The sequence below is a fragment of the Lolium perenne genome, chromosome 1 (genome assembly GCF_019359855.2).
Source record: "Lolium perenne isolate Kyuss_39 chromosome 1, Kyuss_2.0, whole genome shotgun sequence".
NCBI lineage: Eukaryota > Viridiplantae > Streptophyta > Magnoliopsida > Poales > Poaceae > Lolium > Lolium perenne.
The window spans coordinates 59279295-59350939 of record NC_067244.2 but is presented as its reverse complement, the minus strand read 5'-3'; the positions used below and the strand labels follow the sequence as shown (position 1 = coordinate 59350939).

At 44.0% G+C, this 71645-nt stretch overlaps 4 protein-coding genes across 13 annotated transcripts; all 4 read right to left on the bottom strand.

The window, feature by feature from the left end:
• Window positions 1-40785: 40785 nt before the first annotated feature.
• On the bottom strand, window positions 40786-41487 carry LOC127341882 (small polypeptide DEVIL 8). Its single transcript, XM_051367849.2, has one exon. It carries the CDS (start codon window positions 41373-41375, stop codon window positions 41115-41117), a length of 261 nt encoding a protein of 86 aa, XP_051223809.1. The 5' UTR covers window positions 41376-41487; the 3' UTR covers window positions 40786-41114.
• Window positions 41488-47656: 6169 nt separating this feature from the next.
• Window positions 47657-51859, bottom strand: LOC127294820 (aldo-keto reductase family 4 member C10). Its single transcript, XM_051324720.2, has 7 exons — window positions 51708-51859; window positions 51017-51067; window positions 50460-50536; window positions 50292-50379; window positions 48328-48600; window positions 47936-48187; window positions 47657-47799 (listed from the first exon to the last, which is right to left on the bottom strand). The coding sequence occupies exons 1-7, from the start codon at window positions 51816-51818 to the stop codon at window positions 47713-47715; spliced, it is 939 nt and encodes a 312-aa protein (XP_051180680.1). The 5' UTR covers window positions 51819-51859; the 3' UTR covers window positions 47657-47712.
• Window positions 51860-52473: 614 nt separating this feature from the next.
• LOC127294811 (E3 ubiquitin-protein ligase At1g63170) lies at window positions 52474-54286 on the bottom strand. Its single transcript, XM_051324712.2, has 4 exons — window positions 53551-54286; window positions 53282-53407; window positions 52921-53197; window positions 52474-52832 (listed from the first exon to the last, which is right to left on the bottom strand). The coding sequence occupies exons 1-4, from the start codon at window positions 54180-54182 to the stop codon at window positions 52605-52607; spliced, it is 1263 nt and encodes a 420-aa protein (XP_051180672.1). The 5' UTR covers window positions 54183-54286; the 3' UTR covers window positions 52474-52604.
• A 4300-nt stretch (window positions 54287-58586) lies between these two features.
• On the bottom strand, window positions 58587-62794 carry LOC127294766 (pre-mRNA splicing factor SR-like 1). 10 transcript variants are annotated; one of them, XM_051324654.2, is made up of 6 exons: window positions 62552-62792; window positions 61518-61823; window positions 61006-61086; window positions 60612-60683; window positions 60247-60468; window positions 58587-59515 (listed from the first exon to the last, which is right to left on the bottom strand). In XM_051324654.2, exons 2-6 carry the CDS (start codon window positions 61803-61805, stop codon window positions 58745-58747), a joined length of 1434 nt encoding a protein of 477 aa, XP_051180614.1. In that variant the 5' UTR covers window positions 61806-61823; window positions 62552-62792; the 3' UTR covers window positions 58587-58744. The 10 variants fall into 10 exon arrangements, 8 of the variants coding, with proteins under 8 accessions (XP_051180614.1, XP_051180628.1, XP_051180618.1 ...); XM_051324668.2 differs by having other exon boundaries at window positions 60247-60351; window positions 62552-62791; XM_051324658.2 differs by lacking the exon at window positions 62552-62792 and adding an exon at window positions 62360-62478.
• Between the last annotated feature and the right edge of the window lie 8851 nt (window positions 62795-71645).

The following is a 71645-nucleotide window of genomic DNA, read 5'->3' as shown; positions in this document are numbered from 1 at the left end:
ATGATGAGTATTGTGAGATTTAATTGGGCATTACGACAAAGTACATAGACCACTATCCAGCATGCATCTATGCCTAAAAAGTCCACCTTCAGGTTATCATCCGAACCCCTTCCAGTATTAAGTTGCAAACAACAGACAATTGCATTAAGTATGGTGCGTAATGTAATCAATAACTACATCCTCGGACATAGCATCAATGTTTTATCCCTAGTGGCAACAGCACATCCACAACCTTAGAACTTTCATCCTTTGTCCCAGATTTAATGGAGGCATGAACCCACTATCGAGCATAAATACTCCCTCTTGGAGTTAAGAGTAAAAACTTGGCCAGAGCCTCTACTAATAACGGAGAGCATGCAAGATCATAAACAACACATAGATATAAATTGATAATCAACATAACATAGTATTCTCTATCCATCGGATCCCAACAAACACAACATATAGCATTACAGATAGATGATCTTGATCATGTTAGGCAGCTCACAAGATTCGACAATGAAGCATAATGAGGAGAAGACAACCATCTAGCTACTGCTATGGACCCATAGTCTAGGGGTGAACTACTCACTCATCACTCCGGAGGTGACCATGGCGGTGTAGAGTCCTCCGGGAGATGATTCCCCTCTCCGGCAGGGTGCCGGAGGCGATCTCCTGAATCCCCCGAGATGGGATTGGCGACGGCGGCGTCTCTGGAAGGTTTTCCGTATCGTGGCTCTCGGTACTGGGGGTTTCGCGACGAAGACTATATGTAGGCGAAAGGGCAGGTCAGGAGGCCACACGGGGGCCCCACACGCTAGGGCCGCGCGGGCCCCCCTGGGCCGTGCCGCCCTAGTGTGGCGGCGCCCCGTGGCCCCACTTCGTCTTCCCTTCGGTCTTCTGGAAGCTTCGTGTGAAAATAGGCCCCTGGGCGTTGATTTCGTCCAATTCCTAGAATATTTCCTTACTAGGATTTCTGAAACCAAAAACAGCAGAAAACAGCAACTGGCCCTTCGGCATCTCGTTAATAGGTTAGTGCCGGAAAATGCATAAATATGACATAAAGTATGCATAAAACATGTAGATATCATCAATAATGTGGCATAGAACATAAGAAATTATCGATACGTCGGAGACGTATCAGCATCCCCAAGCTTAGTTTCTGCTCGTCCCGAGCAGGTAAACGATAACAAAGATAATTTCTAGAGTGACATGCCATCATAACCTTGATCATACTATTGTAAGCATATGTAATGAATGCAGCGATCAAAACAATGTAAATGACATGAGTAAACAAATGAATCATATAGCAAAGACTTTTCATGAATAGTACTTCAAGACAAGCATCAATAAGTCTTTGATACGTCTCCGACGTATCGATAATTTCTTATGTTCCATGCCACATTATTGATGATATCTACATGTTTTATGCATAGTTTATGTCATATTTATGCATTTTATGGAACTAACCTATTAACAAGATGCCGAAGAGCCGATTCTTTGTTTCTGCTGTTTTTGGTTTCAGAAATCCTAGTAAGGAAATATTCTCGGAATTGGACGAAATCAACGCCCAGGGGCCTATTTTCACACGAAGCTTCCAGAAGACCGAAGAGTCAACGAAGTGGGGCCACGAGGTGGCCAGGAGGTAGGGCGGCGCGGCCCAGGTCTTGGCCGCGCCGGCCTGTCTCTGGGCCCTCGTGACGCCCTTGACCTGCCCTTCCGCCTACAAATAGCCTTCGTCGCGAAACCCCCAGTACCGAGAGCCACGATACGGAAAACCTTCCAGAGACGCCGCCGCCGCCAATCCCATCTCGGGGGATTCAGGAGATCGCCTCCGGCACCCTGCCGGAGAGGGGAATCATCTCCCGGAGGACTCTACACCGCCATGGTCGCCTCCGGAGTGATGAGTGAGTAGTTCACCCCTGGACTATGGGTCCATAGCAGTAGCTAGATGGTTGTCTTCTCCTCATTATGCTTCATTGTCGGATCTTGTGAGCTGCCGAACATGATCAAGATCATCTATCTGTAATACTATATGTTGTGTTTGTTGGGATCCGATGGATAGAGAATACTATGTTATGTTGATTATCAATTTATATCTATGTGTTGTTTATGATCTTGCATGCTCTCCGTTATTAGTAGAGGCTCTGGCCATGTTTTTGCTAGTAACTCCAAGAGGGGGTATTTATGCTCGATAGTGGGTTCATGTCTCCGTGAATCTGGGGGAGTGACAGAAACCTCTAAGGTTATGGATGTGCTGTTGCCACTAGGGATAAAACATTGATGCTATGTCCGAGGATGTAGTTATTGATTACATTACGCGTAATACTTAATGCAATTGTCTGTTGTTAGCAACTTAATACTGGAGGGGGTTCGGATGATAACCTGAAGGTGGACTTTTTAGGCATAGATGCATGCTGGATAGCGGTCTATGTACTTTGTCGTAATGCCCAATTAAATCTCACTATACTCATCATAATATGTATGTGCATGGTCATGCCCTCTCTATTTGTCAATTGCCCAACTGTAATTTGTTCACCCAACATGCTATTTATCTTATGGGAGAGACACCACTAGTGAACTGTGGACCCCGGTCCAATTCTTTACATCTGAAATACAATCTACTGCAATACTTGTTCTACTGTTCTCTGCAAACAATCATCATCCATACTATACATCTAATCCTTTGTTACAGCAAGCCGGTGAGATTGACAACCTCACTGTTTCGTTGGGGCAAAGTACTTGGTTTGTGTTGTGCAGGTTCCACATTGGCGCCGGAATCCCTGGTGTTGCGCCGCACTACATCTCGCCGCCATCAACCTTCAACGTGCTTCTTGACTCCTACTGGTTCGATAAACCTTGGTTTCTAACTGAGGGAAACTTACTGCTGTACGCATCACACCTTCCACTTGGGGTTCCCAACGGTCGCGTGCTGTACGCGTGTCAAGCTAAATTTCTGACGCCGTTGCCGGGGAGATCAAGACACGCTGCAAGGGGAGTCTCCACATCCCAATCTCTTTACTTTGTTTTTGTCTTGCTTTACTTTATTTACTACTTTGTTTGCTGCACTAAATCAAAACACAAAAAAATTAGTTGCTAGTTTTACTTTACTTGCTATCTTGTTTGCAATCTATATCAAAAACACAAAAAAATTAGTTACTTATATTTGCTTTACTTATTTCAATATGTTTCCTTTTAACTTTACCGTAAAAGACATGCCGGTATGACGTGGGTCTATAATTGGGAGAAATAATATAGAAGAATTTTTCAATCATGTTAGTACCGTTGAAGATTTTGAAGATAGACACTTGGTAGAACTCGCTCCTACTTATGAAATTGCTGCTGCTGCTTTAGTTCGCATGTTGGAAACTAAATTTGTTAATCTCAATCCTATAATCCAACATATGTTTCTTACACTCGGTGATATGGAAGAAGGGGAAAAGAAAGATTTTGTTTTAGAAACCCTTCTTAGAGAATTTGGTAGTATAGCAAGAGAAGCTAGAAAGGTCTTTATTAAATATAAGATGCTTGGTTCTTATACCAATTTTGTTAGTTTCCTTGAAAAGATGGATATGGATAGAATTAAGTATACTAATAATGTTAATGATGGTGGGGAGATCAAAGCACCAATACCATGTAAGCTCCTAGCGATGAATGAAGCACTAGAAAATAACTATGCTTGGCTTGTTCCTGAAAATTTGTTTGATGAGAGTAGCAAGCCCAAGACTAATGAAAAGGGAGCCGCTAAAACTTATGTATCCAATATACTATGCATGGTTGAGAAAACTCCACACCCCGCTGTAGATGCACCATCCTTTGATAATACTTGATACACACTTTCTGCGCCTAGCTGAAAGGCGTTAAAGAAAAGGGATTTCTAGTTTCGTGCCCCTGGTTCGTTAGTTGTACTCAGTTTTCCCCAGCCTCTTAACGTTTCCTCAGTTTTCCCCTCCCTCTAGTTTGAAACCCCTTTCAGAGGCTCGGACGGGAGGGTTGCCGTCTGTTCAGAGGCCTTCCGTTACCGGTGACGGCTAGGGAGCCGCGGTGGTTTTGACTTGACCGTTGCTTTCGAAATGTGTTGACTATTGACTGGAAGAGCTGACCCAAAGCTTTCCCCTCCGTCCGAGACTGGAGGAGCTCACACACCGCCCCTCCACCGCCACGCCATCCTGCCCACCTACCTTATGGCGTCGTCCGCCACCGAGCCAGCCCCGCCCCCACCACCACCCCCGGGCTCCGCCTCCACCAGATCTGGATCTACCCCTGTCCTCTTTGTAATTCCGTCTGGTGTGCAGACTATTCCCGCCAGCCGTGGAGAAGATTGGGAATCGGAGGGATCTAACGCATGGATTCCATCTGGGTAAGCATCGTCTGCCTATCCCATGTGAATTAACAGTAGGCAGTTTTTGAGCGCCAATCGTTGTTGCTCAACTAACTGCGTTGCTTTTCGAATAGGATGGATCCAGCGCTGGCTTTTCGGCTGGTGGTTAGGCTGGATTCTAGCTTTACGCGTGATTCTAAACGCTGTAAGACTGGGTTTAACTTCCCTGCGGTGGTTGCAACCACCATCTCGTTAACGGATTTCAAAGCTAACATCTACGATAACTACACCTGGAGCTCTCGCGATGCAGTTCATTTCGAATATTTCAACAGCTCGGAGGGAAGATTTGTTCCACTAATTTCCGAAGACGATCTGGGAATTCTTTTTGCTTTGAATGCTTCTTGCCGGTTCGGTAAAATTCGTTTCCATGTGGACAGGGGCCAGGCATCATCTGGTGCTGGGGCATCATCAGGTGGTCGGGCATCATGTCTCTCTACTGCTGCTGCCTCTGCTAATAGTGTGCGCCGTGGCGCTCCTTGTAGGTCCACAGCAGCACCATCTGTCCCCAGTGCTAGTGGTAGCCAGATCGTTCATACGGTCGATGTGGAGGACGATGCAGACATTGAGGATCAGCCTCCTCAAGATGATGAGGATGAGTTGATGTTTCCTGAATTGGTAGATCGATGCAGTAAGCAGGCAATGGAGGATCAATACATGGAAGATATGGCTTTTGGTGCCAGATTTGATGACACTGATGATGAAGAGAAGAATGAGAATGATGACAGCCTCGTTTTAGCCGATTACGAAGGTGAAGACTTGCCAACAATTGAGTGGAATAGGGAGAATCCCCAGCTTGTAGAAGGCACCGTGTTTCAAACGATGATGGACTGCTGTAATGCAATTACTACATATCACATTCTCACTAAGAATAATTTTGAGGTTATTAAAAGTGAGCCAGGTAGGTTCACAATTAAATGCCCATACCTAAGGTGTAGGTTTAGGCTGCATGCATCCACAATGCGCAGAAGCAGCTTGGTGATACGTCTCCGACGTATCGATAATTTCTTATGTTCCATGCCACATTATTGATGTTATCTACATGTTTTATGCACACTTTATGTCACATTCGTGCATTTTCTGGAACTAACCTATTAACAAGATGCCGAAGTGCCGATTCTTTGTTTTCTGCTGTTTTTGGTTTCAGAAATCCTAGTAAGGAAATATTCTCGGAATTGGACGAAATCAAAGCCCAGGGGCCTATTTTTCCACGAAGCTTCCAGAAGTCCGAAGACGAAACGAAGAGGGGCCACGGGGTGGCCAAACCCTAGGGCGGCGCGGCCCCACCCCTGGCCGCGCCGGCCTATGGTTTGGGCCCCCCGTGCCGCCTCTTGACTTGCCCTTCCGCCTACTTAAAGCCTCCGTGACGAAACCCCCAGTACCGAGAGCCACGATACGGAAAACCTTCCAGAGACGCCGTCAACGCCGATCCCATCTCGGGGGATCCAGGAGATCGCCTCCGGCACCCTGCCGGAGAGGGGAATCATCTCCCGGAGGACTCTACGCCGCCATGGTCGCCTCCGGTGTGATGTGTGAGTAGTCTACCCCTGGACTATGGGTCCATAGCAGTAGCTAGATGGTTGTCTTCTCCCCATTGTGCTATCATTGTCGGATCTTGTGAGCTGCCTAACATGATCAAGATCATCTATCTGTAATTCTATATGTTGCGTTTGTTGGGATCCGATTAATAGAGAATACTTGTTATGTTGATTATCAAAGTTATATCTACGTGTTGTTTATGATCTTGCATGCTTGTAACTCCAAGAGGGAGTACTTATGCTCGATAGTGGGTTCATGCCTGCATTGACACCTGGGACAGTGACAGAAAGTTCTAAGGTTGTGTTGTGCTGTTGCCACTAGGGATAAAACATTGATGCTATGTCTAAGGATGTAGTTGTTGATTACATTACGCACCATACTTAATGCAATTGTCTGTTGCTTCGCAACTTAATACTGGAGGGGGTTCGGATGATAACCTGAAGGTGGACTTTTTAGGCATAGATGCATGCTGGATGGCGGTCTATGTACTTTGTCGTAATGCCCAATTAAATCTCACTATACTCATCATAATATGTATGTGCATGGTCATGCCCTCTTTATTTGTCAATTGCCCAACTGTAATTTGTTCACCCAACATGCTGTTTATCTTATGGGAGAGACACCTCTAGTGAACTGTGGACCCCGGTCCAATTCTCTATACTGAAATACAATCTCTTGCACATCGTTTCTACTGTTTTCTCGCAAACAATCATCTTCCACACAATACGGTTAATCCTTTGTTACAGCAAGCCGGTGAGATTGACAACCTCACTGTTTCGTTGGGGCAAAGTACTTTGGTTGTGTTGTGCAGGTTCCACGTTGGCGCCGGAATCCCTGGTGTTGCGCCGCACTACATCCCGCCGCCATCAACCTTCAACGTGCTTCTTGGCTCCTCCTGGTTCGATAAACCTTGGTTTCTTTCTGAGGGAAAACTTGCTGCTGTGCGCATCATACCTTCCTCTTGGGGTTCCCAACGAACGTGTGAGTTACACGCCATCAAGCTCTTTTTCTGGCGCCGTTGCCGGGGAGATCAAGACACGCTGCAAGGGGAGTCTCCACTTCTCAATCTCTTTACTTTGTTTTTGTCTTGCTTAGTTTTATTTACTACTTTGTTTGCTGCACTAAATCAAAATACAAAAAAATTAGTTGCTAGTTTTACTTTACTTGCTATCTTGTTTGCTATATCAAAAACACACAAAAAATTAGTTTACTTGCATTTACTTTATCTAGTTTGTTTTATTTACTGTTGCTAAAATGGCCAACGCTGAAAATACTAAGTTGTGTGACTTCACAACCACAAATAATAATGATTTCTTATGCACACCTATTGCTCCACCTGCTACTACAGCAGAATTCTTTAAAATTAAACCTGCTTTACTGAATCTTGTTATGCGAGAGCAATTTTCAGTGTTAGTTCTGATGATGCTGCTGCCCATCTTAATAATTTTGTTGAACTATGTGAAATGCAAAAATATAAAGATGTAGATGGTGATATTATTAAACTAAAATTGTTCCCTTTCTCATTAAGAGGAAGAGCTAAAGATTGGTTGCTATCTCTCGCCTAAGAATAGTATTGATTCATGGACTAAATGCAAGGATGCTTTTATTGGTAGATATTATCCCCTGCTAAAATTATATCTTTGAGGAGTAGCATAATGAATTTTAAACAATTAGATACTGAACATGTTGCTCAAGCTTGGGAAAGAATGAAATCTCTGGTTAAAAATTGCCCAACCCATGGACTGACTACTTGGATGATCATCCAAACCTTCTATGCAGGACTAAATTTTTCTTCACAGAATTTATTGGATTCAGCTGCTGGAGGTACCTTTATGTCCATCACTCTTGGTGAAGCAACAAAGCTTCTTGATAATATGATGATCAATTACTCTGAATGGCACACGGAAAGAGCTCCACAAGGTAAGAAGGTAAATTCTGTCGAAGAAACCTCTTCCTTGAGTGATAAGATTGATGCTATTATGTCTATGCTTGTGAATGATAGGACTAATATTGATCCTAATAATGTTCCATTAGCTTCATTGGTTGCACAAGAAGAACATGTTGATGTAAACTTCATTAAAAATAATAATTTCAACAACAATGCTTACCGGAACAATTCTAGTAACAACTATAGGCCATATCCTTATAATAATGGCAATGGCTATGGTAATTCTTATGGGAATTCTTACAACAATAATAGGAGTTCACCCCCTGGACTTGAAGCCATGCTTAAAGAATTTATTAGTACACAAACTGCTTTTAACAAATCTGTTGAAGAAAAGCTTGGGAAAATTGATATACTTGCTTCTAAAGTCGATAGTCTTGCTGCTGATGTTGATCTTTTGAAATCAAAAGTTACGCCTAATGAAAATCATCATAATAAAATTGTTACTACAGCAAATGCCATTCAAGTTAGAATTAATGAGAATATAAGATTAATGGCTGAACTGCGTGCTAGGTGGGATAGAGAAGAAAATGAAAAACTAGCTAAAGAAAAGAATGTAGCTAAAGTTTGGACTATTACCACCACTTGTAATGCTAATGCTACACATGTTGCTGCACCTCCTACTAATAATAATAAAAGAATTGGTGTTAGCAATGTTTCCACTTCTAATGCAAAGCGCGAAACTGCTCGAAATCGCTAAAACTGCTGAAACTGCCCGTGATAAAGCTGCTGAAATTTTTTCCAACATTGGGGATGATGATCCCATTGCTTTAGATTATAATGGTTTGAATTTTGATGATTGCCACATCTCTGAAGTTATAAAGTTCTTGCAAAAACTTGCTAAAAGTCCTAATGCTAGTGCTTTAAATTTGGCTTTCACGCATCATATTACAAATGCTCTCATAAAAGCTAGAGAAGAGAAACTAGAGCGCGAAGCCTCTATTCCTAAAAAGCTAGAGGATGGTTGGGAGCCCATCATTAAGATGAAGGTTAAAGATTTTGATTGTAATGCTTTATGTGATCTTGGTGCAAGTATTTCTGTTATGCCTAAGGAAATTTATAATATGCTTGACTTGCCACCGCTGAAAAATTGTTATTTGGATGTTAATCTTGCTGATCATTCTACAAAGAAACCTTTGGGTAAAGTTGATAATGTTCGCATTACCATTAACAATAATCTTGTTCCCGTTGATTTTGTTGTCTTGGATATTGAATGCAATGCATCTTGTCCCATTATATTGGGAAGACCTTTTCTTCGAACTGTTGGTGCTACTATTGATATGAAGGAAGGTAATATAAAATATCAATTTCCTCTCAAGAAAGGTATGGAACACTTCCCTAGAAAGAGAATGAAGGTACCTTTTGATTCTATTATGAGAACAAATTATGATGTTGACACTTCGTCTCTCGATAATACTTGATACACACTTTCTGCGCCTAGCTGAAAGGCGTTAAAAAAAAGCGCTTATGGGAGACAACCCATGTTTTACCTACAGTACTTTGTTTTTATTTTGTGTCTTGGAAGTTGTTTACTACTGTAGCAACCTCTCCTTATCTTAGTTTTGTGTTTTGTTGTGCCAAGTAAAGCCGTTGATAGAAAAGTAAGTACTAGATTTGGATTACTGCACAGTTCCAGATTTCTTTGCTGTCACGAATCTGGGTCCACCTCCCTGTAGGTAGCTCAGAAAATTAAGCCAATTTACGTGCATGATCCTCAGATATGTACGCAACTTTCATTCAATTTGAGCATTTTCATTTGAGCAAGTCTGGTGCCATTTTAAAGTTCGTCAATACGAACTGTTCTGTTTTGACAGATTCTGCCTTTTATTTCGCATTGCCTCTTTTGCTATGTTGGATGAATTTCTTTGATCCACTAATGTCCAGTAGCATTATGCAATGTCCAGAAGTGTTAAGAATGATTGTGTCACCTCTGAATATGTTAATTTATATTGTGCACTAACCCTCTAATGAGTTGTTTCGAGTTTGGTGTGGAGGAAGTTTTCAAGGATCAAGAGAGGAGTATGATGCAACATGATCAAGGAGAGTGAAAGCTCTAAGCTTGGGGATGCCCCGGTGGTTCACCCCTGCATATATTAAGAAGACTCAAGCGTCTAAGCTTGGGGATGCCCAAGGCATCTCCTTCTTCATCGACAACATTATCAGGTTCCTCCCCTGAAACTATATTTTTATTCCATCACATCTTATGTGCTTTTTCTTGGAGCGTCGGTTTGTTTTTGTTTTTTGTTTTGTTTGAATAAAATGGATCCTAGCATTCACTTTATGGGAGAGAGACACGCTCCGCTGTAGCATATGGACAAGTATGTCCTTGGTTTCTACTCATAGTATTCATGGCGAAGTTTCTCCTTAGTTAAATTGTTATATGGTTGGAATTGGAAAATGATACATGTAGTAATTGCTATAAATGTCTTGGGTAATGTGATACTTGGCAATTGTTGTGCTCATGATTAAGCTCTTGCATCATATGCTTTGCACCCATTAATGAAGAAATACATAGAGCATGCTAAAATTTGGTTTGCATATTTGGTTTCTCTAAGGTCTAGATAATTTCTAGTATTGAGTTTGAACAACAAGGAAGACGGTGTAGAGTCTTATAATGTTTTCAATATGTCTTTTATGTGAGTTTTGCTGCACCAGTTCATCCTTGTGTTTGTTTCAAATAAGCCTTGCTAGCCTAAACCTTGTATCGAGAGGGAATACTTCTCATGCATCCAAAATACTTGAGCCAACCACTATGCCATTTGTGTCCACCATACCTACCTACTACATGGTATTTTCCGCCATTCCAAAGTAAATTGCTTGAGTGCTACCTTTAAAATTTCATCATTCACCTTTGCAATATATAGCTCATGGGACAAATAGCTTAAAAACTATTGTGGTATTGAATATGTAATTATGCACTTTATCTCTTATTAAGTTGCTTGTTGTGCGATAACCATGTTTACTGGGGACGCCATCAACTTTTCATTGTTGAATTTCATGTGAGTTGCTATGCATGTTCGTCTTGTCTGAAGTAAGGGCGATCTACACTGAGTTGAATGGTTTGAGCATGCATATTGTTAGAGAAGAACATTGGGCCGCTAACTAAAGCCATGATCCATGGTGGAAGTTTCAGTTTTGGACAAACATCCTCAAATCTCTAATGAGAAAAGAATTAATTGTTGTTGAATGCTTAAAGCATTAAAAGAGGAGTCCATTATCTGTTGTCTATGTTGTCCCGGTATGGATGTCTAAGTTGAGAATAATCAAAAGCGAGAAATCCAAATGCGAGCTTTCTCCTTAGACCTTTGTACAGGCGGCATAGAGGTACCCCTTTGTGATACTTGGTTAAAGCATATGTATTGCGGTGATAATCCAGGTAGTCCAAGCTAATTAGGACAAGGTGCGGGCACTATTAGTACACTATGCATGAGGCTTGCAACTTATAAGATATAATTTACATGATGCATATGCTTTATTACTACCGTTGACAAAATTGTTTCATGTTTTCAAAATCAAAGCTCTAGCACAAATATAGCAATCGATGCTTTTCCTCCATGGAGGACCATTCTTTTACTTTCAATGTTGAGTCAGTTCACCTATTTCTCTCCACCTCAAGAAGCAAACACTTGTGTGAACTGTGCATTGATTCCTACATACTTTCTTATTGCACTTATTATATTACTCTATGTTGACAATATCCATGAGATATACATGTTATATGTTGAAAGCAACCGCTGAAACTTAATCTTTTGTGTTGCTTCAATACCTTTACTATGAATTATTGCTTTATGAGTTAACTCTTATGCAAGACTTATTGATGCTTGTCTTGAAGTGCTATTCATGAAAAGTCTTTGCTTTATGATTCACTTGTTTACTCATGTCATATACATTGTTTTGATCGCTGCATTCACTACATATGCTTTACAAATAGTATGATCAAGATTATGATGGCATGTCACTCCAGAAATTATCTGTGTTATCGTTTTACCTGCTCGGGACGAGCAGAACTAAGCTTGGGGATGCTGATACGTCTCCGACGTATCGATAATTTCTTATGTTCCATGCCACATTATTGATGTTATCTACATGTTTTATGCACACTTTATGTCACATTCGTGCATTTTCTGGAACTAACCTATTAACAAGATGCCGAAGTGCCGATTCTTTGTTTCTGCTGTTTTTGGTTTCAGAAATCCTAGTAAGGAAATATTCTCGGAATTGGACGAAATCAAAGCCCAGGGGCCTATTTTTCCACGAAGCTTCCAGAAGTCCGAAGACGAAACGAAGAGGGGCCACGGGGTGGCCAAACCCTAGGGCGGCGCGGCCCCACCCCTGGCCGCGCCGGCCTATGGTTTGGGCCCCCCGTGCCGCCTCTTGACTTGCCCTTCCGCCTACTTAAAGCCTCCGTGACGAAACCCCCAGTACCGAGAGCCACGATACGGAAAACCTTCCAGAGACGCCGTCAACGCCGATCCCATCTCGGGGGATCCAGGAGATCGCCTCCGGCACCCTGCCGGAGAGGGGAATCATCTCCCGGAGGACTCTACGCCGCCATGGTCGCCTCCGGTGTGATGTGTGAGTAGTCTACCCCTGGACTATGGGTCCATAGCAGTAGCTAGATGGTTGTCTTCTCCCCATTGTGCTATCATTGTCGGATCTTGTGAGCTGCCTAACATGATCAAGATCATCTATCTGTAATTCTATATGTTGCGTTTGTTGGGATCCGATGAATAGAGAATACTTGTTATGTTGATTATCAAAGTTATATCTACGTGTTGTTTATGATCTTGCATGCTTTCCGTTACTAGTAGATGCTCTGGCCAAGTAGATGCTTGTAACTCCAAGAGGGAGTACTTATGCTCGATAGTGGGTTCATGCCTGCATTGACACCGGGACAAGGATGTGAAAGTTCTAAGGTTGTGTTGTGCTATTGCCACTAGGGATAAAACATTGATGCTATGTCTAAGGATGTAGTTGTTGATTACATTACGCACCATACTTAATGCAATTGTCTGTTGCTTCGCAACTTAATACTGGAGGGGGTTCGGATGATAACCTGAAGGTGGACTTTTTAGGCATAGATGCATGCTGGATGGCGGTCTATGTACTTTGTCGTAATGCCCAATTAAATCTCACTATACTCATCATAATATGTATGTGCATGGTCATGCCCTCTTTATTTGTCAATTGCCCAACTGTAATTTGTTCACCCAACATGCTGTTTATCTTATGGGAGAGACACCTCTAGTGAACTGTGGACCCCGGTCCAATTCTCTATACTGAAATACAATCTCTTGCAATCTTTGTTCTACTGTTTTCTGCAAACAATCATCTTCCACACAATACGGTTAATCCTTTGTTACAGCAAGCCGGTGAGATTGACAACCTCACTGTTTTGTTGGGGCAAAGTACTTTGGTTGTGTTGTGCAGGTTCCACGTTGGCGCCGGAATCCCTGGTGTTGCGCCGCACTACATCCCGCCGCCATCAACCTTCAACGTGCTTCTTGGCTCCTCCTGGTTCGATAAACCTTGGTTTCTTTCTGAGGGAAAACTTGCTGCTGTGCGCATCATACCTTCCTCTTGGGGTTCCCAACGAACGTGTGAGTTACACGCCATCACTTGGTTCAGGTACTACGCCAACCAGTTGTGTATTTAGATCACGGTGTAAAATTTGTTATCTATTACTGACATCCCTTATCATTATGTTTCAGATAAAGAAGAATAAGGAGATCCATAGGTGTCCACCTCTAGGGGGAGAGCCAGAGCTGAAAACAAAGCTAGCGAAGACTAGGTGGTTGGCAGATGTAATCCTAGATTGGCTGAGAGAAGATCCTTCACTTGGTCCAACAGCACTCGTAAAAAAGGTGGTTGAGAAGTATAAAATGGAAGTACCTTACATGAGGATGTTCTATGCAAAGGAAATGGCTCTTGACAAGATCAATGGTCCATGGAATGAAAGCTTTCAGTTGCTTTACACTTTCAAAGCTGAAGTGGAGATGGCTAGTCCAGGCAGTGTTGTAGCGATAGACAAGCATACAGTTCCCTACAAATTGAAAAGCGGGAAGGTAATGCACAAGGAATGTTTTAGAAGGGCTTTTGTTTGTTTCAAAGCGTGCTGGAAAGGCTTTTTGGACGGTTGCAGGCCTTATTTGGCCGTGGATGCATCAGCTCTTCATGGCAGGTTTAAAGGACAGTTGATGGACATAATTGGATGTTCCCTGTTGCTTATGGGGTTTTGGAGGTTGAGTCACAGGAAAGTTGGACTTGGTTTCTGCAGAATTTGCGCGACCTTATAGGTCATCCACCAGGACTTGTTATCCACACAGACGCTTGCAAAGGTTTGGAGACTGCGGTAGAAGTAGTATTCCCTGGAGTGGAGCATAGGGAATGTATGCGACACTTGGTACAGAATTTTACAAAGAAATTCAAGGGTAAAGTTTTTACTGACAACCTATGGCCAGCTTCATACACATGCAGCTCTAGGAAGCATCTGTTTCATTTGGATGTGTTGTATAAACAAAAACCTGGGGTGAAGGAGTACTTGGATGAACATCATGGTAGGGTGTGGTCAAGAAGCCAATTCAATGAAATTTGCAAGGTAGACTATGTAACAAGTAACCTTGCGGAGAGTTTCAATTCAAAGGTCAAGTCATTGAAAGGGCTTATGCTGTGGCAAATATTTGATAAGATTAGGCAGATGATCATGATAAAGATCGATCTGCGTCAAAGAATTGCATCCACAAATTATGTTGGCCATCTCATGCTCCCATCTTTGATTAAGTCTTTGCATGCCAGGGCAAAACAATTGAGGATGCAATGCGTCAGAAAAGGAATGGAGGCTGAGGTAACCTACACTGACAAAGAAAACAGGCAGTGGAGGTATCCAGTGGGTTTGGTTGATAGGACATGCCATTGTAGGGGATGGCATATCCGTGGGATACCCTGCATACACGCATTGTTTTTCATGAGTGTTATAGGGGGTGAAGATGGTGAAGTTGATCAGTATGTGTCAGAGTATTTCTCTGTTGCCAAATTTAGGGCTGCATATGCTATGAATGTTCCTACCTTGTTGGGAAAAGACCAATGGATGAAAGTCGATCCAGGCTTCAAACCGTACTCTCCAAGATTGACTAGACCGGCAGTAGGCCGAGGAAGAATAGAATCGTAGCTAGTGCGAGAGGGTGGTGCACCGATTCGAAAACGTAAGTGCAAACGTTGTGGAATCCCTGGACACATTGCTAGGCTTTGTAAAAAGGAGTTGACCCAGCTTTTGGAATGGAAGATCAAAGGGAGCAGAAAATGCGAGAGGAGAATGAAGCAGCAATTCAACTTGAGATTGAAGCGGCAGCTCAACATGAGGTGATTGAAGCAGCAAATGCAGAGGAGATTGAAGCAGCAGTTCAACATGAGGAGATTGAAGCAGCAAATGCAGAGGAGATTGAAGCAGCAGTTCAACATGAGGAGATTGAAGCAGCAAATGCAGAGGAGATTGAAGCAGCAGTTCAACATGAGGAGATTGAAGCAGCAAATGCAGAGGAGATTGAAGCAGCAATTGAACATGAGGAGATTGAACCGATGGATCGAGAGCAGAGGGAACAGATGGATGTAGAATGGCTTCAACCGATGAGTCTAGAGGAGAGGGAACAGTATAGTCAAGAATGCCTCGAAAGTAGTAAGGCCATGATAGAAGCTAACTTCGAAGAGTACATGGCAGAAGAAAAAGCACAAGCTTTGCAGAACAAGAATAACAAGAAAGAGGGCAAAAGGAAGGTAGACACCGGTAATATCCCTGGTAGGGTTACCCGGAGTAAGGTGGTGGCCCCGGCGAGTCACACCAGGAGCAAGAGAAAGATTTTATTCTGAACAACTAATTTGAATTTTTATGAACAATTTGTATTGTGGTTCCCTTTGTATTGGGGATCCCTTTGTGTTGAACAATTTGTATTGGGGATGCCTTTGTGTTGAACAATTTGAATTTGTATGAACAATTTGTATTGTGGTTCCCTTTGTATTGGGGATCCCTTTGTGTTGAACAATTTGAATTTGTATGAACAATTTGTATGCCACATTTAAGCCACATTTATCATTTTAGGGTTTTAGGGTTTTAGGGTTTTAGGGTTTTAGGGTTCAATTCAAAATAATTCAAAACATGGTGGAACCTTCCCATGGAGCCTTGTTATGTTACCTACAACCTAGAGAAATAATAATGGAAAAGGAAATATAGAGATATGAAGTTTTTATGCCAAAAGCTTCAAAACCACTTCCTAGTCCATGAGCTACTAGATATGAAGATGCAGGGGCTTCTTGCTCAATACACCTCCCAAATACCCACTATGCTTACAAACTTTGTCCAAATGAGTCCAAATTCGTCACACTTGTGTATCTTTGAGTTGCAAACAATATCTAGTCGGCCAAAATGTAATATATTGTTCAAATAACACAATTTTACAATTTTTATGCCAAAAGCTTCAATTTCCCTTAGTCCGTTTATTATTTGGGTGCCCCTGTTTTACTTAGTGTTACTCAGTTTTCCCCCTCCGGGCCCACTTGTTTTACTCAGTCATACTCAGTTTTGCCCTTCCGATAAACATTTCCTCACTTTTCCCCCTCTTAGTTCTACTCAGTTTTCCTAACTTGTACTCACTGGCTGATCTCTGATTGGTCGAGATGTATGTCACACGGATCTTGGTTAGTTGAAAGCTCAACGAACGCTTGCACCGTTCGATCATTTATGATCGGACGGCCTGTATCTCTCTCTCTACCACGATGGACGCATACGGAGACAAGAGCAGAGCACATACCTACCAACCCTGGCAGTCGCATATTCCAGTCGCATCCTCCTCTCTCGTATTTCCTCTCTTACTACGGCGGTCGCGGCGGCGCGGATCTAACCGTGCATGTGGCGGCGTGCGGCGGCGCGGATCTAACCATGCGTGCGGCGGCGTGCGGCGGCGCGGATCTAACCGTGAGTGCGGCGGCGTGCGGCGGCGCGGATCTAACCGTGCGTGCGGCGGCGCGGATCTAACCGTGCGGCGGCGCGGATCTAACCATGCGTGCGGCGGCGTGCGGCGGCGCGGATCTAACCGTGCGTGCGGCGGCGCGGATCTAACCGTGCGTGCGGCGGCGTGCGGCGGCGCGGATCTAACCGTGCGTGCGCCGTGGATCTAAGAGTGCCGGTGAGGATCTAACCGTCAGAAATAGTTGAAATGTCTCTCTCTGTCTCTCTGTCTCTAACCGGTGAGGATTCTATTCTCAGATCTGTTGAATGATGAAGAACACCAAGACGGCGGCCGTGCCGACAGTGGTCATCGATGCCACGAACATTGAAGCCATCGCCTACAACATCGCTTCGACGGCGCAGACCCAGCCTTCAATGTCGGAGCCTGTTGATGTCTCACTTCCGGTGCCGAGAGTGTGAATCGATGCCAAGACGATTGAAGCCATCGTCTACAACCGCGCTGCAAAGCTGCCGATCCAGCCCTCCGCAGATCCGTCGCCGATGAAGTACACCAAGACAGCGGCGGTTCCGACACTGGTCATCGATGCCACGAACATTGAAGCCATCGCCGATAACATCGCTTCAACGTTTGATGGCGCAGATGACCGTGTTCGACGCCGCAAATTGGGATAAATTATGATAAATTTGTATTTTTCAATTTCCAAATGGGATAAAATTGTTCGAACTACTACCTCCGTCTCAAAAAAAGCTTCTCCACGTTCTTGATGTGTCCATGTACATCCGTATGTATGATTTGAATTCTATCCCAACTTGATTGGGAAGATATTGATATGTATTTGATCCGGAGGCTGGTACATGCTTTCACTTTTGGGATCCCTTCACTTTTATAAAATGTTCATGCATTCTAAAATTATTTTGCGCATTACTTAGCACAAGTAGGAAATTGTACACCAAAATACAGTGCTTAGAGCCACAACAAAATACAGTGGTTAGAGCCATCTACTGAATAACAATTCTATACTAAATCGTCTACCAGAACCACATAACTGCTAGGACAGGGATGACACCTAATAAAACTGCACAGATGAATCTACTTTTCTCCTCTCCCATCACTTTAAGTTCATGTTCTAGATTTTCTACCACTTGATCAAATACGGCAAGATCTGTCTCAACTCTCAACTTCTCCTTGCGAATAAGCTCTGAATTCTTCTTTTCTTCCTCCACAATACGCTTCAGCTCGAATATCATCAGGTTTTTACGGGCCAATTCATCACCTAAATTGGCCACCTTCTCCTCCAAATCCATCCTCTGGCTACACCACTGGGTTGATTCATCTTGGTATGCAATGTACCATGGATCATCGGCTTGCACAGCTAATCGTAACAATAATGGAAAAAAGAACAACTGAAATCACCCCAACAGGCCATGGCGGAACTTCAAATTCAACGGTAGTACAGAGAGCTGAAGCTAGATACCTGCACTTCCGACGAGGTAGGAGAAGTAGAACGTGGCCACGACATGATCGAATCCCCACCCTCGCCGGTGTACCCGCTACGACCAGACATTGAGGACTATTTTGTACCTGCAAACTCCAATAAATTACGGGAACCGAATCGATTAGGGGGCGGGGGAGGCAGAAGCGGAGGTCTTACCAAGCTATACCAATTGGTGCGCGGAACAAATCCCGATCGTCGTGGGCGGCGGATCTGCTTGCGGCGGACTTTCCTGCGGTGGGTACAATGCGTGCGGACGAAACAAGTGCTGGAGCCGTGGTTGACGTGCAGCGCCGCAGTTCGTCCGACGCCGCCGGGGGACCGAGCCGGCGGCGCGACGAGGCGCCGGCGATGGCTGCTCCGTCCGACGGTGGGGAACGAGCTGCCAGCGGTTCTCCGGTCTAGCTTAAGAATAATTAATTAGCGAACTTGTTGCTTCTCTCTATGATATTCTCTAAAGACATATATCAGAGCGGCAATATGTGAGTTTTCCTGAAAAATAGACGACCCACTGGTCATTGGCTGCGCAGGCCCCACAGAGCGGCAATATATGATTTTTTCTCTCTAAATAAGTAGACGATCCCACTGGTCATTGGCTGCGGCAGCCACACAGAGCGACAATATGTGTCTTTTCCTGAAAAATAGACGACCCCACTGGTCATTGGCTGCGGAGGCCCCACAGAGCGGCAATATATGATTTTCTCTAAATAAATAGACGACCCCACTGGTCATTGGCTGCGGCAGCCCCACAGAGCGGCAATATATGTCTTTTCCTGAAAAATTGACGACCCCACTGGTCATTGGCTGCGGAGGCCCCACAGAGCGGCAATATATGAGTTTCTCTAAATAAATAGACGACCCCACTGGTCATTGGCTGCGGCAGCCCCACAGAGCGGCAATATATGTCTTTTCCTGAAAAATAGACGACCCCACTGGTCATTGGCTGCGGCAGCCCTATAGAGCGGCCCCATTTGTCATTGGCAGCACCACGTATAAAATCATGAAATAAAACGGCCCACACGTCAGCGATAGATGGATGGCTGCTCCGACGTGTCTCCTGACCCTACCCGTCAGCACGAGACGGTCAGGGAGGAGCTGCCCCTGTGCGGCCCCACCCGGTCAGACTAACGGTCAAGGCCTCTGACCTGACGGCTACCGGCCGTTCCAGCACTTGTGCGTGTTTCAAACTAGAGGAGGGAAAAACTGAGGAAAAACTAAGGGACTGGGGAAAACTGAGTACAACTAACGAACCAGGGGCACGAAAATAGAAATCCCTAAAGAAAAGCGCTTATGGGAGACAACCCATGTTTTTTACTACAGTATTTTGTTTTATATTTGAGTCTTGGAAGTTGTTTACTACTGTAGCAACCTCTCCTTATCGTAGTTTTGTGCATTGTTGTGCCAAGTAAAGTTGTTGATAGTAAGGTTCATACTAGATTTGGATTACTGCGCAAAAACAGATTTCTTTGCTGTCACGAATCTGGGCAAAATTGTCTGTAGGTAACTCAGAAAATTATTACAATTTACGTGAGTGATCCTCAGATATGTACGCAACTTTCATTCAATTTGAGCATTTTCATTTGAGCAAGTCTGGTGCCTCAATAAAATTTGTCTTTACGAACTGTTCTGTTTTGACAGATTCTGCCTTTTATTTCGCATTGCCTGTTTGGATATGTTCGATGGCTTTTTCGATTCCATCGACTTTCATTAGCTTTGTGCAATGTCCAGAAGTGTTAAGAATGATTATGTCACCTCTGAACATGTATATTTTGATTGTGCACTAACTCTCTAATGAGTTGTTTTGAGTTTGGTGTGGAGGAAGTTTTCAAGGATCAAGAGAGGGAGATGATACAACATGATCAAGGAGAGTGAAAGCTCTAAGCTTGGGGATGCCCCGGTGGTTCACCCCTGCATATATCAAGAAGACTCAAGCATCTAAGCTTGGGGATGCCCAAGGCATCCCCTTCTTCATCGACAACATTATCAGGTTCCTCCCCTGAAACTATATTTTTATTCCGTCACATCTTGTGTGCTTTGCTTGGAGCGTCGGTATGTTTTCGTTTTTGTTTTGTTTGAATAAAATGGATCCTAGCATTATTTGTGTGGGAGAGAGACACGCTCCGCTGTTTCATATGGACAAATATGTCCTTAGGCTTTACTCATAGTATTCATGGCAAAGTTTCTTCTTCGTTAAATTGTTGTATGGTTGGAAACGGGAAATGTTGCATGTGGTAGTGTATAATAAAATACTTGTAGAACATTGAGCTTTGATAACTTGATTCTTTGCAAATGTTTTGAGGTATTTAGATGGTAAGGCTTGCTGGATAAATAAGTTAAAATTAGTAGTGGATTGTTGTCTTTAAGCTTGTGCCGTACTACAAACTCTATTTAAATAGTTGAAGGCGTAGTTGGACTTGATAGCTTTCCATGTCTGAGAGTTCATCGTAATAACTAAGTTGTGCTGAAGGTCGAGGGAGCTAGCGGGGTACTTGTGCCACCGTGAACGGCCCTCCTTGGAGTAAATTTTAATCATGCTCTTAATGTTGAACCTGTTAGATGTTTGCAATAAGCTTGTGAGTTCTTTTTGACTAATGTTAAGCTACGGTTTTTGGCACTTCCACCATCCAAATTTGCTAGCCTCTTCGGTACTGTGCATTGCCTTTTGCTCACATTGAGAATTGTGCATACTTCGCCGGTACATCCAAACCCGTGGGAGAACTTTCTCTTGTTCTCCTACATATAAGCCCATACATCTCCTCAAAACAGCCACCATACCTACCTACCACAGCATTCCCATAGCTGTTCCGAGATATATTGCCATGCAACATCCATTTTACATTACATGCCATGTTGTCATTTATTATTTATATATTGCTTTGCATGATCATATACAGCTGATGTGTGGTTTACCCATGTTACGCTAGATCATTGCACATCCTGCTACACTGGCAGAGGCATACAGTTTCATACATCATGTTTCATTCATTATGATTTATTTGTACCAAAAAGTGTGTTGTCATATTAGGATGTTGCCCCTAAAAATCAAAAGAGCCGTGGAGGCCATCAAAAAGAAAAAAAGAGAAAGAAAAAAAAATGAAAAGAAAGAAAAAAAAAGAAAAAGAAAGAAAAAAGGAAAAAAGAGAATAAAGAAAAAGGGGGCAGCATTACTATGTTTTATCCACACGTGTGCTCATATTTTAGCACCCGCATTATTCATAGTCATCATTTGTGCTCATGTTTAGCACCTACATTCATATGAGAGAGTTTTCATGTTTTACTAGTATAACTATGTGGGGAATTTACACTATAGAACTTGGGTTGTATATTCCAATGATGAGCCTCCTCAAAAGTGCTCTAGGTCTTCGTGAGCAACCAAGTTGGATGCACCCCCACTAGTTCCATTGGAGAGCTTTCATACACATATAGCTCTATGTGCATCCGTTGCATGGCAATCACTACTCCTTGCATAGCTTCGATCATAAGGCTTCCTCTTGTCTAATGGTCATTTACAGCTTTGCAAGCCTTTCTTCCATTTGGCCTTCCAAACCCCCATTAACGTTCTTTATGCCATAACATCCTGGTGCTAATACCAAATGCTTGCGCTCACCGGTTGAGTAGACTTCGAAACAGTTGATTCATAAGTTCATGTTTATGTTTACTTGACTGAATCCTTCTTATGTTGTGAAAATTTACTTGATGCTTGGAATGAAGGATAGAACTTCTATGCTGAATACTTAATACATCTTTAATGAACTTTGTATGGTTGCATGTCTTTAAAGCAATAGTTCATGAAAACTTCTAGCTTGTCTAACTCTTGCATTATCATCTCTTATATCAATATATACACTTGCTTTGAATGATTTGATCTCAGCTCATATGCTTTACAATAGTATGATCAAGGTTATGATGGCATGTCACTCCAGAAATTATCTTTGTTATCGTTTACCTGCTCGGGACGAGCAGAAACTAAGCTTGGGGATGCTGATACGTCTCCGACGTATCGATAATTTCTTATGTTCCATGCCACATTATTGATGATATCTACATGTTTTATGCATACTTTATGTCATATTTATGCATTTTCTGGAACTAACCTATTAACAAGATGCCGAAGAGCCAGTTGCTATTTTCTGCTGTTTTTGGTTTCAGAAATCCTAGTAAGAAAATATTCTCGGAATTGGACGAAATCAACGCCCAGGGGCCTATTTTCACACGAAGCTTCCAGAAGACGGAAGAGTCAACGAAGTGGGGCCACGAGGTGGCCAGGAGGTAGGGCGGCACGGCCCAGGTCTTGGCCGCGCCGGCCTGTCTCCTGGGCCCCTCGTGACGCCCCTTGACCTGCCCTTCCGCCTACAAATAGCCTTCGTCGCGAAACCCCCAGTACAGAGAGCCACGATACAGAAAACCTTCCAGAGACGCTGCCGCCGCCAATCCTATCTCGGGGGATTCAGGAGATCGCCTCCGGCACCCTGCCGAAGAGGGGAATCATCTCCCGGAGGACTCTACACCGCCATGGTCGCCTCCGGAGTGATGAGTGAGTAGTTCACCCCTGGACTATGGGTCCATAGCAGTAGCTAGATGGTTGTCTTCTCCTCATTATGCTTCATTGTCGGATCTTGTGAGCTGCCGAACATGATCAAGATCATCTATCTGTAATACTATATGTTGTGTTTGTTGGGATCCGATGGATAGAGAATACTATGTTATGTTGATTATCAATTTATATCTATGTGTTGTTTATGATCTTGCATGCTCTCCGTTATTAGTAGAGGCTCTGGCCAAGTTTTTGCTAGTAACTCCAAGAGGGGGTATTTATGCTCGATAGTGGGTTCATGTCTCCGTGAATCTGGGGGAGTGACAGAAACCTCTAAGGTTATGGATGTGCTGTTGCCACTAGGGATAAAACATTGATGCTATGTCCGAGGATGTAGTTATTGATTACATTACGCGCAATACTTAATGCAATTGTTTGTTGTTAGCAACTTAATACTGGAGGGTGATGGCGTGTAACTCACACGTTCGTTGGGAACCCCAAGAGGAAGGTATGATGCGCACAGCAGCAAGTTTTCCCTCGGAAAGAAACCAAGGTTTATCGAACCAGGAGGAGCCAAGAAGCACGTTGAAGGTTGATGGCGGCGGGATGTAGTGCGGCGCAACACCAGGGATTCCGGCGCCAACGTGGAACCTGCACAACACAACCAAAGTACTTTGCCCCAACGAAACAGTGAGGTTGTCAATCTCACCGGCTTGCTGTAACAAAGGATTAACCGTATTGTGTGGAAGATGATTGTTTGCAGAAAACAGTAGAACAAGTATTGCAGTAGATTGTATTTCAGTAAAGAGAATTGGACCGGGGTCCACAGTTCACTAGAGGTGTCTCTCCCATAAGACAAACAGCATGTTGGGTGAACAAATTACAGTTGGGCAATTGACAAATAAAGAGGGCATGACCATGCACATACATATCATGATGAGTATAGTGAGATTTAATTGGGAATTACGACAAAGTACATAGACCGCCATCCAACTGCATCTATGCCTAAAAAGTCCACCTTCAGGTTATCATCCGAACCCCCTCCAGTATTAAGTTGCGAAGCAACAGACAATTGCATTAAGTATGGTGCGTAATGTAATCAACAACTACATCCTTAGACATAGCATCAATGTTTTATCCCTAGTGGCAACAGCACAACACAACCTTAGAACTTTCTCATCACTTGTCCCTGTGTCAATGCAGGCATGAACCCACTATCGAGCATAAGTACTCCCTCTTGGAGTTACAAGCATCTACTTGGCCAGAGCATCTACTAGTAACGGAAAGCATGCAAGATCATAAACAACACGTAGATATAACTTTGATAATCAACATAACAAGTATTCTCTATTCATCGGATCCCAACAAACGCAACATATAGAATTACAGATAGATGATCTTGATCATGTTAGGCAGCTCACAAGATCCGACAATGATAGCACAATGGGGAGAAGACAACCATCTAGCTACTGCTATGGACCCATAGTCCAGGGGTAGACTACTCACACATCACACACACACGGGGGCCCCACACGCTAGGGCCGCGCGGCCCCCCCCGGGCCGCGCCGCCCTAGTGTGGCGGCGCCTCGTGGCCCCACTTCGTATTCCCTTCGGTCTTCTGGAAGCTTCGTGTGAAAATAGGCCCCTGGGAGTTGATTTCGTCCAATTCCGAGAATATTTCCTTACTAGGATTTCTGAAACCAAAAACAGCAGAAAACAGCAACTGGCCCTTCGGCATCTCGTTAATAGGTTAGTGCCAGAAAATGCATAAATATGACATAAAGTATGCATAAAACATGTAGATATCATCAATAATATGGCATGGAACATAATAAATTATCGATACGTCGGAGACTTATCACAAAGAAGGCTATTCATCAGTCCAGAATTGCAAAATAAATATTGCATTGTACAAAGGAAAGGATAGCTACTTGCACTGTACAAAGTAAAGGATAGCTAATTGGAAACAGGCTTCTTTGCTAAATAGAGGCAATAGCTTTCTATTTTCAAAGCATAAAAGACAGTTAGCACATATTCAGACAACAGAATAGTGACAGAAGGGCACTGGATTACACTATCAATTCAGTTAATATTTGATGCAAGAGTTGAAGACCTTGTTTCTAAGGTTTAAAAAAAGACCTAGTTTTTGCAACACGCCGAAAAGCATTACTGTTTAGCAAGCACTAATAACATATGAAACTGCAGGACAGGTCCTCGGACTTGCCTAGTTGTGGCATTAAGGTTCTTAACTTCAATTTTAGCCAGGCAAGCTTCCTCAAGGTCTCAGCTTGCTTAGATGTACTACTTAGGCCCAATTTCAGTAAGGTGGCAGAAAAAAGGTCTTCAGACTTGCAAAGTTGTGACATTAAGGCTCTTAACTTCAGAAAAAAAGGTCTTCAAGGCCTCGGCTTGACCAATTGTACTAATTGGTCAAGCACCGATTGTAAAGGTACTTGACTCTACTAATTATGAACCTCAAACTTGTTATACCAATTAAGCAGCTTCCATGTCAAATTAAGTTTCCATCAATTTACCAATGGATGGACCTAACGAGCTCAATTAAACAAGTTCATGATAGGTTAATGTTTAGTTCAAACTTACCAGTGTTCACACGTTTATTTTAAAACCAATGTCATTGATAAAGGACTTATGTATGCTTTCTAGGCAAATATTAATGGTTCACACCTTCCATGCCAGGAAACATTATATTTATGCATTGCTCCTAATGTAAATTATGTGCCATCTACGCGGAACTCTGAATCAGTTATTGATTCACTTTATAATGCAAGAACTGTTAAACTCTGAATATTTTGTTGATTCAGTTTACAATGCCATCTATGCTGAGCTCTGAATATGCTGTTGATTCGGTTTATGATCCCATCTATGCTAAACTCTGAACCTGTTGTTGATTCTTTTTACAATGCAAGCTATGCTAAACGGTGGCAAGGGAGAGAGGGAGGGGGCGCACCTGCGGTGGAGACAGCAGCGACGGCAGCAGATCGACGGCGGCCGTGGGGGTGGGGGACAGCAGCGACGGCGGCCTCCTTCCTCCTGCTAGTGGCCGACGATGGCGGCCTCCTTCCTCCTGCTGGTGGCCGACGAACTGGTGGCACGGCGGCGGAGGTCTGGGGGAGGCGGCGACGGTGAGGAAGGAGGAGAGGGGAACGACGGTAAGGGAGAGAGGGAGGCAGGGGAGAGGGGCGCACCTGCGGTGGAGGGATCGACGGCGGCAGGGGGCAGCGATTGCGGCAGGGGCAACGACGGCGGCGGATCGACTGCGTGGTCGATTTGGCCGTGGGGAACGACGGCCACACGCCTAAGTCCTGGAACGCGTACCCCCGGCGTTTTTGCGAAACCGCCGGCGGTAATGTTTCAGCCACTTACAGGTGGGACCATGTGGAGTTACCATGGGCGGAAACGACCAATTCGCCGGGGGTAACTAGTTTTTTTTTCACAGGGCGCGCGATACACCTTTTGTTCTGTAAACCATATTGTTATTCAAAAACGAATCAGTAACAGAGTGGTTCCACTCACTTGGGCATAGCTGCAGCATCAGGAGTTCGAATCCCACGGGGCGCAAAAAAGCCACCCATTTTTTATCCCTTTCCTAGACCTCTTTTGTTGTTTCTAGTCATTTTTAGGATATACTTGAAGGATAATTAAATTGCAAGACATAAATTGATGATTTTAATTCTTGAATGACTTCAAAGTCCTTTCGGCGAGATCCGATAAAAAACCAAGACATAAATTTAGGATACACTTGAGAAGGACAAATGGTTGTTCGAGAGATAATTATTATAAATACATAAATGACTTCAAAGTCCCTTCCGCTTGGTCCTTGTGACCCCACCGGTATCGTCGCGACTCCTTGTCTACGGAGGAACACTTGACCTAGGTAGCGTCGTCCTTCTTCTTCTTAGTGTGTAGGTTCTATCATATTCATCGGGTTCTTCCATCATTGGGTCTCCGACGAGGCCGTCAAAGTCTTGCTCGTCGGCAACTCCATCCATTCCGACGAGGGCCCTTTTTCCTCTCCTTACGACAACACGGCTGGGCCTTGACGGGTCAGTTATGAAGAAGCATTGCTCGACGTGCTTAGCCAATACCCAAGGCTCATTTTGCGCGGTGGGGTTCTTGGTCTTGGATTTGGGGGGCAGTCGCATGGTGGTGACATACGCATCTTCTTTTGTGACGTCCGTAGCCCATCTGACACGAAACATCGGTAGCTTCTCCCCGACGTAGTCGAGCTCCCAGATTTCCTCGATCCTTCCGTAGTACCTTTTCTTCCCTTCACCCGTGTACGATTCCATCGTCACACCCGAGTTCTGATAGTCGCTTCTTTTGTCTCTCTCCTCTATGGAGAATGTGTAACCGTTGATGTCGTATTTCTGATAAGTCATGAGGTTGGGGGCGGGCCCATAAGACAAGGCCAATATCATTTTGTCTACGTCGCTTGCCATTGGTGGGGGATTGGCATCAATCTGGTCTTTGAACCAGCTCGCGAAAGAGGAGTTGTGCGCTCTAAATACCTCTTCTTCCGTCATCGGCTTGTCAGCCCTGCTCTTGATCATGTTTATGTGCTGATCCACCCAAGGCTCTACCTCGTTCATGTGCTGTAGTGCTACTAAGTGGGACCTGTTGAAGTCTGTTCTCCTATCATCTTGATCCGCGTCGAGTTCCCTCCTGCCAGTGTTGTGGCCTACTCCCTCGAATCTGCCGAGGTGCTTGTTGGCGGGCAATCCAACCGGATGTGGGTCGTCCTCGTTTAAATAATTCTTGCAGAAAGAGATGCACTCCTCGGTGAGAAAGCCCTGGATGATGCTTCCATCCGGATGTGCCCTGTTACGAACGTATCCTTTGATGAAGCCGTTCATTCTTTCTAATGCCATCATGTTGTGAAGGAACGCGGGCCCAAGATCCTCGATATCGTCCACTATATGCACCAGCAGATGGACCATGATGTCAAAGAATGCGGGCGGGAAGTACATCTCCATCTCGCATAGGATGGTGACGATCTCTTCCTGCAGCCTCCCGAGTTTCTTGACGGTTATCGACTTTCGAGTGATGACGTCAAAGACGTTACACAGTCGATCGGCGTCGCACGAACGTGCGGTTCCATTATCCCTCGGATAGCAACCGGAAGTATCTGCGTCATCATGACATGACAGTCATGAGACTTCATCCCGCTGAAGATTTTTTTCGTCGGGTCCAGCCATCTGCGTATCATCCCCGCGTAGCCTAGGGGAAATTTGACTTCTAGGAGGCACTTGAAGAATTGTTCGAGCTCATCGGGATTTAGAGTGAAGCAGGAGGGGCGAGGAGTTTCGCGCTGCTTGGCCACCCTTTTGCGTTTGCGACCATCCGTCTCCTCCTCCTCAGTTTCCTGGTCAACCTGCGCGAAATGAAGCTCTTTTCTAATATCAAGGGCCATCAGGTCATGTCTTGCTTTCGACCCGTCTTTGGTCCTCTCCGGCATGTTGAGCACAGTGCCAAGCAAGCTCTCGCACATGTTCTTCGTGATATGCATGACATGAAGGCTATGAGGCGTACCGAGGATCTTCCAGTACGGCAAGTCCCAAAACACGGACCTCCTTTTCCATACCCCCAAGAGCGGCCCGGGTTCCTTTTTATTTCTCTTGTCTCCTTTCTTCCGCTTCTGGATCTTTATCTTACCTGCCGGAGGGCAGTCTTTCTAGTTTTTCAACAGATTATCTATCTCTTCGCCGCTTCGCCTAGGTGGAGGTCCCTCGACCTCATCCTTCCCATTGAACAGGTCTCCACGCTTCCTCCACGGGTCATTCTTGGGAAGCCACATTCGATGCCTCATGTAGACGGTTTTTGAAGACCCAGGATCCTTACCCAGCTGTAAAAACGGCGTCTTTTCCATGCACCTCACACATGCCTTGTGTCCGTGGCACACCTGGCACGCGATATATCCGTATCCAAGATAGTCCTGCACCATCGTCAACAGTGCGGCTTTCATATGGAAAGTTTCTTGTCCGTAGGCGTCCCAAGTTTCTATCCCTTCCTCCCACAGAGTGACTAGCTCCTCCTTCAATAGCTCCAGATACAGGTTGATATCGCTCCCTGGCTGCGTCGGCCCTTGGATTAGCATACTCATGTGTATGTACTTCTTCTTCAGGCATAGCCATGGAGGGAGATTGTACATCCATACAAACACGGGCCAGGTGTTGTGCTTGCTGCTTTGGTTCCCAAACGGATTGAGTCCGTCGGTGCTCGCACCCAACCTGATGTTCCTTGGTTCTTTCCCGAATTCTTCGTAATACTCATCGTCTAATGTTTTCCACTGGCTTGCATCCGAAGGGTGTGTTAGCACTGGGTTTTCAACCCGTTCTACATCACGCATCACCGCCTCCTTTCTTTCCGCGTTCCAGCGCATGAGCTTTGCTTCCTTGGGGTCCACGAAGTACCGCTGCAGACGGGGCGTGAGCGGGAAGTACCACACAACTTTTCGAGGAGATTTTCTTGTCCCTCTCTTGTATTGAGATTCGCCACACTGTGGGCATGTATCGAGATTGGCATGCTCGTTCCGATATATTACGCAGTCACTGATGCATGCGTGGTATTTCTGGTGCGGTAAATCGAGAGGGCACACGATTTTCTTGGCCTCCTGTAGGCTACCGGCACATGTGTTATCTTTAGGAAAGTGGATCTTCAAGTATCCGAAGAGTTCGTCCACGCTTGTGTCCATCCATTTGTGCTTTGCCTTCATCTCCATAATATCGAGAGCGTATCTCAGACGGCTCTCCTCCGTCCCACGAGCTGCATCGTACAACGGAGTTCTCGAGTCTACCTCGAGTTGATCCAGCTTAGCCTTCCGTCTACCAGCGATTTTGGGGTCGGTAGATGTGTTGCTGAGAAGAAGTTCTTGAACATGACGGTCCTGCACGACCGCGGTTAGCGGGGTAATTCTACTCATGTCCTCGTCGGCCGCATGTTCTTCCCGGCCTTCTTGATCACCATCAACGTGTGTGCCATCCTCTTCAACCTCGTCTCCATTGCCGTATGGGGCATCCTCTTCATCACCTTCGTTATCATCATCTCCACCATCATCATCTCCATCATCATCACCTTTGATATCATCATCTCCATCATCACTCATCCACTGAGTATGCCCCTCCATGAAACTATACCTGAGCAGGTGCTCATTCACTATGCCTGAAAAGGGGTCGAACAACGACCCTAGCTTGCATCTTCGACAAGGACACATTATATCCTTTCGCTTTTTTTGATACATGTCGGCCATCGCGCGTTCCACGTATCTATCCACGACGCTTTCCCTCATCTTGATGATCATCATCGCCTATAGGACAAGATAATTGATTACAACCGCCGCCTCGGTTTTCATGAAAAAATTCGGCATGACCTTTGCTAAATATTGTCATGCTGGAGTTCCAAAAATTCGCCGGAACGGAAGTTAATCAACATTTCGGCAAAACATTGGCAACTCAATGTTCCTACACACGTCAACAAATGCAAAACAATGCATTTACATATATGGAACCGCGTCTTTTGCCATCACTAGTGACATAACCGTGACTTTTCACCAACTCATGAACATTCCACTCATTAGTTATATACCTATTAGTTGACGCGACGTCCAAAAGCACCGGAGAGACGCCACACGTCGACTTTTATGCTCTAGAGATCTAGAGATCTAAAAATAGAGAGATCTAGCTAGATCTAGTGGAAAAGGTGGTGGGATCTAGATCTAGATCATGCAAATCATGCTAGAGGGGCTAGGTAGTGCATGATTTGCTCAAATACATCATATTTTGTTGGTTGAAATAGCTAAAATAGGTGGGGGAATGAGCTAACTAGTGCTTGGGTTGATTTGCCATCACATATGAGAGTGTGTGGGTGGTAGTAGGTGGCTGGTCGTCTTAATAATGGCCAACCCCAGGTTACCGCCGGCGCTTACATACCAAAATGCCAGCGGTACAGGTCGTTACCACCGGCGTCTACGGGCCCGAAACGCCGGTGGTAAATGAAGGCTGCGTGGCCCACCCTGGCGCGGTGGCAGGGCCCATTACCCCCGGCGTCAACAGCCCACGTCGCCGGCGGTAGAGAAAATTACCCCCGGCGCCTTCGGGGCCAATTCGCCGGCGGTAAGTGAAGGTTGCGTGGCCCACGCTGGCGCGGCGGCAGGCCCCATTACCCCCGGCGTCAACAGCCCATGTCGCCGGCGGTGGAGCCCATTACCCCCGGCGCCTTCGGGTCCAATTCGCCGGCGGTAACGACAGGCCCAATTGTGATACCGCGGCCCATTGTATCGCCGGCGCCTCCGTGCCCATTTCGCCGGCGGTATTGGTGGCACCCCCGGCGCCATCCTACCTCCTGCGTCGGCGGTAGTGTTAGGCCCCCCTAGAAGCTATTACCGTTGGCATCTTCAACTCGTATTTGCCGGCGGTAAGGAGTGCGGCTATAAGCTATTCCCTAGTAGTGACACAATCAAAATACTTTGCCCCAACGTAAAAGTGAGGTTGTCAATCTCACCGGCTTGCTGTAAACAAAGGATTAAATTTATAGTGTGGAAGATGATGTTTGTTTGCGAAGAACAGTAAAGAACAATGTTTGCAGTAGATTGTATTCAGATGTAAAAGAATGGACCGGGGTCCACAGTTCACTAGTGGTGTCTCTCCAATAAGAAATAGCATGTTGGGTGAACAAATTATAGTTGGGCAATTGACAAATAGAGAGGGCATAACAATGCACATACATATCATGATGACTAATATGAGATTTACTTAGGGCATTACGACAAAGTACATAGACCGCTATCCAGCATGCATCTATGCCTAAAAAGTCCACCTTCGGGTTAGCATCCGCACCCCTTCCAGTTTGCAAACAACAGACAATTTCATTAAGTATGGTGCGTAATGTAATCAACACAATTATCCTTAGACAAAGCATCGATGTTTTATCCCTAGTGGCAACAGCACATCCACAACCTTAGAACTTTCTGTCACTGTCCCAGATTCAATGGAGGCATGAACCCACTATCGAGCATAAATACTCCCTCTTGGAGTTACAAGTATCAACTTGGCCAGAGCCTCTACTAGCAACGGAGAGCATGCAAGATCATAAACAACACATATATGATAGATTGATAATCAACTTGACATAGTATTCCATATTCATCGGATCCCAACAAACACAACATGTAGCATTACAAATAGATGATCTTGATCATGATAGGCAGCTCACAAGATCTAACATGATAGCACAATGAGGAGAAGACAACCATCCAGCTACTGCTATGGACCCATAGTCCAAGGATGAACTACTCACACATCAATCCGGAGGCGATCATGGTAATGAAGAGTCCTCCGGGAGATGATTCCCCTCTCCGGCAGGGTGCTGGAGGCGATCTCCTGAATCCCCCGAGATGGGATTGGCGGTGGCTGCGTCTCTGGAAGTATTTCCGTATCGTGGCTCTCGGTAATAGGGTTTTCGCGACGGAGAGTTTAAGTAGGCGGAAGGGCAGAGTTGGAGGTGACGCAGGGGCCCCACACCATAGGCCGGCGCGAGCCCCATGCAGGCCGCGCCGCCCTATGGTCTGGGCACCTCGTGGCCCCACTTCGTATGCTCTTCGGTCTTCTGGAAGCTCCGTGGAAAAATAAGACCCTGGGCGTTGATTTCGTCCAATTCCGAGAATATTTCCTTTGTAGGATTTCTGAAACCAAAAACAGCAGAAAACAGCAACTGGCTCTTCGGCATCTCGTCAATAGGTTAGTGCCGGAAAATGCATATAAATGATGTAAAGTGTGTATAAAACATGTGAGTATTGTCATAAAAGTAGCATGGAACATAAGAAATTATAGATACGTTTGAGACGTATCAGGGGCAAAGTATTTGGATTGTGTTGTGCAGGTTCCACGTTGGCGCCGGAATCACTGGTGTTGCACCGCACTACACTCCTCCGCCAACAACCTTCACGTGGCCCTTGACTCCTACTGGTTCGATAACCTTGGTTTCTTACTAAGGGAAAACTTGTTGTTGTACGCATCACACCTTCCTCTTGGGGTTCCCAACGGACGTGTGCTTCACGCGTTATCAAGCTCTTTTTCTGGCGCCGTCGCCGTGGAGATCAAGACACGCTGCAAGGGAAGTCTCCCACATCCATTCTCGTTACTTTGTTTTTCTCTTGCTTACTTTATTTTATTTACTGCTTTGTTTGTTCTCTATATCAAAAATACAAAAAAATTAGTTACTTGATTTACTTTATTTACTGTCTTGATTGCATTCTCTATATTAAAAACACAAAAAATTAGTTACTTGCATTTACTTTACTTATTTCATCATGTTTCCTCCTAAGTTCACTCTGAAAGATATATCGGTAGGACAAGGGTCTATCATTGGAAGAAATAATATAGAAGCATTTTTCACTCATGTTAGTATGGTTGAAGATTTTGAAGATAGACACTTGGTAGAACTTGCTCCTACTTATGAAATTGCTACTGCCTCTTTAGTACACATGTTGGAAGCTAGATTTGTTAATCTCAACCCCATAATACAACATATGTTTCTTACCCTCTGTGATATGGAAGAAGGAGAAAAGAAAGATTTTGTCTTAGAAACCCTTCTTAAAGAATTTGGTGATGTAGCAAGAGAAGCTAGGAAAGTCTTTATTCAACATAAGATGCTTGGCTTTTATACCAATTTTGCAAATACCCTTGAAAACATGGAAAAAGATAGATTAAAGTACACTAATAAAGTTAATTCTGAGGGGGAGATTAAATCATCAATACCTTGCAAGCTCTTAGGAATGTGCGAGGCACTAGAAAAGAATTTTGATTGGATTGTTCCTGAAAATTTGTTTGATGAGAATAGCAAGCCTAAGAGTAATGAAAGAGGAGCCTATGAAACTTACATAGATAAGATACAATGCATAGTTGAGAAAACTCCAAACCCCTCTGTTGATGCTTCATCTCTTGATAATACTTGATTCACACTTTCAGCGCCTAGCTGAAAGGCGTTAAAGAAAAGCGCTTATGGGATACAACCCATTATTTTACTTCTGCACTTTTGTTTTATATTTGAGTCTTGGAAGTTGTTACTACTGTATCAACCTCTCCTTATCTTTATTTTATTGCATTGTTGTGCCAAGTAAAGTATTTGATAGTAAGGTTGATACTAGAATTGGATTACTGCGCAGAAACAGATTTCTTGCTGTCACGAAATTGAGTAGCCCCGTCTGTAGGTAACTCAGAAAAATCTGCCATTTTACGTGCGTGATCCTCAGATATGTACGCAACTTTCATTCAATTTGAGCTTTTTCATCTGAGCAAGTTAAGTGCCCCTGAAAAATTCGTCTTTACGGACTGTTCTGTTTTGACAGATTCTGTCTTTTATTCGCATTGCCTGTTTTGCTATGTTGGATGGATTTCTTTGTTCCATTAACTTTCAGTAGCTTTGTGCAATGTCCAGAAGTGTTAAGAATGATTATGTCACCTCTGAATATGTGAATTTTTGATTATGCACTAACCCTCTAATGAGTTTGTTTTGAGTTTGGTGTGAAGGAACTTTTCAAGGATCAAGAGAGGAGGATGATACAATATGATCAAGAAGAGTGAAAAGTCTAAGCTTGGGGATGCCCCCGTGGTTCATCCCTGCATATTTCAAGAAGACTCAAGCATCTAAGCTTGGGGATGCCCAAGGCACCCCCTTCTTCATCGACAACTTATCAGGTCACCTCTAGTGAAACAATATTTTTATTCCGTCACATCTTATGTGCTTTACTTGGAGCGTCTGTATGTTTTTATTTTTATTTTTGTTTGAATAAAATTGGATCCTAGCATTCTTTGTGTGGGAGAGAGACACGCTCCGTTGTTTCGTATGAACACTGGTGTTCTTAGCTTTACTTTTAATGTTCATGGCGAAGGTTGAAACTGCTTCGTTCATTGTTATTTGGTTGGAAATAGAAAATGCCTCATGTGGTAATTGGTATATGGTCTTGAATAATTTGATACTTGGCAATTGTTGTGCTCAAATAGATCATGTTTAAGCTCCTGCATCATGTACTTTGCACCTATTAATGAAGAACTACCATAGAGCTTGTTGAAATTTGGTTTGCATGATTGGTCTCTCTAAAGTCTAGATATTTTCTGGTGAGGTGTTTGAACAACAAGGAAGATAGTGTAGAGTCTTATAATGCTTGCAATATGTTATTATGTAAGTTTTGCTGTACCGGTTCATACTTGTGTTTGCTTCAAACAGCCTTGCTAGCCAAAGCCTTGTATTGAGAGGGAATACTTCTCGTGCATCCAAATCCTTGAGCCAAAACTATGCCATTTGTGTCCACCATACCTACCTACTACATGGTATTTCTCTGCCATTCCAAATTAAATTACTTGAGTGCTACCTTTAAAATTCCATTCTTTGTCTTTGCAATATATAGCTCATGGGAAAATAGCCTTAAAAACTATTGTGGTAAAGAATATGTAGCTTATGTATCTTATTTCTTATAAGTTGCTTGTTGAGCGGTAACCATGTTTCTGGGGACGCCATCAACTATTACACCTTTGTTGAATATCATGTGAGTTGCTATGCATGTTCGTCTTGTCTGAAGTAAGGATGATTTATCATGATCAAATGGTTTGAGTATGCATATTGTTAGAGAAGAACATTGGGCCGCTAACTAAAGCCATGTATCATGGTGGAAGTTTCAGTTTGGACATTAATCCTCAATCTCTTATGAGAATATTATCTGTTGTTGAATGCTTATGCATTAAAGAGGAGTCCATTATCTGTTTTCTATGTTGTCCCGGTATGGATGTCCTTAGTTGAGATTTATCAAAAACGAGAAATCAAATGCGATCTATCTCCTTGGACCTTTGTACAAGCGGCATAGAGGTACCCCTTTGTGACACTTGGTTGAAACATATGTTATGCAATGATAATCCATGTAAATCCAAGCTAATTAGGACAAGGTGCGAGCACTATTGGTATTCTATGCATGAGGCTTGCAACTTATAGGATGTCTTATGCATAACACATATGAATTATTACTACCGTTGACAAAATTGTTTCTATGTTTTCAAAATAAAAGCTCTAGCACAAAAATAGTAATCCTTGCTTCCCTATGCGAAGGGCCCTTCTTTTACTTTATGTTGAGTCAGTTTACCTACTTCTTTCTATCTTAGAAGCAAACACTTGTGTCAACTGTGTGCATTGATTCCTACATACTTGCTTATTTTCATTCATCATATTACTTTGTGTTGACAATTATCCATGAGATATACATGTTGAAGTTGAAAGCAACCGCTGAAACTTATATCTTCCTTTGTGTTGCTTCAAAACTTTCTACTAAGAATTTATTGCTTTATGAGTTAACTCCTATGCAAGTCTTATTGATGCTTGTCTTGAAAGTACTATTCATGAAAAGTCTTTGTTATATGATTGAGTTGTTTAATCATTGTCTTTACCATTGCTTCGAATCACTTCATTCATCTCATATGCTTTACAATAGTATTGATCAAGATTATGATAGCATGTCACTTCAGAAATTATCCTTATTATCATTTACCTACTCGAGGGCGAGTAGGAACTAAGCTTGGGGATGCTTGATACGTCTCAAACGTATCTATAATTTCTTATGTTCCATGCTACTTTTATGACAATACTCACATGTTTTATACACACTTTACATCATTATTATGCATTTTCCGGCACTAACCTATTGACGAGATGCCGAAGCGCCAGTTCCTGTTTTCTGTTGTTTTTGGTTTCAGAAATCCTACAAAGGAAATATTCTCGGAATTGGACGAAATCAACGCCCAGGGTCTTATTTTTCCACGGAGCTTCCAGAAGACCGAAGAGCATACGAAGTGGGGCCACGAGGTGGCCAGACCACAGGGCGGCGCGGCCAAGGAGGGGCCCGCGCCGGCCTGTGGTGTGGGCCCCTCGTGCCTCCTCCGACTCTGCCCTTCCGCCTACTTAAACTCTCCGTCGCGAAAATCCTATTACCGAGAGCCACGATGCGGAAAAAGTTCCAGAGACGTCGCTGCCGCCAATCCCATCTCGGGGGATTCAGGAGATCGCCTCCGGCACCCTGCCGGAGAGGGGAATCATCTCCTGAAGGACTCTACATCACCATGATCGCCTCCGGACTGATGTGTGAGTAGTTCATCCTTGGACTATGGGTCCATAGCAGTAGCTAGATGGTTGTCTTCTCCTCATGTGCTATCATGTTTAGATCTGGTGAGCTGCCTATCATGATCAAGATCATCTATTTGTAATGCTACATGTTGTGTTTGTTGGGATCCGATGAATATGGAATACTATGTCAAGTTGATTATCAATCTATCATATATGTGTTGTTTATGATCTTGCATGCTCTCCGTTGCTAGTAGAGGCTCTGGCCAAGTTGATACTTGTAACTCCAAGAGGGAGTATTTATGCTCGATAGTGGGTTCATGCCTCCATTGAATCTGGGATAGTGACAGAAAGTTCTAAGGTTGTGGATGTGCTGTTGCCACTAGGGATAAAACATCAATGTTTTGTTTAAGGATATTTGTGTTGATTACATTACGCACCATACTTAATGCAATTGTATGTTGTTTGCAACTTAATACTGGAAGAGGTGCGGATGCTAACCCGAAGGTGGACTTTTTAGGCATAGATGCATGCTGGATAGCGGTCTATGTACTTTGTCGTAATGCCCTAAGTAAATCTCATATTAGTCATCATGATATGTATGTGCATTGTTATGCCCTCTCTATTTGTCAATTGCCCAACTGTAATTTATTCACCCAACATGCTATTTCTTATTGGAGAGACACCACTAGTGAACTGTGGACCCGGTCCATTCTTTTACATATGAATACAATCTACTGCAATCATTGTTCTCTACTGTTCTTCGCAAACAAACATCATCTTCCACACCATACATTTAATCCTTTGTTTACATCAAGCCGGTGAGATTGACAACCTCACTGTTAAGTTGGGGCAAAGTATTTGGATTGTGTTGTGCAGGTTCCACGTTGGCACCGGAATCCCTGGTGTTGCGCCGCACTACACTCCTCCGCCAACAACCTTCACGTGGCCCTTGACTCCTACTGGTTCGATAACCTTGGTTTCTTACTGAGGGAAAACTTGCTGTTGTACGCATCACACCTTCCTCTTGGGGTTCCCAACGGACGTGTGCTTCACGCGTTATCACATATCACACCTTCCTCGGAACACCAACAGTCCGCGCCAATAAATCAGCTCTCTGGATCCTGAACGCCACAGTTCCGGCTATGCCGCAGTATGTCAGGTGGTCGGAAACTCCGTGTAAATTTGATAGGGCGGATCACCCCACCATCATTCCGAAGTAGTGCTACGCCTTGGTTGTAAGTCCCCGCATCGACGGGTATGATTTCTCCAAGTGCCTTATGGATGGCGGAGCCAGCTTGAACATCATGTACCTGGAGACTCTGGAGAAAATGCAGCTTACCAAGGAACATCTCAAGCACAACACCACCGAGTTCCACGAGGTGGTTCTGGGTAAAAAAAGCAAACTCTCTAGGCAGCATCATACTTCCCGTGGCCTTTGGCGATGTTAATAATTTCCGCGAAGAGATGATCACGTTTGAGGTCGTGCCCTTCAAAAGCTCCTACCACGTCATCTTCGGCAGGCCCACCTACCACAAGTTCCACGCAAGGGCGTGCTACATCTATAATAAGCTCAAGATTCCGGGTCCTAACGGCATGATCACCGTATCCGGAGAGTACAAGAAAGCTCGAGAGTGCGAAATAGGTGAAGCCGCCTTCGCAGAATCTGTGATATCTGAAGAGGAGCTGCAAGGCTACAGAGCCGCGGTGGATCCCAAAGAGATGCATACCACCAAGAAGCAGATCTCCGAACAGAAAACTTTGTTCAAAGTCGCGATATACAGCAAGAAGGTTGACCTCAAGATAGGAGACAGTTCCAAGCAGGTGTCGGCCGGAGCCATCATGAACCCCAAATAGGAAGACGCGCTCGTCGAGTTCCTCCGTGCTAACATGGATATCTTCGCATGGCAACCTTCAGACATGTCCGGAGTACCAGGGAACTCGCCGAGCACTACCTCAACATAAATCCGGGTGCTAAACCGGTGAAGCAAGATATGCGACGCTTTGGAGACAAGAAGCGCCGCGCCATGGGGATGGAATTAGCAAAGTTACTAGAGGCAGGTTTTGTAGTAGAAGTTATCCATACTGATTGGGTCGCAAACCCCGTCCTTTGCTAGTAGATACTCTAGCCAAGTAGATGCTTGTGACTCCAAGAGTGGGTATATATGCTCGATAGTATGTTCATGCTTCTAGTTTTCTGGAGAGTGACAATAACTTCTAAGATTGTAGATATGTTGTTGCTACTAGGGAGAAATAACAATGTTTTATCCAAGGATAATTCTATTGTTTACTTTACACACATTGCTTAATGCGATAATCTGTTGCTTGCAACTTAATACTGGAAGGGGTTCGAACGATAACCAGAAGGTGGATTATTAGTCATAGACGCAGTTGGATTACGATCTATGTATAATGTTGTAATGCCCAAACGAATCTCATAGTAATCATCTTGTCATGTATGGTTGATATCCTGTCAATTGCCCAGCTGTAATTTGTTAACCCAGCATGTTATTTATTTTTATTGAGAGACACCTCTAGTGAACTGTGGACCCCGGTTCTTTCCTTTACACTGATAAATTCATCCACTGCAATCCTGCTCTGTTTACTTACTGTAAAGCTCTAGTCTCTTTATTACTGCAAACATCTCTTTTCACTCGATACGTCTAATCATTTGTGTTCAGTAAAACAGTGAGATTGACAACCTCACTGTAGGTTGGGGCAAAGTATTTTGGTTGTATTGTGTGCAGGTTCCATGTTGTTGCTGACGTAGGTAGTGCGCCCTGCCACTAGTCAGCTAGCAACACCTTCAGAAGTCACACCTTTCTCCTACTGGTCGATTAAACCTTGGTTTCTTACTAAAGAAAAATTTGATGTTGTGCTCATCACACCTTCCTCTTGGGGTTTCCCAACCGCTTTCACAACAACCGCCACCAAGATTGTCTGGCGCCGTCCCCGGAGCTCCATTAGAAGGTTCCGTCCAAAATCATAGTTTTCTTATGGAGGCTAGCTCGGCAATGTTGCCGACGGCTGACGTGCTCCACCATAGACACATGGCGACGCAGAGATCGTGTTCGATATGCGGGGAACCTGACTCATGGAAGCACTCGTTGATAGAATGTACCATGGCGAGGTGTGTATGGGCTTTGGCTCCAGGTGACACTACTGACCTGATCGTAATTATCAAAGAACCTCACGCCAAGGGATGGATAGTGTTGGTTCTAAATGCAATACCGCATGAGGAGAGTACCAGAGTGGTGATGACGCTCTAAGCGTTGTGGCATGCGAAGCGAAAGGCTGACCATGAGGGGATCTTCCAGAGCCCCCTCTCTGCTCACAGTTTCATCGATCGTTTCCTAACAGATATTGCTTTAGCAAAACCTAGACAAGTACCTTGTGCTAATCCACAAACTACAGCAGGTCAGAAGTGGATCGCGCCGACAGTGGGCCTGTTCAAGATCAATGTTGATGCTACGACTTCAAAGAACTCGGCCACTAGTTCAATTGCAACAGTTGTACGGCGAGAAGATGGAGGTTTTGTCAGAGCTTCCTCAGTTGTTTTGAAAGGCATCACTGATCCTGAGACACTAGAAGCTATGACATGTAGGGAAGGTTTTGCAGTGGCAGCGGATCTTCTCGTGCATCGCTTCAGATTGGCAAGTGACTGCAGCAATGCTGTACGTGACATCCAGGGAGAAGGCATGGGGATATATGGCCATATCATGAATGAAACAAAGGCCAGCAAGTTTAGATTGTGTATGAAGGGAGAGGGGCGAACATCGATGCACACAACATGGCAACTTGGCAAGGAGCTCTATTTTCCTTGATCTAGGTAAGCATGTGTGGTTTCAACATCCACCTGATGGTGTGTGTGTATGAACTATAATACTTGATAATAAAGATGTGGATGATGCTCAAAAAAAAAAAAAAATCCTACCAACCATCACATTTTTTTTTTGAGGGGTACCAACCATCACATGGCATTGCATTTCTCATTTACTTATATACATCACCAGATTACAAAAAGCTCATCTCATGATATAGTTGCCAACAAACCGGCATGGAGTATTATACACCAAACCACTCTACCGTTCCTCTCTACGAACAGGACCCACCTACAGGCCCGGCCCTGACCCAGCCCGAGCAGAGAACCACCGGGCCTTCCTCCGCGCTCAGTCGGACATGTCGTCGTGGTCGTTCCAGCACAGCAGCATCGAGACGCACCGCCGGAGGATGTACAGCCTCGTCCTCTGCTGCTTCAGCACCTCGTGGCACCGGCGCCGGAGCCCGCTGACGCCGCCGCCAGCCGCGTGCTTCCTCCGCCGCGGCAGCTGCGGCCGTGACTGCGCGCCGCCGTCATCGGCGTCTGCCGGCGTTGACAGGTGGTGGTACGCCGAGCAGACGGACTCCGACGCCGAAGCCGCTAGCTCCATGGATGCGATTACGCTGTAGAAGAACCGAAGAAGAAAGAGAGACTTGCGGCGGGAAGAACAGCTGTAGCAGGAGAGAACAGAGAAGTGGATGCTGATGAAAACAGATAGCGTGGTGTGGCGAACCTGAAGGGGCGCCCGTGTTTTATAGGGCCCGGCCCGGTCTACCCAACAAGGCCCACATGACCGCGACCTCTCGTTATTGAAAGCCGACATTGGCGCTGGAATGACTGTTCTACCCTCGTACGTATTGTTTCTTTAATCCGCCCACTCCTAATCAGTGGATTGAGAACACTAGACGGTTTTGTTTCTTCTTGTTGGTGTCCCTAACATAGTGGTTCATATTTTCTTTCTCCTGATCAATAATCTATTGGATGCTTCCGTCATTTGGAATTTGGCATTTCGATTACATTACTCTCCATGATTTGCAGACGCTTGTCTGCGCTCTGCACTGCTATGTTATAGTACACATGGTTATTGGTTAGTGCGCTAGCTAATGGTGACGTTCGGCTAGCTCAAGTACTTGGATAGAGTAGAAAAAAGGGGCTCCTGACTCGGATCTGATGCAAGGTCTTGCATACTAAAATGAAATGTGGTTACATCACCAGTCACCACTTAAGTTGGACGTGATGCGGTTGCTGCGTACATCCTAGACTAGACGTGATTATTAGAATGGATAGAGACAAAGAGGATTTTGGACACACAGGGCGCTTTGTCCCTCAATTATTTGTGACGTGAACTTAGTCTTAATAAAAATTAGGCATGGGATATTTTCATGGGTTCATAGTAGAAAGCTTTTTGGTGTTCTCAGTTGAAAGTTGACTTCCCACAAGTTGAAAGCGGGCATCGGTGTAAAGTACTCCCTCCGCCCATAAATAGATGTCAAAGATTTATTCAAATTCAGATGTATCTATACACTAAATCGTGACTAGATACATTCAAATTTAGACAAATTTTTGGCATCTATTTATGGACAGAGGTAGTACAAAGTGATTTAATTTGTAGTTAAAAGTTTGATTACCTTAGCAAGAATTCATGATTAAAATTGATGGCCGATGGGGAGGAGCCCATGGCGTTTTATTAAAAAGAATTGTGCAATATAACCGAAATTGCGAGTAAGAAGACCCGAATTTAGGTGGGTGGGAAGTCATGAACTGTGGCATCATGAACCCCTCCTAACCACTAGGCTATGCCAAATTCAAGGCTTCACCAAAATTTGTGGTTAGCAAGTAGAAATTTTAATGTGTTTGGCAAACAATTAGAACTAACCAAGGTAGAAAATATCATCTACCGCCAGCATAGTGGTATTCATTACGATGAAGAGCACCGATCTAATTTATAAGGACAGCCACTCCAAGGATATATTGTTAATTAAGAGAAAACCATGCCAAAAAAACCAAGACAATATGCCCATACCCAACTAAACTAGGCTGGAGTGCCGCTATACGACATGTCGTTGTATTGTCGATGAGTATTTCATGAGGGGTACCTCAAAGCAGAGAGAGGGAGGCGTAAGACGCGGAGCGTCCAGGATGGGGTGACACAAGTCACCTAGGTTGACATCTCACAACATCGGCTAGATCCTACTCCTTTTATAAATCAATATGTGGGTAACAAATGTGTGGTTGCAATGGTGATTCTCGACTAATAAAGACACTCAGACTTAGGGTTATAGGGAGAGTCCAAGTCATATTCTACACAAACTGGCATGGCATCTACTACCTTGTACAACACGAATCCGTCTAGCCTTAGTTGGTAATATTCCGCCTTGTGTGGTCTATCTGGACCTCTATTGACCCATTAGCAATTGGGTCGTTCGGACATGCCATATGTCTGTCACCTCTATAAACCACTCGGGCTTGCCAGAATGAGGCACCGTCATGGCACACCTATTTTGCATATCTCAACAACAACATGAGCATATCGGCAATGAGCACTACGACTACCACATGTGCTAGAGAGAGAAGCCAAAACCAAAGGAAAGCATGTATGGGCGTCTTTGGATCACAGGAATTTTGGAGGATTCCAATCCATATAAGGCTTTCCTTTTGAAAGCCTTTAGAATCAAGGGATTCTCAGCTAGCCGAGAACTAATTTCGTGCTCAGTCAACTCTTACACCATCCGATTTGCATTGTGATTTATGCTAGTCATGAGTTGCAACTGAATTTTGATGACACCATCTAAGTTAGTTCTCAATTGAATAAAAAATAGTCACACAAACTAGATCAAAGGATTTGTGGCCTACCAAATTCCTATGTGATCCATTGTGATCCATTCATATGTCCTGCATTTTCATAGGAATTTCAACTTGAGCTCATATATTATTTTACTTTTCCTTTGACAAGTCCGACGCACTTGCACCCTACATATCTGTCCCAGTCGTGGACATTACTGTCTTTGTATAATTGGCCTTCTATGTCCCTGATGTACAAGTTCTGCTAATTGTGGCATAATTGGCCCTGTCCCTGCTGCACAAATTCCTCCTTTGCAGAAACTCCTAGCCAGGACACGAATGTAAATTCAGTTGGGTCTGAGTATGACCGGGACAGGGACCGGTCAAGCGTGGGCGCACCAGCGGCCGGCACGCGCGCTGGATCGCCGTCGACATCCATTCGCCCGTGACACAAGACTGATGCATTGCACCTGCGACAACTATGGCCAGAACCCTATCGGCCTCGCCGCGGCGCGCCCACACGCCGGATGGACGTCGGATAGCGTCGTACTACGTAGGCGCGTACGTGGCAGCAGCTCGCCGGTATGGCCCCGTGTGGGATCGGCGCTCCTTCCGGCCGGCACACCACGTTCTCCTCCACCGGTGGCAGTCGTTGCTTATCTTCTCTGTAGGTAGCTCGCCGTCTGCCGGCGGCGCTAGTTAAGCCGGGGACCACACGTGCGTTCCTATGTTTACGCCCACGTTTTCCCTGCCATGGTTTCGCTTAAACCCATGCGGTAGCTGAGTCTGAGCGCGGTCTTGAAATCAAACCGATGATCCAGCTGAATGTGCGAGAAGCAAGTAAGTAGAGACTGTAGACTATGGGCGCGTTTGGTGATCTGCATGCTCCTTGGTTCGTATCGGCCTAGCAATTTTCGGCTGTTTGGTTGCTTAGTTGCCTAAGCCGAGTCTGTGTTGTTGCCTCGCAGGTTCTCAAACCAGCGTCTGTATCTGGAGGAACGTCCAGGGCCAGGTCCGTTCTCGCGTCACTTTAGCTCCAGCGATGCACGAGCTCTTGCTTAGGCTCTTACACTACTTCACACACCCTCTCTCAAATCAATACAAACGTAGTCTGAATCCAAATAAGATGTACACGAAAAAGACGAGTGTCGATGATACGAACCAATTTTCACGATCGGTTTCGAGTTTCATCGATCGTAAATCGTCAATTTCGTGTATGAAGTTTTAAGCGAATTTTGTGAAATTCATCGCACACGCTCAACCGTTTGAGATTTCCTTTTAGAAATAGGTTCACCTCACTATTCCGCATGACTTTCATGTTGATAGGTTTTTGTTTCGGTGTACATACGCTGATACATAATTGACTCACAAGTATACTGCAATCTGTAGGTATGTGTGACTAGGGTTTGAAGTACTTTTGCTCAACTTCTCGCTCGCCATTTTCATGAATAGCGATATGGTGATGATAGGTGAGAAGTGAGAGGTGATAATCCATGGTGGTGTTCGTCTTCGTGGTCGGCGACGTGCTGTGACCGACGTGACCGACGGTGTCATGGTGATGTTCGTTTTCGTGGTCTGCGATGTGCACATGCTTGTGACCGGTGTGACCATCGGTGTCCTGGTGGTGTTCGTCTTCGTGGACGGCGACATGGTGCTGCTTGTGACAGGCGTCACTGATGGTGTCATGGTGGTGTTCGTCTTTGTGATCGGCGACGTGGTGATGCGTGTGACCGGCGTCACCGACGGTGCCATGGTAGTCTTTGTCTTCGTGGTCGGCGACGTATACATGCTTGTAACCGACGTGACCGTCAATGTCATGGTGCTCTTCGTCTTCGTGGTCGGCGACGTGGTGATGATTTTGACTGGCGTGACGATGGTGTCTGCCTTCGTGATCGTCGACGTGCCAAAGAGGTGAGAGGTAAGGTCACCATGTGGATAAATGGTGAAGCTATGTAATCAAACGATGGGGCCTGGCTTCCTTTTCCGACGCGCAAAAAACCGCACAGCCTACCAAACAACCCGGTTTTCATGGTCCATGGCCCGTGACGCGCACGCAACCAAACGCGCCATATAATTATCCTTGTGCGTGCTAACATTGCTGGTGTTGACCACGATAGATGTTTTCCCCGTCTTTTTTTCGCGACTACTGTGCAATCGTACACATAGTATTCTTTGTAGCGCTAGCATTTTCCATGTTTTTTGTGGTTCCGTTTGGTTTGCAGCTGAGTTCAGTGGTTTGGTTTGCAGCATGGAAGAAATGCTAGCCAAGGGTTCTGCTCCGGTGCTCCTCCCCTGGGAAATTTTGGGCGCATCAAACACAATAACGGTGGAGATCTTCCCATACCTGTTCGTAAGCAGGGGCACAATCATAAATTCAGGGTAGGTCTACCATCTGTACAACCCTATATAGGCCTATATGGCCCCCGTTGTGATGTACCTCATTTTTGTACGTATCTACGGTCACGTGTGTGTGCCGAAATAGAAAGGTCCTACAAAGATCTTGCTCACATGACCTCTTTTCTTTTTATTACGCGACATACATATATTGTATCAATATAGACGGTTTACATGGGCTGGATATGGGTTTCGGTGGACCCAACACACGAAAAAAAAAAAAATATAATCCTTCAACTTCATTTAGGGGGGAGCACCGGAGCAGCCCTCGCTAGCCAACGGAGGGACATGTGGTGCCTGTCATGAGCTGGGTTGTCTGCGTAACCAACCATCAGAGTCCTACTCCTGTTTTTCATTTTGCAGCGGAAGGACAAAATAGTACTAGTCTATATCAAATCAGTGGGCTTTTGCGTGATTTGCATGGAGAGACGTGCTATGTGTTGAGGTGTTTATGTAGATTTTCTAAAGCATTTTCATCATTTCAGACTGTTGATTGTTAATGCATAAAATTTAACATAGTATTAGTAGTAAAGGTCCCGAGTTTGAATTTTATGCCCCTCCGTCCATGTACAAGGCCTACACATCTGAGTTTACAGAGGTTGGCCCCCGTTCACTATCACACATAAGGAGATGTTTCTCACAACGCAAAGATTATGTTAACCCACATTTGACTGCTGAAGTGTATAACTAAATTGCCTAGTGCTTTTTGTTAGTTCAGACGGTTGGTTGCGTTAGATAGTGCATAAAGGTTGGCATGGAATCAAAGCTTAGGGTTTCGAGTTTGTGTCATGTCTTTTTTAATTTATTCTAAAATTGTTATTTCACACTTTGCATCCACGTATTAACCTGTTTTTGAGAGGGGGTATTAATAAAGCATATAAATAAGTTATTTAGTTTTTTTAGTTGCGTCGGCTAATGCATGAAACTTCGTATTGACCACGTTAGACAATCCAAGCAAAGCGTTGGACAGTATATAACCTCTATAGGCCATCCAATGTAATTAAGCTGCCAAACATACAATACATTGTAGCCCTGGAAGATTTGTCAAACAGATTGCATGAACTGTACAGCTCTTGATGTCCTGTGCGTTCCGATCGATGGTTGATGCCTTGATGGTTCATTGATTCCCACATGTGAACGGGGTCCCTCGGTTGGGATTAACAATCTGTGCTCGGGGAGACTGATGTTCTGTTCTTGCCTGCGGTCGCCAGGCAGCGTATCCACCTCTCATCCGCTCGGAGATTGCTGCTCTCATTTGGGCCTGCCTACCGCCGATCACCCACCTGATCAGATAGCTGTCTTACAATGATTATCATCAATTCATCATGGACACAAGATCCTGTGAGCTTGCAAGCCATGGTGCATCTCGAGGGTACTACGCAATTATCCAGATTCGCTTGCCTAACTACTATTTGTTCTGTCAAGTTTTAGTTAGTTGTCCCTTGATAGCACCGAAGCAACGAGGGCCTTGATTGCTTCTTATTCTGTTCGTGTCATTAGCATGTGTTGCGCTAGCGAGAAATTGGCATACGGAGCATGTGTGAAATTGGCAGCAGGATTCAGGAAAGACTTCAAGTGAACAGCAGATTGAACAACTCTTTGCAGATTCTTCTCCGAGCAACACGGCACATAGATAAATTATATCACATCATCAGATGTTCAAGAGAGGAAAATAATTTGCACCGTAATTTTTTAACACATGGATACAGTGCGGATATTCGGTGTCTCTACCGGCTCATGGAGTTCGCTCACTCCGGACAAGCTCATATGCTTCAGATCTCACCATCCTCCCAAAGATCATCCAAGGTTTTGTAAACGCTCAGAGGGTGAACTGCGAATTCTGCTTTCAGCAACCTTTCCTGCAGTATTTAGACCAAATCGTGTCAAGAATGGAAGGGAAACATGGAGTTCTGCAACCTTATATTTCTGAACTCTGAAACATTAAACATGGACAAGAAGAATGTGCAACGTTGAAAGAAAGGAGTTGAGACATGCCTGTTTGATTTCAGAGAATTTCGCCATCAAATCTTCAGAAATGGACCAATTAAATATGTCGAAGTTCTCCTTAATCCGTGCTTCATTGGCGCTTTTGGGGAGCACACTCTGGCCCATCTGAAGACCCCAGCGTAGAGCGACCTGTGCAGTTGTTTTCTCCAGCTTCTTGGCAACGGAGATGACAATAGGATCGCTAAGGAGATTAGCCCCATTGACCGCGGGTGATCCATGCGAACCTAACGGCGAAAATGCCTGCAACGACACAGGCTTGAGGTTATTCATAATAACATAGGGGATAGGGCACTAGTGCAGTACTGGTAGTAGCTCGCAGAACTGAACGAAATGCTGGCAAAGTTAGTGGTAATAAACTAGTAATAGCATATCAAACTTACAGAAAAATGAACACCCCTTGACTGGCATAGTTTGCGGAGATTGTCTTGCTGCCAAATCAGATGGCACTCAACCTGGTTGACTGCTGGAGGCACGCGTGCAACGGCGAGCAAATCCACCAGCTTCTTGCGAGAAAAGTTACTCACGCCGATTGCTCGAGCTTTGCCAGAGTCGTATAACTTCTCCATTGCTCCCCATGTAGCAGGAATATCAGGTGGCAGAAAGTTTTCAGGGGACACGGTAGTTCCTTTCTTGATACGGATTGGACCATGAATCTGCATAATTAGGTCATTTCAGCAGACAAGTCAGGTATCAGGTAACATATAAATAAAGAGTTATGTTGTGCTAGACATTTCAGTTAATCAGTTCGGTTAAGAGTTCTACTATGGAACTTTTCTTAGCATGTTCTCAAAGAGCTTTTTTACGGTGATTGGCATGGAATTTTGGTTCCGTCTAATCGAATTTTGGTTCCGTCTAATGTAATTTTTCGTGACCGTTGATTAAATCTGTGATAAATCTTCTGTAAGTTCTATAATAATATGACACCATAAAAGAGCTCTGGAACGGACGTTTTAATCCGTGCTGCAAAAAAATAAATCAGAACCAGATCGGAGGATTTGATACATCTCGATACAGAAAGAAAAGCACGAGCACCCGTCGCCGCCACGCAGCCGCCGCCCCGCCGACGCTGCTGCCCCGGAGCCGCCGCCGCCACGCAGCCAACCCCCCGCCGACGCCGCTGCCCCGCTGCCGCCGCCCCGCAGCTCCCGCCCCGCAGCCGCCGCCATGCAGCCGCCGCTCTCTGGAACTGGAAGCCATCCCGAAGCATGATTTCGGACTAAGACTCTAAGGCAATGTAAAAAAAATTATCACGTTCGAACGCCGCCGCCGCTCCTCTTATCGCCGGCCACGTCTGAACGCCGCCGTCTCTTCTCCCCTCGCCGGCCATGTCAGAACGCCGCCACCGCTCCTCCCATCGCCGCCCGGACCATGCCGAAGTGCACAAAGACGTCGTTGTAGTCCTGCCGATGGAGGTGCTCCGACTCCAGTAAGATACCGTCGCAGTAGCAGGTCACAGTGTCGAGCGACGGCGGCAGGAAAGCTAAGGCGGAGACTACGAGCGAGGACGACGCACGGCGGAGGCGGACCAAGGGGACGGTTGAAGGATTGAGGGAGAGGACCTGTAGCTGGAGAAGCTACAGCGAGCTGGGGCTCCGTCGAGGGGATCGCTGAGGGAGAAATGGACATGGTTGAGAGAGTGAGAGGATGAGAGCCGACGAACGATTGACGATTGAGAGAGACAGGATAATCGGTTTGATGTGCATACGACAGTGCATCCCCACTATGAGATGGTTAGGCGATTGATGCGTGTGCGGCTTGATTTTGTTGTCTGTATACGGATTGGATGAAAAATATTATATGTGTTGCTTTAAGATTCGTGCAGTTTATTAGATGTTTTGGCCATTTAAAAGGACGCTCACTTTTTATAATTTTCGTAAAATATATTAGAGGTTCCGGTCCCACATATTTTGGTTCCGGTCCCATATTCTTGGTTCCGTCAGTTTGGTTCCGTCTATTTACAACCGTCAGATCAGGGTGGATGGACGGTTACTAAAAATGCCAACCATTGTAAAACTTGTAGTTCTCAAATACATAACAGTCTCCAAACTAATTTTTTAATGCAAACGCTTTGCGAGAATTGTCACCAATTTAGCCAAGAATTATGATCCAGAAATTACATCTCATAATCCTAGTGTTTGTATTTAATTTTGTTAGCGTGCAGCTAATATCTAATGACTATGCGCCCAATACACAAGAATATGGCCAACTCATGCAGAAACAAAACTTGGAAATAATCAGGTTATTTGCTCCATAATTTCTGATATTCAGTTAAATATAGTCATATCTCACTATATAAAAGTAAATGCACGAATAACTGAATATACTTTCAAGCAGAGGAATTTACGAGGAACAAATCTATGTAGTCAATCTGCAAATCTTTAAGGGTAGTGCCAAACGCCTCCGGCACATCTTCAGGCGCATGATCACCAGACCTGCAAAATTCAAAAGATTTCTGAGAATACAAAAAAAAATTCACTCCTTGCTTCAACTGAGATCAGTAATGAATCCTAACCATAGCTTCGAGGTGATAAACAAATCTTCACGCTTAACCACACCATCCTCAAATAATTTCTTCAAAGCCAAGCCAACCTACGAAAGCCATTGGTTTCGATTTAGCTATGGAAATGGCACGGCATATTTTCAGATCAAATAAACAATATAACAAATCTAGAAAGCTTCCGCTAATGTTTTCTTGTTATTTATAATTCCACTGGTGTACCTCTCTTTAGACACCCTTTTTGCCAGATTGTCACTTATGCTGATTCCAAATTTCAAAACTTCATTATTTCCTTCTGACTTATCATCAGCATATAGAGATGTATTTCTTTTTATATTATTATGAGTTGCATTAAACTTATCATCAGCAGAAATTACATATATGTCTACCTAATAATATATCAAAATTAAAATAGATGCTTCACATATCTGTTAAATCCAAATATTTGGACTAATGTACACGCTGAAATCATCAACAGGATAGCAAATACTATACTTTTTCCTGAGAGTACGCAGCGTGATTTATTCCATTGCACCAAAAAAAGGTAGCTATTGTGCAGTAATTACTAATACCTGTTTCTCATTGCAGTATATCGGAGCACAATCAATATGCCGATATCCAGCCTGTTGAAAAGCAGCAGTTTTAGAAAGGGGCCAGAAGGATGCAGCTTCATATATCTCAAGACTTCGGAACACAATGAAACAACATGATGAAGCATGTCAAAAGTAAGCTAACTCTGGATTTGCAAGTTCCAATAATTGAACGTGACTAGTAGTCTAGCTGAGATAACTGAACCAACAGAGCTGTTCTTTCGGCCATCAATCTGATTGTGTTAGAGCATGTACAGTGCATGTGCTTAGAGAGGTGTGTAGTAAAACCAGGTTTTTCTGCCATGTTGGATGGCGGTATTGGCGCTTATTGTGAAACAGGACTGGTTAATTAGTTACCAATGCTTAAGAGCTGATTATGTATTTATAACTATTCCGAGTCCAAATATGATAAATTATCACCAACAAGGAGGGGTTGCATTGGAGCAGATAAAGTTTGCACAGACGCCGAATGATGTGGCTATATTTTCTCCTTGAGCATTCAAATATAAAAACTATGCGTTGTACATGTCAACACATTATACAGATTCTGCGGAGCCTAAATAACACAAAGTTGAACCTGTCCTGGGGAAGTGAGCAGGTAAATCTCTCAACACATACATATATCCGAGATTCAGAAAACAATCAAGATAGAATCAGAGCGACAGGAAAAGACCTTCACAGCAGCATAGATGGCACCGTCGACAGCGCCAGGTTCTATTTGCATTGTGCCGAGACCAATTGATGGGATCCTTGCCCCAGTGTTAAGGACGAATGATTCAGCCATGTTTGGTCAGGAAAACCCGGCAGAGACTGGAGTTTATAGCAGAAAAGGACTGCCAAGAAAGATAATTAAGGTGGGTGAGCCTGCGTTGGCGGTGGGTGGGATAATTACACATAACCTATGTACAAGATGACAGACATCAATCAGCATGATTCATACTCCACTACTGATGTAAACATGTTCAGAGTGCTATTCTAGAAGATGGCCCTCTTTCCTGTCGTTGCATGATAGTACCGGGTGATGGCCAATACGAGGTATTAGCGTACACTGCAGCACACCACCGGCATGCTGAGAAACAGGGTGTTGTTGAACTGTTAATGGGGAGACCCAGGTAGCACCACCAAGGAGAGCAACACCAGTAGCAGTTTCAGGGGTTGCTCAGCCGTTTTCTATTGCTGCTGTTATTGCCAGCACTGTCAACTCTCGAAGAGATATGGTCAAAAATCTGTATGTGTAAAGCATTATTGTTGCAGTCATCGATCATGTTAACATCTCCTTCAAGAAATAATCCATATGAGATAGCAAAATATAGACAGCTTATGTGCTGATATCGGGAGCATTGCTGCCAATAACAAGCGAAGGCCAGCAGGTCAAGTCCCGTAACAGGAATTACCGTCTTCAGAACATATAATGAGTTATGGACAATGAGACAGTAATCAGACAGGTACGAACTTGTTAGATAATATAAGTACCCGTACATTTTTTTCAACTATTCCACATCATAATTTACATATTGTTTGGTTGAAGCCACAACGAGCATGTGTTGTGGTGTCATTGGAGAAGGCGAAGTTACAGTTGTGATTCGATGTCGTTTCCTACCCTGTTGTCACTGTGGCGACGCCCAAAGCCAATAGAAGGGGCAGTTGTTGGACCACTGTCTATCTCAGCTTTGCAGAGGGGGCATAGCGCATTTATCTTGAGCCATTTATCAACGCAATCTTTGTGAAAGAAGTGAGTGCAAGGAAGCTCTCGGAGCTCATCGTTATTCAAGTATCTTGCTAGGCAGATACAGCAAATCTGCGTATCAAAGAACACACGTCAGGTTTTAGATTAAACTATGTAATAGACTTGTCAAATAAATAGGAGCATAGGAGAAAAAACTCACAGCATCTTCAGCAGATACAAGCCGCTCCTTGTCTGTTCCAGCAGCCACAACTCCACCACCAACTTCATTTCCTTCACCAGTACGAGCCTTCTTTGTTTTGAACTTGTATGTTCTCAAAGCATTGATTGCTTCTGAAGTAGCACCTTTATTTTGATTTTGATCTTCACGGAAGCTCATTACGGAGATTATGCAGGGTAGGCAGCAACATATCAATGCGCAGAGAATAAAAGGCATAGCATAGCCGATGCAGCTAAATGTGAGGAAGGCTATACACAACCTGAAAAAGAAAACATTACACTTCTGAAACATTTAATGAAAATGAGTTGCAAAGATACTGCAGCACAGGAAGCTAGCACCACACCTGTACAAGTTGGGTGCATCATGGGCAGAAGAATGTCCACCAAATACCCACACATTCCCCACAACAAACCACACAGCAAAGAAACAGTCAAGGGCCATCCTGAAGTGATCAGCATAAGCTTGGGCCCTATAACAAAGAGTCAGAGTGCAACTCAGTTTCACATTCAAAACAGAACAGCTCAATTGAACATTAAATCTGAAGTGATGCCGACTACAGACGTACAAATTCAAAAGGGACCTAATATATCATGGAATTGAAGACTACGTTACCTTGGATTTCGGGTGAGTGCATTGTTTTGCGTGACTCCATTTGTGTCAGTTACAAAACCAGCTTCAGACACACGAGGAGCTGAACTTGCTGTGTGAGAATTGGAGTCAGGAATGCTGTTTGGGGGGAAGTTCTGACTTGCTGGTTCTTGCCCAGTTGTTGGGCGGTTGCGATGGAGATAGCGCCAGTAAAGAAGAGGCAGAGTAGCAATACAACCTACTGTATAACCAATGACCCACTCAAATAACGGAGCATGTGGATGTTCATTCCTTGATAATGCTAGAACGCAAATAGCAGCTATAATCTGGCTAACTGTTACAACAAGCTCAACCGAGATCCAGCAAATAGAATTCAAAGGACTTTGCTGACGACGGGCACGGCTATCATCTCGTCTTTCTCCAGGAGCATTCTGGGAGTTAGATGCATTAGTAGTTGTCTCTGAAGAACTTTCTGGGATACGAGGCAACCGATCCGAGCTATCGCTATTATCCCGACGAGATGTTGATGGAGAAGCAGCGTCATCCCTTGGGCTGTCAATTGCGATCTCGCGATGAGCGCTTTCCATTTGGTCTATGAGTAAAGGGTGATTGTCTGTTTCACTGCCTGTTTCTGATTCAACGGAATGAGCAGCCATCAACAGAAGGTTGCATAGGAAACTAGCTGGTCGTGCTTCTCAGAAATTCAGGTGCTTAATCCAAGGCAAGGCCTGCTGTTTTATTTATTTTACCACAAACAGCAGGTCGCCTTCACTGCAACTGAAAGAAAATGAACAACACAAATTAGCTACTGTTGAACTAGAAAGCCATTACCTTATTGAAGGCTGTATACAGCATTGACCAAAGAGGAAATAACAAGTATGATGGTCAATTGAAGTGATCTGTGGTAGAGAGTTAATCTGCCATTTATTTTACTGCATTTACAGCCACCACATGACAACCATACAAGAAAAGAAACCATTCATTTCATTTATTTTAGCAGTTTGACTGACATATTGTACATAGCTGTCACTTGTGCGATCATAAGGAATGAGCAAGCAGATAAGCGGTGTATTACTCACAACAACAAAAAACACAGTTCTCTCAAAGATGTTCAGAGGCTTATATCCAATCGTAAAAGCTTCTGATGTGAACTCAACCTAACGCCTTAATTTGTTTGCGGTCATGGTGGCATGCAAGTCCGTGTACAGATCTGGGCCCTAGCATCACAGCAAATGTGTATGTGCAGCGCATGAACACTGAAAGGATCTAATCAAATTACATCAGATGGCATGCTATTACTCTTAGAAGTCTGATGTTCTGATGTAACAAAGAAGCAAACTGTTCTATCCTTCCCCCGTACAATATTATAAGTTTATAAGTAACCAAACCCTAAACTGAAGTTCACAAATTTCCCCTCACATTTTCTCCACCATTATTCAGAGAGTACCTAAAGAACAAGTTCACCGCATACAGAAGACCTGGCAGAACAAGCAGAACCAGAAGCACCACATACCTAAGGAATTCCCCGCCCCAGGAACTGTCTCTCCAACGACGGCTAGCAGCAACAGCAGCTCCTCCAATCGCCTGAAACTGACAGATTCAATCAGGAATCCATGAGAAACCAGGGGGAAAAGCAAGCAAGGGAACAACGGCAGACACGTACATGGACCACTTAAGACCAAATCAATGCCTGGCCTGCAAGCAAGCGTCCTCCCGCCGAGGTTTCCGGCAAAGAAATCGAAAGAAGCAAGATCACTGGCCGAGCTCGGACGGCAAGATCGGGCTGGAGGGGAAGGAGCAGGTGCCAAACCCTTGGACCGAAGCAAGCGCCCCCACCCCACGGTTAGTTTAACAGAAGTGGCGGCGTCCAGCTAGCGGGGGGGAAGAAGAGGACGCGAATATACCAAAATGGCGACGGCAAGGTCCAAAACTCGCAGTCGACTTCTTCCTCCGGTCTCCAAGTTGAGTGACGACGTATTCCGTGGAGGAAGAAAAAGGAGATTGTTCTTAAATGTCTTGGTTTTCTTTGTTAAAGAAAGCATTTTTAAGGAATCTTTTGGTTCTCGAGGTGGCAGAAGGAGAAGGGCGCGCTGTGCCGATCGTGGCCGTTGGAACGACGCGCCTCTCGGATTGGACGGTGGGAGTGAGGGGAGGGGCGTCAGGATCTCGCCTGGCCGCTTGAAACCGAAGGTGCTCGCGCGGTACACGTGGCAAGGCTCAGACTGGTTCCGCTTCCACTGGGAAGTCTGCTGTTTGGCGCCGGAGAGTGAGGCACCAATGCATTAGAGCATCTCCAGCCGTTTGGGCTCCCCACCTCCAAATCCAGCGATATTGTCGTTCGGATTGAAAGAAAATTTGGTCTGGGGAGACCCAATTTTCCAGCCACGAGCCCAGGAGACTTCGGCGAATTCAGACAAAATTGGCGAGTTCGTTCAAACATAAGCGAAATTTAATGATATTTAACATATAGAGGCGACTTCGTACATAAATAGGCCGAATTCGTACATATATTTGAATTCGGCGATTGGCAAACTAAAACTTAAACTAAAAAGCGACCTACTACATGCCAAAATGGCGGTAAAAGGACGTGTAGTCGCCGCCGTCGTCATCGTCGCTCGAGCCGGCGTTGTCCTGGGGCGGCGGCGCCTCGTACCAGCGGCTCGTGCCCTGGCCAGCGTCGCCGGCGCGTGGCGGCGACGGACGGTAGATGTCGTCGTCGCTGCTCTCCTCGAGCTTCACCACCTCCCTGGGCGCGGCGTTCCTAGCGGCGGATGGTCTGGCGGCGCGGGCGGCGAGTTGACGCGCGGCAGCCAGATCCAGCAGCCGCCGCTGCTGCTCTGCCTCCTGGCGCTCCCAGTCCCGCCTAGACCACTCCAGGGGAGGCTGTTGTCGGCGGGCACCAGGTCCTTCAGCGACCTGGCGATCGCCTCCGCCACCGCGGTGTCCTCCGCGCGCTTCGCCTCCTCCTCGGCGAGCTGGTTTGCGACGGCCTCCTTCTTCGACGACTTCCTCTTCCGCCCGCTCTGCGGAGAGGAAGGCTGGTCGCGGATGACGAGAGCGCCGCTGCTGCACCCTCTGGTCGGCGGTGGCGACGCCGGTTCCTTCTTGACGGTCAAAGGAGACGCCCACTCCTTCCTGACGGTGGCCGGCGTCGACCCGCCGGACCTGGACGCCGACCGCGAGCCAGACGAGGAGGAGGATGCCGCCATCCTCCTCGGCATCCAGGAACTACCGTGCCGGCGCGACACGGTAGCCGCCACCAGCGGCGGCATCCCCAGGACGGGGGAGTTCCCGTCCTCGATGTGCGCGAGCACATTCTCGAGGGTGCGGCCAGGCGCGCTCCACCATCGGCGGCGGTCGGCGGCGTTATTCCTTGCCGGAGGAGGAGGAGGGCCGTCGTACGCCCGGATTTCGCGTTCATACCTGCGCCGGAAGAACGCGATCCACGACCCGTTGGCGGCGGCGGGATCGGCACACCGCCTGCGCTCAGCCTCCATCCCCCCGGTGCGCGGAAGTCCGGCGGCGCCGGGTAGCCCGCCGCGTGGAGGAGTCGTCCCTCCCATTGGTGGAGAGAGCGGCGGCCGAAGCCGTTGTTGGCCGCACCGTCATTCGCCATTGCTACCTCTTTCGAGTTCGGGGAAGATTTGGTGGAATGCGAGAGAGGTGAATGCGGGGCAGACGCGGTAGTTCGGCGATAAATAGAGGTAGGCGCGCGTGATATCGAGGCGACGACTTTAACCTCGCCGCGTGGAAGCTACGCGTCCGGCGACATCTGACCTGCGGCAGGCTTTTACAGCGCGCGGAAGACGATGCGATGAGGACGACGATCGGTGTCTCTCGCCGACAAGTTGGGGCCACCAGACGCGCGGGAAGTTTCCTCGACGTTTCGCGTGCTTTCGTTTCGTCCGGAGTCCCCGACCGCTCCCCGGGGGGCCGGGGATGGCGTGGGATCGCCGGATGAATTTAGACCCAAATCCGGACGAAATCGAGGAACCGGGGGGCGCGACTGGGCCGAATAACGCCGTCCGGATTGGAAAAACATCGCTCGGGGGCCTAGTCGGGGAGACGAGTGGAGATGCTCTTAGTTGGGGCGGTGAGTTCGTCAGCGAGAGTATGCATAATGTAATGCAGGATTAGGTTGGTCATTCTTGCTCTTTAGTGGAGTTACTGGAGTAGTACGAAGTTTAGTCGATGATAATAATACTCGAGTGCTCAGTGGTGAAGCCTCATTGGAAACTAGTGGTTATAAAATTTCCGTCAGGCTCTCGATAAGCTTTTCTGCATTCCAAAAAGCATGTTAGCAGTCTCTCATGGATGCCAAAAAAAAAACTCGAACTTAGTTAAACCATGGTTAATCAGAATACAAATACTACTTCCGATTCACTAACCTAAAATCTTTAAGCTTTTTCGTAAATGCATGTATCTGGACACAAATCTAGTTCACCCTAAAATATCTTAGATTAGTGAAGGAAGTACATGGCATTTCAAGGCTTCGAGCGTTCACCGCCTCCCAATAAATATCATGGCCAATGGTTAGCTTTCAACAGTCAAACTAGCTCTAGCTACCTCTCAGTTCTTATCAGCTCTAGCAAAAAAATTCAGTGAACACAGTCCGACAATACACGACTACATGATATGATTAGCAAGGATATTTTTCTGTGAGGAACACACATTAACCACCAGTGAACTGGGTATATTTCAGACCAAATAATGCATTGCCAAGTTGACAATTGCACGTCAGGACGGGCAGTACGAATACGATAGAGATGGATGGACCAACAAGGGAGACTGATGCGCCGTCAATTATTATTTTGGAAAAAAAAAAAAAAGGTGACATCAGCCACGCCCGATGTTATTATAGAAAAATATTTAAAAGGAGACATCAGCCATGCCCGACAGCAATTCTTATTACACATTTTAATGGCCACGCCGGTTTCATTCCATATTTCATTCTTACCTACCTGCGGACATCAGCAACGGGAATCATCTAATCCTGTAGGTGAAACACCGAGCTTAGCATATTGAGGTTTGTGTCAATAAAGAATTTGGTAACGATCAAATGGACTGGAAGCACATTTAGAAGAAATGGATTGGTAACGCAGGAAACCAACATCAAGTACAAGTGTTTACACGGACTGAGCTCTCGCAAATGTCTACGGGCAGATTAAATGGTGCAGTAACACCATATGGCCTGGCTGAGGAAATCGGAGGTTCAAATTTACCTCCATCTAGAGCCTCCCAGCATGATAACCTCCTCGGCGCATGAATCATGATGCCGCGGCTTGGCATCACCGACATCCTTCTTCTCGGTTACATCACCGTACAGGTCTTTAAGTTTGGCTAGGTTGCTCGCAGCAGTTGCCTTCTCCTTGTTTGTGTCCCCAAATGGACTTGATCGAGGTTCATTCCTGCTTCTACTTCTGCTCCGGCTTCGGCTCCTGCTGCGGCTCCTGCTTCTGCTCCTATGACGTGAGCTGGAGCGCCTGTGTCTACTAATGTCATGCTCCCTTCGGCTATCTCGTCTTTCTTCTGAATGCCTGGACCTGTGGTAGTCGCGGTCCCTGCTGCCACGGTCATAGTCTCTGATGTCCCTATCATAATCCTTGTCGCGGCTTGAACGATCATGTTCTCGGTCACGGCTTGAACGGTTAGTATCTCGGTCACAGCTTGAACGGCCATTGAGAGGGCTGTCCCGGCTTCTACTACGACGAAATGGTGAAGATGATCTTCGATGATCATCTTGGGTAAATGTTCGCCGAACTGGGGATGAATCCCTTGTGGAAGCACGGTGTGGAGCACGCTGTCCGAAAGAAACTGACAAAGAAGCTTTAACAGAAGGGGGCCGACGGGCCGTATCCTCTGATCCATGACGACTGGAGTCTCCAGTCGCCCCAGAAAGCTTTGTTGGCAGCTTCATCTTCTCGAGATTCGCTGTTACTTCACGAACTACTGGAACAGGAACTCTTGGAAGGATACTGTCGAAGTAGTACTGCAACATGAAAATAAAAAACAGTCAATATAAGCTTTGCTGGCATGAAGTCAACATAAGGTGACATGATTCAATCCATTATAGGGATATGGGAACTGAGAATCACAGAGGAAAAAACCTTGAACTAACCTACTTTGTATCTCTGTTTAAAATAGCCGGCTATAGCCAGGCTATAGCCCGGCTATAGCCTTTCGCGAGGCCCGCGGCTATAGCTAGAGGCTTTAGAGGCTAAAACAGAAATAGCCGCTAATAGCCCGGCTAAGGCTATTTAGCCTTAATTTAGCCTCATAGCAGCTAACTTCCTGCTCAATGAGCCCAAAATTTTGGACCAAAAATTTCAGTCGACCGGTCCATTTGCTTTGCAAAATAGCCACCAAGCTCTAGTTATGTAATTATGGGCATAACTATGTCCTAAACTACGTAATGATGTTATAATATTTGGACAAAACTATGTATTTAACTATGTGTGAACTATTATGTGTATCTCCTATGTGAAGATGTTATTATGTTATTAATTTGTGAATTATTGATATATATATGACTATATGATGCTCAATTTTTTTCATTATTTAGCAAATACGCTATATGGCTATAGCCCGCTATAGCCCGGCTATAGCCTTTCATAGCTTCAAAAAAAATCGCGGCTATCGGCTATAGCCCGCTATTTTAACCAGAGCTTTGTATGCAGCTATTCGAGAAAGAAAAAGAAAAGGTTAAAGGAGGGAATATACTATGAACAGGCTATGTTGTGGAACCATGACTTGCCTGACTAAGAAAATTGTCCAGTTAGTTGGCATAGTTTCTGAAGATAAAGACAACAAACGCAGGATTAAACACTGTTCACAGCCATTAGAACAAAATAGGCGAGTTAAACTTATCTGAAGCCACAATATCATGGAAAAATAATCCCATGTAGTATAGAAATCAACTTCACATGAGAACTGAAGGATTAGCTACAGATAGGTAAGCCAATTAAGGAACTAACTTTTGGACATAGCTATCCTGGCATGGAGCTATTAATTTACATGAAATGCTAATAAAAAAAATGATAGGCAAAGAATGCACTTATGAAAGAAGAGGAACTTAAGATGCAGACCTGTCCAAGTATAAGATCACGTACATATACACCCATGGTTGTCATGCGACCATTAGATCCAGGTGAGAATTCCTGCATCATGAAAAAATATTACATGATTGAATCAGCTCTTATCCAAACTAACTATCTCATTAATCAGACAAATATATGAATGGCAAAATATTACATGATTGAGTAAGCTCTTATCCAAGCTAATTATCTCATTAATCAGACAAACATATGAACGGCATACGTTTTCTCTTAATTGTTAATGTGTATTCATTATGTCAATAGATCATGTTATCTGGAAACTGAACGGAAGCTGCATACAGTTATGGACTTATAAAAGACATATAACGGTGGGAGACGCAAAAGAATTGGAAATAAGTAAACAAAAACTCAAAAACAGCAATACCTCATCATCCTTCAAGTAGGGCTCGTACCATGTCCATAGGATCTTTGGATCTGCAACATATCGAAGATACAGGAATCCTATCTGCAAGACAACACCAATTGGTTATTTACCAGAAACCAACTAATTATCTAATATCTAACAGGATAAAAGACAAACAAAAAATGCTCACAAATCCAATGCACAGACTGGTACACTACAGCTTGCAAACTTTGTCATCCACGTGTCCTAGGACCAAAACCGAGACACAAGGCCATCCAAGGAAGTCAAAGGACTGTTAGTGATTATAACAAAAATGTAAAAAAAAATACATATTAGTGAATAAAAAAAATGAAAGAGCTGCTTTTTTAGGATATAAGTGGAAAGCACAGATCTGTTACTGCAAAGACGCTAACATTGGGTTCTTGTGTAACTTAAAGAAAACCTAGTGCATGCATTAATCACACATCTAACGAATAGATAAAACACCATGAAGTGTGGCATTCGTCAAAAAGAACTCAGGTCAAGGAACTTACAGCTCTAATGTACGGGGAGTCAGGATGCTTCAACAAACCATGCATCTGTTTCACAGTAAGCTTCATTGTGAAAAATTTGTAGAGAAGACAAAATGCAGTGGAGGGGCCTCTGCAATTGCCAGTCATCCAAGGCTCCACATGATCAACATGGTAGTAGATCTCGTCAATGACCTCATGATAGGTCTTCATCCTGTAGAGCTCCCTGAAGTAATCAGAAGAGACGATGTTCATACAAAGAACCTTCTCCATCAGCATATCAATGGGCTTCCCTGAAGTCTGTATCTCCATGTTTCTGCGAGCACAAGTCTGAAAAAAGAAAGCAAAGGAATCCTATTAGCTCAAAATCCTCAAAGCTTATTTAACGTGCAAGCAAACAAGTAGAATATAATGAATATTTTACCCAAATTACGAAAAAAAATGACGAAACTTTGCTACAAATATTGAGCGAATATATACTAAACTTTTGCCTTCTGAGACACATGTAGACCAGTTTCCACACCTCAAACGGCTAAATTTTCCATGTCAATTGCTACCCATGAAATATCCAACTGACTCAAGGTCGAAATTCTACGTTGTTACTATCAGTGCGTCCAATACGTAATGACATCCAATCAAAGCTGCCAGCAGGAGAGGAAAAAAAAGGCACTAAATCTTAATGGGTGACACTTTTTAAATATTATTCACGCGATTAAGAGACTCAAGAACTCTATGATGTCCGAGCAACCTGCAATGAGCCTTTTTTCACCATGTATGTAGCCTACAGGGTTCTCAAAACACATAATCTCTCCAATATATTGCAGCTGCAGTTCTACTGGGTCAAAAAAAACAAGGAACAGTTTCACATGTAGATTTTGCGACTACGACCCGTATAAATTGGAAACCCTAACGGCGGTGGACGATTTCGTCCAGATGGCATTCCCGTCGATTCCGCGTGTAATAGCAAACAAGAGCTCGAAAATAGTATAATCTGCAAGACAAATCTACGTGACTAGCAATCGGAAAATCTATGTGGTCAGAGACGGAGGGACACTCACACGAGGGATGCGGGCGAACCCTAGAGGCTAGGACCTCCTCGGCTTCCAAAAGCACGGGCAGCTCGCGCAGATCCGAAGCAAACGATATGGCGCCGCTCGGTGGAAGGTTTCGCTCGTCTCCGCTCCGGCGACAGTGATTCGGCTGAGATTCGGCTGTAGCTGGGCGCCTGGGAGGTCGCCGGAGATAGACGAGGGAGGGGAGGAGGAGAAGGCCGGCTGTGGATTTGTGGAGGTGGGAGAGTCGCGTACGACTCGGAATCCAACAGTTTATTGGGCTTTTCAACCAGATGATGGCGTTTCCTGGGCTCTCGCCGAGTCCGGGCCATTTTCTCAAAAAGGAGTCAAGGCCCATTATGTGACTAGACTGCAAATCTGTAACTTTTTTTTTTCTTTGACAGTGCGACAATTTGAAAATTTGTTTTTCGTTGTTTTGTTTTCTCTTGCTGGGAGATTTTTTTTATTTTCTTGGTTTTAATAATTTAACAGAAAAATCATGAAAACAATGCTGATTATATTACACACGTGGGTTTCGTCGCACTGACAATGCTTGATGTGCTTCTCTAGGTGTAGTGAAGTCGCTAAATCATCCATGTGAAATAAAATAAAAATTGGCACGCTGACGATATAAGTTTTCAATTGATGGCATGGAAATATTCTGGTGCGTCCACAAGGAGCTGAAAATAATATATGTACCTATGAATGTTTATTGTACTTTCATGCCTTGTTTCCCCATATGATTTCGCCTTTCACCAACAAATCAAAGCCACATCTATGTTTTTGCCTTTTTCTTTTGTTACATTTCTTAAATTTATTAAATAATAAATTAAATAATTTATGTTAATGTAACAATAAAAGGATATACCTTGAATATGCATATAGACTTTTACCCTTGCTATAGAAAAAAAATTACAATTGAAGTGCCTTTGTTCCGTCTCTTGCACAAAGGATCGAATTGTGTGCATGTAGCTTTGGTGCGCAAGTTTTAGCCAACCTGCAAAACATGTAAAATAGTGAAGGTTTGGTTTGAATCCGTAAGAAATGTACACGCAAAAGGAAGTGAGCCTAGCTCAACTGGTTGGAGGAGTGGATGTACAAACCCAACATCTGAGTTCAAATCCTCATGGACGCAAATTTAGGTTCCTATTTATACTTGAGGCCCAGGCTAGACCTGGTACTCACACAATTTATCTTGAGGACTATGCTTTAATCTTAACCAAGATTAAAAATCTTAATACTCATGCCAAATGGCTGTGTGCATCCCTGGTTGGTGCAGAGGCCGGGAAGTGAAATTCTCCCCATCTTAACCCTTTTGGAAGGGGCTGATGGGAGTAAAAGATGACTTCTTTAAGAGGGGTAAGTTTAAAATTGGGAACGGGATGACGGTTCGGTTTTGGGAGGATGTCTGGTTGGGCGAAGTGTCGTTAGCCCAATAGTATTTGTCTCTTTATAATATTATCCAACGGAAAAATGTGTTGGTATCTACGGTATTGAATCAATCTCCTATTAATATTGATTTTAGGAGATATCTTAACGAACATAAGTGGAATTTGTGGTTACACTTATGTGAACGACTAATGATGGTACAACTGAACAATGATAAAGACTAGTTTGTATGGCAGTTAACAGAGTCGGGTTTATTTTCAGTTAAATCCATGTACCTTGATCTTATGAATGGCCATACTAGATTTCTGAGAAAATATCTTTGGAAGATTAAAATACCCCTCAAGATAAAGATATTTATGTGGTTTCTTAGTAATAAAGTGTTGCTTACTAAGGATAATATAATTAAGAGGAAGTGAAACGGGTAGTCAAAAGTGTTGTTTCTGTGATAAAAATGAGACTATTGACCACTTGTTTCTTTCTTGTCCATTTGCAAAATTAATCTGGAGAATGGTATATTTTTCTTATAACATTCCTCCCCCCGCTAATATCACGAATATGTTTGGTAATTGGTTGAATGGAGTGAAAAAGAATGATAAGGAGCATATTCGCATTGGAATCTCAGCGATTTGTTGGTCTATATGGACAAGTAGAAATGATATTATGTTTAATAAACAAAAGGGAACCAATTTTTTACAGCTTATTATTCATGCGGCGCATTGGATCCAACTTTGGGCGTATCTTCTCCCGGAGGACCAGCGGGGTACTATGGCTATTGGATGCAACCGAATCTTGACGGTCGCACGGGATTGCTATTTCCAGGCTAATGGATGGCGGCACACTATAAGGATTGAAGATTGAAGATGGATAGATTTTGTTTGTTGTTCATCTTTGTGTGGCTGTTTATTGTTACAGCCTTAGCTTCCATGTGATTGTAATAAGTACACTTTGAACTTCATTCTTTTAATAAAGGATATGGCTGTGTGCATCTTTTGATGCAGAGGCCGGAGCGATGCTCCTATATAAAAAAAAACGCAAAAGGTATAGTATTGTCTTTTTCTTATAAAGCGGGATGAAAGGTCGAAAGCATGTTTCAATGAATACACAAAAGGTATATTTCAAGAGGCAAAATCTTGTCATACCATATTGGGCTTTACGTATCACTGCATGCTTGAGAAAGTGGGCTTGTGTCGATTGACTGTATAAATATGCCTTAAAACTTCATTTGGATGAGGCCAAGTTGTGTCATTCAAAGACAACTCATAGCTAAAATGAATTACAGATGACCTCATCTATTTTTATATTTTGAATCAAAACAACTTCAGTTAAAATGCTGACATATAGGCTTGTATGCATTTGCCAATTTGGCAATTGGAATAAGAATTTATTTATCTAAATATACATATGTGGATTTCTGGAAGAAGCAAGAGTTTTGGCTACAAGTAGGCACATTGGCAACTCTGATGCTCCGTTTAATTAAATTGCAACTACTACATAACTTTGGATCAACACCACTAGGGTGTGGATGTGATCATGTGAACTACCCTTTTAATAAGACAAATGCTTGCAAAGACTAAATGTAGTCCAACTACGAAGCGAAGAATAGAAGATTCTAACCGATCTACTATGCAAGTGGTCTGGTTTATAATTAGATCTAGTTAGATAGGAAGGTGAGAGACAAGAACCAAAAAAACGTGGTAGGGCACAGCCAATAGTGGGCAGATAGTATTTGCTTTTGCAAGTTGGCAGGTTAGTGAACTTCAAACTATCTGTTGTTCTTTGTCAACACAGAGTGGGCACACGCCTACTAAACCATAAAACAAAGCAAGATAGTGTTCTCTTTTAATGAAAAATAGGAGAATAGGTATTATCCCCACCATCAATAGAACATACACAAAGTTCGAACAATTTTTTTAAATAGTATATTTTTTCAGAAGATAAATTTTCTCTTTTTTACATAGATCACAGAAATATTGGTTCGTCGTAAAAACTTGACGAACACGCGTATATTATGGAGATATACATGTAGAATTTTTGGTAAAAAATTTCAACATTTTAAAATATAATTTTTGGTAGAGGAGGCATACGCACCCGGGAACCGAATTGAATTTCCGCTTTGTAATGATATATTTTTTGTATAGTTCAATTCATGCTATATTAGTTAAATTTACGACCTAAAGATAAGTGGAGGCCTTGTAAGCCCTAAGGGAGGTAGTAGCTAGTAGTGCTTCGTAATTTTATCTAAAAGGAGTTGGCAGTAGACTCTAAAGGATAAGATGATAAGTTAAGAATCCCAACAGACAGGGTGCAGGAAATGACACGGTTTTTAATAATAAATATTTTTCTCCCTTGCAGGTTGTCTACCGCATTACGGTTTTGCTACGTTCATGGTCGCCACTCCAACGCTTGGAGGACCCGACCTCTTTACGGAGGTGTCTACACTATTGGAGAACACGACGAAGGAGTTTATTTCCCAACATGGGTGGCAACACAATAGGCAAATTGAAGCAAATGAGGCTTAGCCTGAGACCGTCACCTATTTTTATTCTTTTGTTCAACTCTTGGTTCTTTGAACGGTTGTGTGCATCCTAGTTATGCAGAGGCTGGGTGTATTGCTTCAAAACTTTTTGAGTAATAAAGTGTCCTTTACCGAAGAAAAAATAGATAGGGTGCAGGAAATCAGCAGCTAGGCGGCTTGATTTGAAACCGCACATAGCGATTTCTCTATAATTTCTACTGTATTTTATGCAGAAACTTCGAAATCTATTATCGTGTATCTGTTTCAAAGACAAAAATTAATTAAATGCATCATTGAATGGTGTCCATATGTTTTCTGCACTAATACAGCTTTGATTCATGAGATAGTAACTCGTGCCCAGCTTTGATTAATTTGTTGATCACCGAGCTTTTCCTTTATGTTTACTTCTTTTTTGAGCACAGAGATGATTTCAGCTGCTTGTTGTTTCGCTATGTTGGAACCTAGTTTTTAACGTCGTATGAAAACAAAACATTCCTCTACTCTCGTGTTTGGCAACCTCTGCATAGTCGAGAGAAAGTGGATATTTTAGGTGATATAATTTTGATTCTCACTGGACCGTTCATAAAACCTAGAGTGTAAATACGTCCAAAATAACTTCCTTTTCAATTCAAAGCTTCCTCTCAATATTGATCTACATTTAACTTTTCATTCACCTGTAATATCCCAGGTTTAGAGGCTATAAAATGAGAAAACACCAAAGTGTGCATTGCATTCATGCATAGAAAATCCGGGAAATTTTCGCGCTTTAAAATAAAACTTACCACAGTAACTGAAGTTTCACTTGACTTGCTGGAATGGAAGTAGATCATCAAGTCAAGCGCTATAAACTTCACTGTGATCTTTGCTAAAACCTTGTTTTGGGTAGAGATGATTTGATCTATGGATTAGATCAAATAGAATTAGCTTTACAACAACACATTCTCTAAGAATCAAACCCTAACTTAATAACACTTAAAAGTTAGCAACTACCTTTGTGTGGAATTTAATTCATTTATAAATAAGGTAGACCACAGGGTCTAAAGTGCATAAAAGCCACACATTCTTATTTAAATCATAACTTATTAAACATATGGAATATCATAAAACTAAATCCGTTTACATTACAAATTATAGTTCAAACTATTTGCATAAAACTAACTATGAGTATTTTGAAACTCATATGATCATGCCTTGGTGAAATCAAACACCAACTATCCAAGTTTGAGGAATAACCTTCAACTTTGACCTTTTGACCAATATTATAACATAAATCCAATCATACATGATATGGTGCACTATCCACAAGATATTTAGTAACAAATGCCACTTGGCTATCCAAAAATAAATCATATGAGAGGATAATGATCTTGCCACATAGGATGAAAATATCTACATGACTTGAATCCCAAGCTTTGCCACCTCATGCTCAAAGGATTGCTATGGATGAGGGCATGACAACCAAGCACCTTACTCATCAAACCAACACAAGAGTCACCACCTATGTGGCATGATACTAGAGCTTGCCCAAGCCTATAAATAGAGTCACACCCTTCATCCATTTGATCACCTTGTAGCATGATACAAGGAAGAAAACACATAGAGCAACTCCATGTGAATTAGCCAGGATCAAGATGAAGAAGCTAGGAGGTGGAGGCATACCACAAGATGAAGGTTTATCAGATTTCCTGAAGAACAAGCTACAGAAGATACCAAGGTAGAATTCCTAGGGAAATCATATATTTAGTGTTGGAGATATGCCCAAGAGGCAATAATAAAAGTGGTTATTATATATCTTTATGTTTATGATGAATGTTTATATACCATGCTATAATTGTATTAACCGAAACATTGATACATGTGTGATATGTAAACAACAAAGAGTCCCTAGTATGCCTCTTAACTAGCTTGTTGATTAATGGATGATTAGTTTCATAATCATGAACATTGGATGTTATTAATAACAAGGTTATATCATTATATGAATGATGTAATGGACACACCCAATTAAGCGTAGCATAAGATCTCGTCATTAAGTTATTTGCTATAAGCTTTCGATACATAGTTACCTAGTCCTTATGACCATGAGATCATGTAAATCACTTATACCGGAAAGGTACTTTGATTACACCAAACACCACTGCGTAAATGGGTGGTTATAAAGGTGGGATTAAGTATCCGGAAAGTATGAGTTGAGGCATATGGATCAACAGTGGGATTTGTCCATCCCGATGACGGATAGATATACTCTGGGCCCTCTCGGTGGAATGTCGTCTAATGTCTTGCAAGCATATGAATAAGTTCATAAGAGACCACATACCACGGTACGAGTAAAGAGTACTTGTCAGGAGACGAGGTTGAACAAGGTATAGAGTGATACCGAAGATCAAACCTCGGACAAGTAAAATATCGCGTGACAAAGGGAATTGGTATTGTATGTGAATGGTTCATTCGATCACTAAAGTCATCGTTGAATATGTGGGAGCCATTATAGATCTCCAGATCCCGCTATTGGTTATTGGTCGGAGTGAGTACTCAACCATGTCCGCATAGTTCACGAACCGTAGGGTGACACACTTAAAGTTGGATGTTGAAATGGTAGAACTTGAATATGGAATGGAGTTCAAATATTTGTTCGGAGTCCCGGATGAGATCCCGGACATCACGAGGAGTTTCGGAATGGTCCGGAGAATAAGATTCATATATAGGATGTCATTTTATGTGAATTAAAATGATGCGGAAGGTTCTATGGAAGGTTCTAGAAGGTTCTAGAAAAGTCCGAAAGAAACCACCAAGGAAGGTGGAGTCCACATGGGACTCCACCTCCATGGCCGGCCAACCCTAGTGGGGGTGGAGTCCCAAGTGGACTCCCCCTTAGGGGGCCGGCCACCCCCCCATATGGGAGGTGGAACTCCCACCTCTAGTGGGAGTCCTAGCTTGGGTAGGTTTCCCCACCATATGGAAGGTTTTTGGTTCGGGTCTTATTCGAAGACTTGGAGACCAACACTTGGGGTTCCACCTATATAATGAGGGGCCAAGGGGAGGGGGCCGGCCACCAAAGAAACACAAAGCCACAAGTTGGCCACCCCCTCACAAACCCTAGCCGCCCCCCCTCTCCTCCATATCTCCCGTGTAGCTTTAGCGAAGCTCCGCCGGAGTTCTCCACCACCACCGACACCACGCCGTCGTGCTGTCGGATTCAAGAGGAGCTACTACTTCCGCTGCCCGCTGGAACGGGGAGGTGGACGTCGTCTTCATGAACAACCGAACGTGTGACCGAGTACGGAGGTGCTGCCCGTTCGTGGCGCCGGAAGCGATCGTGATCAAGATCTTCTACGCGCTTTTGCAAGCGGCAAGTGAACGTCTACCGCAGCAACAAGAGCCTCATCTTGTAGGCTTTGGAATCTCTTCAAGGGTGAGACTCGATACCCCCTCGTTGCTACCGTCTTCTAGATTGCATCTTAGCTTGGATTGCGTGTTCGCGGTAGGAAAAATTTTGTTTTCTATGCAACGTTGTCCTACAGTGGTATCAGAGCCGTGTCTATGCATAGATGGTTGCACGAGTAGAACACAATGGTTTGTGGGCGTTGATGCTTATGTTATCTTTAGTTTGAGTACTTTGCATCTTTGTGGCATAGTGGGATGAAGCGGCTCGGGCTAACTTTACATGACCGCGTTCATGAGATGTGCTCCACGCTCGACATGCAACTTGTATTGCATAAGTGGCTTTGCGGGTGTCTGTCTCTCCTACTATAGTGAAGATTCAATTTACTCTTCTATTGGCAACACTAGTATCACCGTTGTGGTTCATGTTCGTAGGTAGATTAGATCTATATCGAAAACCCTAAACCACGTAAAATATGCAAACCAAATTAGAGACGTCTAACTTGTTTTTGCAGGGTTTGGTGATGTGATATGGCCATAATGTGATGATGAATATGTATGAGATGATCATTATTGTATTGTGGCAACCGGCAGGAGCCTTATGGTTGTCTTTAAATTTCATGTTGAGTAGTATTTCAAAGTAGTTGTAATAGTTGCTACATGAGGTGAACAACCATGAAGACGGCGCCATGAATCTTGACGCTACGCCGACGATGATGGAGATCATGCCCGTTGATGATGGAGATCATGTCCGTGCTTTGGAGATGAAGATCGAAAGCGCAAAGACAAAAGGGCCATATCATATCACATATGAACTGCATGTGATGTTAATCCTTTATGCATCTTATTTTGCTTAGATCGCGACGGTAGCATTATAAGATGATCCCTCACATTAATATCAAGATAATAAAGTGTTCTCCCCTTGTATGCACCGTTGTACAGTTAAATGCGTTTGAAGCATCTCGTGATGATCGGATGTGATAGATTCAACGTTCACATACAACGGGTGTAAGCCATGTTGCACACGCAGAATACTTGGGTTTGCTTGACGAGCCTAGCATGTACAAACATGGCCTCGGGACAATAGAAACCGAAAGGTTGAACACGAGTCATATGGATGATATGATCAACATGTTGATGTTCACCATTGAAGCTACATCATCTCACGTGATGATCGGTTTTGGTGTAGTGGATGTGGATCGTGTACCACTTAACAACTATGAGGGATGTTGTATTAAGTGGGAGTTCATTAGTAATTAGATTAAAACATGAACTAATTATCATAAACATAGTCTGAGTAGTATTTTGAATTAATTTGTAGTATTGGCATCCGTTTTTCTACCAAGCACTAGTCTTGTAATTGAGATAGAAATATTGTTAAAATCTGACAAGAAACTTTACGGATTGGTACCGTATTGTTAAAGAATCAAGAATTGATTAAATCCTATTGCAAACTTTTAGTAAACTTCACATTGTTAATTCAAAGAACTATGGTTTCAATTAGTACCTAAAGTTATCTTGTCTCCATGAAACTTAAAGTTCAAATCTGTTTGAAAAGTAAGGAGCTGAAAATTTTAGTTTTCAGAAATAATCAAGGTATGAGATATATGTGATATCTAAGACCTTATTGCAAGATGACAGAATATAATTTGGTGAGACTACATAAACTCATAAGTTTTATGGGAATGTACGAAGGTTGAAGACGCAAGGCGTCCCAATCCTCCAGCTATTGGGGCACTAACAATATTCGCATATCCATGAAGTTATCATCCTTAGTATGCACCGTTGCTAAGACTCGTCGTATCGAAGCATCAC

What these genes read in the sequence shown, in the direction of transcription:
- LOC127341882 (XM_051367849.2), bottom strand. Translation starts at nt 41,375, where the DNA reads ATGGAGCTAGCGGCTTCGGCGTCGGAGTCCGTCTGCTCGGCGTACCAC.
- LOC127294820 (XM_051324720.2), bottom strand. Translation starts at nt 51,818, where the DNA reads ATGGCTGAATCATTCGTCCTTAACACTGGGGCAAGGATCCCATCAATT. An exon ending in TATACTGCAATGAGAAACAG is followed by an intron (nt 50,537 to 51,016) that starts GTATTAGTAATT and finishes TGGCTTTCGTAG; the next exon opens with GTTGGCTTGGCTTTGAAGAA. An exon ending in TTTATCACCTCGAAGCTATG is followed by an intron (nt 50,380 to 50,459) that starts GTTAGGATTCAT and finishes TGAATTTTGCAG; the next exon opens with GTCTGGTGATCATGCGCCTG.
- LOC127294811 (XM_051324712.2), bottom strand. Translation starts at nt 54,182, where the DNA reads ATGGCTGCTCATTCCGTTGAATCAGAAACAGGCAGTGAAACAGACAAT. An exon ending in GCACTCACCCGAAATCCAAG is followed by an intron (nt 53,408 to 53,550) that starts GTAACGTAGTCT and finishes TCTTTGTTATAG; the next exon opens with GGCCCAAGCTTATGCTGATC. An exon ending in TTGTATCTGCTGAAGATGCT is followed by an intron (nt 52,833 to 52,920) that starts GTGAGTTTTTTC and finishes TTTGATACGCAG; the next exon opens with ATTTGCTGTATCTGCCTAGC.
- LOC127294766 (XM_051324654.2), bottom strand. Translation starts at nt 61,805, where the DNA reads ATGGAGATACAGACTTCAGGGAAGCCCATTGATATGCTGATGGAGAAG. An exon ending in CCTACTTGAAGGATGATGAG is followed by an intron (nt 60,684 to 61,005) that starts GTATTGCTGTTT and finishes TTCATGATGCAG; the next exon opens with GAATTCTCACCTGGATCTAA. An exon ending in GTGATCTTATACTTGGACAG is followed by an intron (nt 60,469 to 60,611) that starts GTCTGCATCTTA and finishes ACCTATCTGTAG; the next exon opens with CTAATCCTTCAGTTCTCATG.